At 36.1% G+C, this 70250-nt stretch overlaps 2 protein-coding genes across 2 annotated transcripts; both read right to left on the bottom strand.

Annotated features, from left to right (window-relative positions):
* Positions 1-10516: 10516 nt before the first annotated feature.
* Positions 10517-16536, bottom strand: LOC131045096 (disease resistance protein Roq1). The gene is given in 6 exon segments (XM_059209399.1): positions 10517-11057; positions 11263-12489; positions 12492-14060; positions 14195-14461; positions 14562-15699; positions 15800-16536. Coding segments are annotated over 6 exon segments (5193 nt in total). The 5' UTR covers positions 16336-16536; the 3' UTR covers positions 10517-10601.
* An 11138-nt stretch (positions 16537-27674) lies between these two features.
* LOC131056224 (protein STRICTOSIDINE SYNTHASE-LIKE 5) lies at positions 27675-31614 on the bottom strand. Its single transcript, XM_057990577.2, has 4 exons — positions 31050-31614; positions 30618-30685; positions 28744-29113; positions 27675-28115 (listed from the first exon to the last, which is right to left on the bottom strand). The coding sequence occupies exons 1-4, from the start codon at positions 31434-31436 to the stop codon at positions 27864-27866; spliced, it is 1077 nt and encodes a 358-aa protein (XP_057846560.2). The 5' UTR covers positions 31437-31614; the 3' UTR covers positions 27675-27863.
* Positions 31615-70250: the final 38636 nt, after the last annotated feature.

The following is a 70250-nucleotide window of genomic DNA, read 5'->3' as shown; positions in this document are numbered from 1 at the left end:
AAGAGAGTTGTGGAGCTCACACCTGACTCAGTTTTCATTAGAGACTTGGAGACTAGAGCTATCATTGCAACTGGGGTGGTTGATCATACATCTCGGTTATACTCCTTTTCAGATTTTGTTGATGATGATGATTTCACATTTGATGATTCTACACATTATGATCACACTTGTTGTGATGGTTCAAATTTTGAGGAGAACTTTGGGCACTTGAACATGGGGATTCTCACATGTGACCCCATTCTTGAGTCTTGTATTTCATCTCCTCATATTGATATCACATCACCTATTGCACCTGATGATGCAGATAGTGCGACAGTTTTGCCTTCATGTGATTCAGTGCAGCAGGATATTCATTGTCTTCCAGCTTCAGATTCATGGGATGATTACTTGACAGACATTGCAGGTTTGTTTATGGAATCCTACATTGCAGATTTGGGAGACATCATTGATGACATTCATCTTCTCTTTGATAAAGATGATCCTTCTTTGATTGTTGCGAGGGCACACTCTGACCCTCTTGTTCATTCTCTACATGATCATTCTTTCAAGGTTGACATGATTGTGGATACTTATGTACAGCAGTTGGAGGAGGTCTCTTTATGTTTTGAGGAGACATATGAGTCTTTGGGACATGTTCTACATCCATCTCCACTAGATCTTGGAGTGCCTTTTTCAATAGTGTGGCACAGTTTACCACCTTTGGAAGGGGTATCTTTTAGCATCAACATGGGGACACTTGAGCAGTTTTCAGAGATTCCTTTCATCTTGAGTTTTCTTCATACATCTTCCCTTCATGATTGGGGAGACTTCATGGATACGCCTTTGGTTTTGTTTCTTCCTAAGGGGAGGAATGTTGTTCGACATTCGTGGAGCAGTTTCTTCATACATCAAGCTTCTATCATTGGTCCAGATTCCACATTGAGGGGGGGCTTCCTAGCTTCTCTTCTTCTCTCATATGGGGGGGACTTTTTCCTCACATGGGGTTTTGTCCTTCACATTCTTCTATGAGAGTTCTCTTGTATGTTTTTTCATCTCTCTTTTGGGGGAGGGTTTTTTCGCATTGGGTTTTTCTCTCTTTCCCCACTTTGTGAGAGATTTCATTGCATTGGTTTGCATGCATTTTCATTTGTACATGGGTACCTAACATGGCATCGTAGTCGGGACCCATCTTGCATTGCTTAGTTGCATTGTAGACTTAAGTGCATTCCCCTAAGTTGCACTTAAGGGGGGGTGTTGGTGTAAATAATTATTCATCATGGATATTATTACACTTTACTTAAGTTTACTTAAGAAATGCATTTTATTGTAGTTTGGGTATGAGACACTTGGGTGTTTGTGCCACATTGGGATAGTGTGTGTAGAAGAAATTCCACCTTTTATGGTGTTGATCTTGTTGTTACACTCCACATTCGGTGGGTGATCCACCTCATGTGGACTATTATATTGTAAAGCGGAAAATCGCGAGCGAACCCTAAGTGTTCCCCCCACCACTCCGAGGAGAGGGGAAGGAGGTCACTAGGGTTGACGGTTTTCACTTAGGGGAGACTTTACATTCAAAAGAGGGGTTGAAACCCACAAGATCCAATCCCACACAATGCAAGATTGGATTCTAAATGAGTTTCAAGGGTTAAGACAGCAAGGCTACCCTCTTTTGTAAAGAATGTAGATAGAAGGATTAAGCTAGGAATGCATGAAAAGTGAGAAAGATTCACTTATAAACAGAGATAGGGATATAGGATGAAGCTGCGGACCTGGAATTAGCAGTAAAATGTCGAGACGGAGCTGTCCTACAAATTTGAGCGGAAGTTGACGGGACGATGGTGCCCGGCGTGCACACGGTCCTCCGAAAAATCCGCGAAACGAAGGGGGATCTGTTCATCTTTGCACAAGGATTCCAGATCTTCAATTACAGCCGCGTACCTGCAACCTACACACAGAAAAGCGAAGACGATTGGGGGGTTAGGGATTAGGGGTTTGCCCTTAGGTCAAACCCCGGTTTTGGAATTAACCAAGAAATGAGAAATGTTGTAAATGTAAATGATTGTAATGTAAAACAAGTACTAGTACCTTGTTGTAAGAATGTTTGTATTCTTACATGCGAAGGTGTAGATGTTGTTGTATGTTGTATGTTGTATGTGATCTCCTCTTCAATGGTTGAATACTTGTCTTGAATGCAACACTTAGCCTTGAATGGAGACTTAGAATGATCAATTGCTTGAAGGAATGTTTGAATGCTTGAATGCTTGAATATCATTTTCGCCTCTTTTTTCCATCTTACCAAAATGGGAGAGGAAATGTAGTTTATATACTTGTCAATTAGGGTTAAAAGACTGATTTTTCCGACCTTAGGCCAACCAGGAAAGATTATTTTCCAATTTGCAAACATAAAGACCCGAGACCCCAAAAGAGACCAGGCCCAAAATAGGGCCAGGGACCAGGGCGCTGGGTGCCATGGTCCTGGGGGACCAGGGCGCTGGGTACCCTAGTCCTGAAGGACCAGGGCGCTGGGCACCATGGTCCCACCTCCAGGGACAACAGGGTGCAAGGAGGATCAGGCCAGGGTGCTAAAAAATGCAGTTTTTGATGTCATGAACAAGTTTCGGGGTCTCCATTCAGGTTCCATGTTGCATCACCACCGTGAAGACCCAAATGCAGTCGAAATTGCAAGTGTCACAATTTTAGGACGCTACATATATTATTTCTCCTACCTACCCACACCTATTTCCTACCTACCCTTGTTTCTTATTGAGCCACATGTCATGTTTGTGTGCTCACATATCCCTAGCTTTGCCTATATAAGCAAGCTCATCTACATTGTATGTAATTATTATTGATCATTTTCTATTGATGAGAATACAGTTTATTCTTGTCCTGTATTGTGTCTCTATTTTGTACATTTCATTGAGCTCTTGATCTTGGCAAAATCTCACACATCCCCATCGTGGTTTTTCCCATTTGGGTTTCCACATGAAAAATCTATGTGTTATGGGTTGTGATTTTTCATGTGATGATTGAGTAGTTTTTTATTAAAGTTGAATATGCATGCAGTGTTAAATGATTGTGGTATTATTGATGCAACTCATGCATGACTAAATTGGTAAAGTAGCTATCAAGATTTGAGATATGTTGAATGTTGTTTGAAGTACTTTTGGTTAACCAATTTAGCTGTCTAAAGCATTTTTGTTTAACCGGTATTGCTATGGTTAAGTGCAGTGGTATAGACAACCAGTTATCTATGTTAAGAGAGTGTCAAAATATTGAAGCAAGTTTTTGTATGTATTGATTCACCCCCCCCCCTCTCATTACCAGTAAGGGTATTAGTTGTTCATCATTATTCATCACAACCAATCATCCAACATACACAACCAATGGTCTAACATATCCAGCCGACACAACCAATGATCCAACATATCAAACCAATAAAACCGATAGTCGAACATATCCAACCAACACAACAATATGTCTAACCAAATACACAATATCAACAATTGGTTGAACCAATTGTCAAGTATCAACAACAAGATCAATCAACAAATCAATATCAACAACTACAACCAAACATTCAAAGACAAAATTTGCAACACACACCAAGTGAAATTTCAATCATGTCAAACCAATCTAACTAGAACCAAATTCAAAATCAAAACGTAACATCAAACCAAAACCAAATACCTTTCAAACAAATCCAACATCAAAACCCAACCATTTCAAAACCTCACAAGGATTCAAATGCTTCTCCAAAGAAAGGTAGCTCTATTACAAAGCTCTTAAAGAGAGTCTTGAGTGATTTTTCTAAGAACGATCAAAATCATATGCCCATGTCTAACAATGGCTCATCCCCCAATAATAAAATTGACCCTCAAGTGACCTCTGTGTCCTCTCCCATTCCATCTGATCCTAAAGTTTCACAAGTGCAATTTCCACCATCTCTTGCAAATGATACATCTAATAATGCATCCTCCCAAGGGCTCTCCACAACAGAATTACATGCTAATCTATGTCTTTATACAAATCCCTTGTATTATTTAAAAATACAAGATTCAATACCACCAAATGCTTCTATTTTAGAGACTCCCATATAAAGTCCACCTCCTTGATGTCAAAGCATTGATTCCTTTCCAAAATCCCCTATGTGTGTTCAAAGTCCAATCTTGTGTCAAGAGGCAATTCAAAGCATGAAGATCAAGATCAAGATTCCAAGAATAAACAATGTCATCCATCCATTGACCACGATCTAATTTCTTTGTATGATCCCCCTATCCTTGTCCATCCTATGCAAAGTCTTGTTGACACTCCAGTCCCTAAGCAAGGTTAAGATATCCCCTTAGTCCTAAATTCAGATGACCCCTTTGAAAGTCAAGAGAAAAACACTTTAAAAGAGGAATCCAATGATCTTCCTCCTTGTCAAGGCCCTATCGTCCCTTTAAATCCTCCACAAGATTCCTGTTTTACTCCATCTCTATGTCCTAAACCTCCATATACTCTCAAAGATCTCATTTCTTTTGAAGATCCCATTATTCCTCCAATTCCATCTCATGAAGATCCTTTCATTGATCTCGATCCCCCTCATGATCTTGATCCCCCTCATGAGTCTAACATGTTGGCACAAGATGTTCATTAATCCCCTTTGGTCTAGTCTGATCCACTTCATGATCTCATTATTTCTCTCATATCATATCCACCTCATAATGGACTCACGTCGTCTTCCCAAATCAAAGAGTATCCTATAGGTCAAAATATTTGTAAAGGCAAATGGGTAGACCTTCACAAGCAAGAACCCCTCCATATCAAAGAGGATATTAGTGGTCATGGCCTCAGTGACATTCCTCAAGATGTTGGTGTGCCCACCAAACCTACATCCAAACATGCACCTATCCCTTCATCCCTTCCATCCATTTTAGGTCCTTATACCCCTTCGTCCCTTATGCAAGGTAAAAAAAAGAACACATCCTTGAGAACCTTCCATTCATCCAAACTTCATATCATTCTCATCCATTCATAAATTTCTTTCCCCCTCAAATCAATTTGGATGCTAAGCATAAAATTTATAAGTCTATCAATCCACATACCATCAAGGATCAACATGTCCAATCTAATCGACATGTCAAAACGAAGAAAAATATGATCCAAAGAAAAAGAAATATCCAAAAGGCCACAAAGGCTCGTTGCAAAAATGAAAGAAATTCAAAATCCATATGGGTTCCTAAATCACTTGTGCAAGCAATGCATTCCAAGGAACCACAAAATTATGAAAAATAAAAAAGCAATGTGGATTCCTAAGCGACTCCTTGAAGCACAATAGTCTAAAGAAAAATCAAAAGTGGCATCCAAAATTGCTATTCCTCCATCCAAAACTTTCAAATCTATTCATCCATCACCTTATTCATCAATTTCGGGTCCTTATGTCCCAAAACCCATAGCCTTTCCTCCATCCAAATCTCAATATTCAAAATCCACTTTTCCTCCATTAGTCCACCACCCCTTGAGGTGTGTGCCAATGTTGATCTTGCAAACATTTATATCTTCTCAAGCCTAATTCTTCCAATACCCTATCCACTATCCAATGCACATTTTCAATCCTTTCAGCCATCATATCCAATCCTTTGTATAAATCCTTAGTCCCATTTCATTTTCATGTCATTATCCTACCAACGTCTTTGAGCATACCTTCATAGTCATGGTCCATTTTTCAAGGGTACCATCCATACAAAAGATTATTGAGTCCTTCTTGCATCCCCTATCATGTGTCCAGTTTTTACTAAAAAGTCAAGAAAAAAGAAAGAAAAGGAAAAAAAAAGTGAAAAAATAGTAAAGAAAAATAATTCGTCCACTGGTGAAAACCTGGCAAACAAGCACCTTGGGCAAGTACCATGATGAAAACCTGGAAAACTAGCATCATCTGTAATATATGAACTTCTTGCATTTCATGCTTGGGGGCAGGTTTCATCCATTTTTTCCTATCTTTCTAGCATATCCTATTGCCCTTCATCCTTCATTATCCTATCATACCCTTGTCATACCCTCCATTATCCTATTGTCCCCCATGACCATATTTCCTTTCCTGCCTTTGATCTTAACAAGGCCGGTGATCTTCATGAATGTCATGAATCCTATTCACATCTTTAGATCTATCAAAGCTTTTGGTCTTTATCCATTGGCTTATTACAACATTTCATCCATATTCCTTGGCTTATTGCAACATTTTGTCACTATCCCTTTACCTATCACAACCTTCAGTCATATCCCTTATCCATTTTTTGACTTGTCTTATCCTATCCATATCCTATCGTCATCTATATACTCTTTTTCCATCTCTTGATCTTGATCTAACATAAGGACGTAACATTGAAAACATGGTTTTCAAAACCCTCTTGACATGTCCCTGATTCCACGCCATCGCTTTGCATTGTCATATCCAGTCCTTTATCACATCGTGTGCTAGTCTTTGGGAATTGCATCTACTCTATCTCCATTATAAATGGCCTGTCTCCCCTCTATCCACCAATATTTTAGCAAGCATATTTATACATTCATCATATTCTTTGCCTTGCTAAACACTAGGGGCAAAATCATTAAAAAAACCTAAAAAAACTAAAAAGCAAATAAAGTCTTGAAAAAACAACTAAAAATCAAATAAAGTCCTGAAAAAAAAAAATCCATAAAAAATTGCAAAAATGTCTTGAAATAAAACAAAAACATTCATAAAATACCCTGAAATAAAACAAAAACTTATGGAGAGATATGGAGTCAAGTTTTTGCTAATCATGGTGTGTGTTACTTGGTTCTACTACAGTAATCCAGTGGTTTGGTTGGGTTTGGTGGTGGATATATCTGTCACTTATGTCAGTTGGAGTTTACATGCAATATAAATTGATGTTTGTAGCCATTTCAAGGTCTTCTTATTGTGCCTCTTGTTGCATACTTTTTTTTGTTCATCCAGTCTGATGACATGGCAAATATGTGGTATTAAATTGGTAATCCTTAAAAAAAAACCTTGTATATGAAGATGATATGTGGTCTACACAAATGGATTAAGTTCCTTTTCATAATGAAATGTATCATAATGCCACATTATAATATAGTAAGGGTTGTGGTCTGCATGCTAGGCTGAAATACTTTGTCAACACTCTACTCTGTCTTAAACCCTATATCTTCCTTATGGTCAACAAATGTGCTTTACATTACTATAAGAAAGTAATGTGTTTAAGTTTAACAAGTGTTTATGGAGACAAAATAAGTGGTTTTAAAGATGATCTCATGGTTAATGATGGTTTGTTTTTGTTCTTGAGTCTACTATAATAGTTCTATGATAGTTTTTTTTTTTGAAAAACCAAGAAAGAAATTTTATAACATGTTGATGATCTATTAAGAATCAGGAAATGCAATTGAGAGTGGTTGTTGATCAAGGTATCATGGGTCAACTTTTTCAAGAATGCTATAAGAGGGTTTTACTGCAACATTAATGGTTGATCGAGATTTTTGAAAGATCTGCTTAAATATCGCTATTCATCCTTGAAGTCCTCTATTCAAAGAGAATGTACATATCGATACATATGCATTGCTATATAACTCTGATATGAGTCATTTTGTGAAAGAGAAATGCTAGAGCAATGATACGTTTCTTTGTATCTACGTTGAACAAAAGAGTCTATATAGAGTGAGGGAGAGAATTGTTTTATATTAAAAATAGAGGTATGTCTTTATATCTAATTTCTTTTGCAAAATTAAGATGTTATTGGTAAGACAATAACATCTTGCATGTGTAGGAGGAACATCTTCCTCCTTTCTCTCTCCTATTCTAACCAATCATTCCTGGTCATTTATCTATCAAGATTCATTCTCACCTATTGATTCTCGCCACATAGAATTTTTCTCCTACAAAGTCTATAAAATAAGTATTTCTCTAGCATTTGGAGGCTATTCATTATCAAGCAATTTTAGAGAAAACCCATCATTTTGAGCATTTCAATAATGTGCCTTTGCCTTAGAGCATAACATTTCATAGCATTTTCATTACCATGTAGCATTTGCATTATCCATCTTAGTTTCATATTACATCTTGCATAGCACAATCTACTCACCTTTGTCATCTTGAAGCAAACTAGTGCAATCTGAGAGAAAACATTCCAGTAAACAAGAGCAGAAGGTGATAAGACACAATGAGACAACAAATGGAGGTTTACTTGTTTTAATTTACTTCTTTTATTTGTTTCATTGGTAATTTGGATTTATTATAGGAATCTTAGGTTTGTGATAGCTTAATTATAGTCTTGCAATCATTCACATAATTTTCAAGTTACACCTTCCAATAACAATAATATTCTAACATGTTGCAAGTTGATGGAACTCTAAAAGTGGTCAATGCACTCTCTAATATATTTCATGTATTTATTCTAAAGTGCAACTACAAATTTGATAAGTATGGCACACCTGAAGGAAAACTTACCCATTGTGCTAGATGTGATGAAGAAGTCAACTATATCTACTCCTTATATCTTAAAACCATCCTAACAGTGGAAAACAAACAAACAATGCATTGTTCTACTAATAAATCTATTATTTAGTTGTTTTTGCCTAGTCTACAAAATGTTGCATATCAAGGCTACATTGAAGACAGATCAACAATCATTTTTATGCTTTGTGACTTCTTTGTAATAGGATATTTCACATTAAACTAAAATAATATTACTACCAATGCCAGTTTCATTCAACAAAAATCAACACATTAGATTAAAAGGTATATATGGTATTTTCTATTGATCTAGATTACTGCTTAGATGTTTCTAACTTTTGCAATTGCCTACATAATCAAATAATGTTTTATGAAAAATTTAGAACGAAAAATTTGCAGAAAGCAAGTGGGAAACAAACAAAAACAATGATGGATCTCTACTACCAAACCACTATTTCTTATCTCAAATAATGTGATATGAATTCAATGTTTGTGCTCACAATTTTTTACTAGACCAATAATAAAATTCATTTGCATAACTACTTATCCAACTTTGCTTCATTTGTTATTTCTATAGTTTTCAACATAGTGCTATATTGTTTACTTATGCTCATTTTTATCATCATGTGTAGAAATTGCTTAGACTTTCAAAATTATTTGTATAAACTTTTGATTTCTATGGTTCTATTCATTCACTACATTTTTTGTCTTCAACATTGTACTAAGACTTGATCTATTATGTTCACTAATTATGTTAAATCTCTACTACTGTATTTGGCAATCTAAAACTGAATGATCTAAAAATTAATTCATTCAAATTGAAGATGCACAATTTACAACTCTACTCAACCTTAATTTGTTTATATTTCACTATTGTCTCTATGAAAGATTTATGTAGCTTGAATGTTCATGATCACTAACTAATTTGGTATTTTGCATTAACTCTATATTTTAATACTACATTCATGTTTTGTCAATTAAAGAACTACCAAAAGTACATTGAATAGACATCATAAGTGTCAAATGCAACTACAATAATAACACATACTATCAACTACTACAATAATAACCAACAAGAACCTTACGCAAATGCATCAAATACTACTTAATATCTTGTTAATCTATATTTAGGTTAAAATAAAAAATTGAATATTTCAATGACTAGCATTTACATAATGTGGAGAGTGTTAGAATGGAAATAATAGTGGTCACAAGTCAAAGTATGAGAGGACAACAACTCCATCTAACAATTAAATTGTGCTCTTTGCTTTCTAAATTCTTGTACATCAAGAGGTGTTGTGATTGTTTTATTATTGTTTTACAATATTTTAGGCAAGATTTTCATGTTAGGTGAAGTTATACCATGCATGGTATTTTTAACTATGTATTTCTTCTACAATATTATGGTCAAGATTGTTGTCTCATGGTATATGGAGTCAAATGTTTATATTTCCAAAGTTTTATATTTTAATTTTCTTACAAGTATACAACAATCTACTATAGTAAATGAAATTTAACCATTCATTTAAATTATTTTGTGCATCTTTATTTTTTAGTACTTTATTTATTATATTATGGAGGTGAAGTCAAAAAGATATTTCACATAAATAAATATTTTTAAAAAAATCCTTAAAAAATGTATGTCTTTACATTTTAAAAATATAAATATAAATATAATGATAATTTTAAAATATTTTTTTAATTAATTAAAAGACGAAAAAAATTTAAAATATGTTTTTAGTTAATCAAAAATACAATTATTATTAGTTAATTAAAACCTTTTTAATATATGAAAAATATTAATATGATCATGTTGGAAACTAAACTCAAATATACTAAAATTTTATTTTATTTTTTTAAATATTAGCTAAAATAAAATTTTCCTTAAAAAATGTTACTCCACTTTGAATGTCTTAAATTTTATTTTATTTTTTTTTAAATTACTATACTGATTATTTTTTAAAAATTACTATGCTGATTCTATGAAATAAAATGCAATTCAAACTTTATTAAACGATCTACATCTTACATGTTTCATAAATAAAAACTGCAATGAAAACTCAATTCAAAAATGATATAATCTATTAACAATTGTAGAGAGCATTTGCACACTTTTCTTAATAAATAAAGACTGCAATGAAAACTCAATTCAATAATGATATAACCTATCAACAATTGTAGAGAGCACTTGCACACTTTTCCGCACTTCATCTTTCTTCAGCTCTACCCAAATCCCCTTCTTCAGTATCCCATGACTCCTCAAAGCATCTAGAATGTCATCAACTTCGAAACAGGAACTCCAAAAATTATAATTATATTCTACCATTGTAATTATCCATTCTCCCTCACGCACCTCAAGCGGATGCTCATAGCCACAGAAAGAGTGCGGAAGTGATTCATTTATATCCCATACCGAAGTATCGCTGTCAACAGCAACCACAAAGCATATAACTACTGCATTCACTTGTGACCGAATTTTGTGCGAACCAATTTCACCGACTCCCTCAACGCCAATATTAGAGTCACGAAATAGATTTTTGTTTAATCTTGACTCCACTCCATCCACTGCTCTTCCAATCATAACCATTCCCTTTGATGGCTCACTCTGAAATAAGAGACAAAATACTCAGTTCATCTACATTAAATTATTTTCATTTACAGGTCCCTTAACATATAACAACGAAAATATAGACAATCTAACAAGTACAAATGAAAAAACAAAGCTGAAGGTCAAAAATAAAACAGAAGAATAATTGTGTTGAACACCATATTTATGGTTGCCTATTAAAAGGGGGTAATGAAATCATTACCTTCAACTTATGAACGCAATTCCGTATTACTGCATTGCTGCAATAACTAAGGTTCAAATATTTTAATGCAAGTAGCTCTTCAATGCCTGCTATGTTCTGCAGCTTCTCACAAGAGTCAATCACAATTTGCTCCAACCAGATCATTCTGGAAAGACTCGGCAACTGCATAAGCTCAGGACACTCTCTAAGCTCAAGAAGATCACCGGTTCCTGCTACTGTTTGCAAATCTCTGCAACTTTTTACAGACAGACTGATGAGTATGGTTGGCAGCCTAATGTTCTGTATCTTCTCACACTGATAAATCTCAATTTTGTCCATGGTGTTCACTCTGGAAAGACATGGCAACTCCTCAAGCTCAGGACACTCTCTAATAGTCAACTCTCTAATCTTCATAAGATCACCGGTTCCTGCTACTCTCTGCAAATCTCTGCAACTGTTTATAGACAGATACATGAGTGTCGTTGGCAGGCTGATGTTCTGTATCTTCTCACACTGACAAATCTCAATTTTCTCCATGTCATTCACTCTGGAAAGACATGGCAACTCCTCAAGCTCGGGACACTTTCTAATAGTCAATTTTCTAAGCTTCATAAGATCACCGGTTCCTGCTACTCTTTGCAAATCTCTGCAACTTTCTACAGACAGATAGATGAGCACTGTTGGCAGACTAATGTTTTGTATCTTCTCACAGTGATAAATCTCAATTGTCTCCATGGCATTCACTCTGGAAAGACATGGCAACTCCTCAAGCTCAGGACACTCTCTAATAGTCAACTCTCTAAGCTCCACAAGATCACCGGTTCCTGCTACTCTTTGCAAATCTCTACAACTTTCTACAGACAGAGTGATGAGTGTTATTGGCAGCCTAATGTTCTGTATCTTCTCACACTGATAAATCTCAATTTTCCCCATGTCGTTCACTCTGGAAAGACATGGCAACTCCTCAAGCTCAGGACAATTACCAATAGTCAACTCTTTAAGCTTCTTAAGATCACTGGTTCCTGCTATTGTTTGCAAATCTCTGCAACTTTTTACAGACAAAATGGTGAGTTCTGTTGGCAGCCTAATGCTCTGTATTTTCTCACACTGATAAATCTCAATTATCCCCATGTTGTTCACTCTGGAAAGACATGGCAACTCCTCAAGCTCAGGACAATTACTAATAGTCAACTCTCTAAGCTTCATAAGATCACCGGTTCCTGCTACTATTTGCAAATCTCTGCAACTTTCTACAGACAGGCACATGAGTGTTGTTGGGAGCCTATGTTTCTTAACTTCTCACAACGATAAATCTCAATTTTCTGAATGTCGTTCACTAAGGAAAGACTTGGCAACTCCTCGAGCTCAGGACAATTACTAATAGTCAACTCTCTAAGCTTCGTAAGGTCACCGGTCCCTGCTACTCTTTGCAAATCTCTACAACCTATTACAGACAGATAGATGAGTGCCGTTGGCAGCCTAATGTTCTGTATCTTCTCACACTTACAAATCTCAATTTTCTCCATGTCATCCACTCTGGAAAGACATGACAACTCCTCAAGCTTAGGACACTTTCTAATAGTCAACTTTCTAAGCTTCATAAGATCACCGGTTCCTGCTATTCTTTGCAAATCTCTGCAACCTTCTACAGAAAGACAGATGAGTGCCTTTGGCAGCCTAATATTCTGTATTTTCTCACATTGACAAATCTCAATTTTCTCCACTCTGGAAAGACATGACAACTCCTCAAGCTCAGAACAACTAGTAACATGCAAACATCTAATAGAGTTACCCGACACACTTTTCAAATTTCGACAATGATATAACTGAAGATATTTTAACTTACCACATCCATCAATTATAATCCTCTCAAGGCAATTTAGACCTTTAAAAGCTGGCAATTTCTCGAGCTCTGGACAGCCGCAAATGCTTAATTCTACAAGTTCTTCACAAGAAAACTCTATTATTTTTAAATTTTGGCAGTCATCCAACTGAAAATATTTCACCATCACATTTGTCTGAAATGTTATGATCTCCAGACACTTCATACCACTGAAGCACAAGTACTTCAAATGATTACAGTTTTCAATTGTGATTTTTTCCAGGCAACACAGATGCCCAAGCCATAGCTCTTCAAGCTCTTGGCATTCGCTGATTTTAAATTGTCCCAGCCTCCTAAAACCGGATACTCCTGATACACTATTAAAATGGTCAACTGCTATCAAATCCGTACAATTGTTGACCTTCGATCCTACAACATTCCTAAGATCTGGAACTCCTGACACACTTGTCGAGTTCCTAAGATTTGGAAGATCAGATGTTGCTGCCAATCTTTTGAGATTTGGACAATTTCTTATATCAAGAAAATTTAATGTCTTTACCCTTGTTAAATCCACCTCCATAAGATTTTCCATGTAATGAAGTTTGATAGACTCAAGGCTTGGATAGTGAATCCCACTAATTAAGATCTTGGATACAAATTTTTCACCATTAATCTCTAGCTTTTCAAGCCCACTCATTGCGGCCTTCCCACTATCCCAATGCAATTCCTCATTAAATTTGAAATTCAAGATAACCAAAGATTTACAGAGAGTCCTGTCTCCTCTTTTAGTGGAAACCTGCTCCCCTCTTAATGTGGAAAACCTCAAACATAAAGTAGAAAGATTCATGCTCAGAGATTCTAGTAAAGACGAACCTTGGATTGGCAATCCTGTGGCATCTAAGAGCACATTCTCTAAATCATCTGATATTCCTCGAAAATCTGGAAACTCTTTTGAAGAGGTTTGAGAATTTTGCAGCTCTTTCAACTGGGACGGTGCCTGAAATTCAAGATAAATGTGTGTAAAGTTCTCAATGTTGGAGCAAAACAAATAGTCCGGAGACAACTATAACATAAAGCATTCCACCATAGTCTTAACGGAGATTTAAATTTTGGGAGAGAGGATCAAAATACCTGTATTCTATTCTCCCACGACGTTTTCAGTTGTCCCAAGTGGATTCTCAAATAATGCAATTTTCGAAGAGGAATCCATATAGGAATGCTTGGCTGTTCTTTGGAGTTCTGCTCAAGGGGGAGCCATATTAAGGAATCTGACGTCTCAAGGCAACTATCTGCCTGGCCTAAAAAGAATGTAACTCGAATATCCATGGACTTGTCGAAAAAAGCATAAAAACACCTGAGATTGGTTTTGGTGAGTATATTTTTTAAACCGCCTAATTCCTGCAGGCACAATAGCGGCTTAGTTTTCTCTGTTTAGTGACAATTTACGACTTGTAAAATTACAATACTAAGAAGGAATCTAGAGGCATAACAAACATACCAAAGATTTCAGATCTTGAGGATGCCACAGGCGATGAGGAGAACCGAGCTTCAATGTCAATTCTCTTCCCAAGTCCCTCAGGTGGTCATGCATTCTCAATCCAATTGTCTTTCCTTCATCCCGATCCCAAATTTTAATTTCTTCTACAAGACACTTGTCTTTCAGCGTTTCCAATGCATGTTGTGCATCCCATCCTGATCGCTCCCATACTCTTTCAGCTATACTCTTCGGTTTACCCACAAAAAAGCAAGCAGTGTCCATGAAAACCTGTTTTTCATCATCGTCCAATGCATCAAAACTTATTAACAGTCTTTGTTTTACATCCCGAGGCAGCGTCTTACTGACTTTAGTCAATTCTGAACTCCAATACCTATGATGTCTACCATGAACATGTCTTCCCAGCACCTGAAGTGACAAAGGTAAGCCTCCACACACGTCTACAAAGTTGTCAACCAGTACCTCATACCCACTACAAGGATGGCCTTGGCGGAAGGCATGCCAACAAAAGAGTTCTCTCGCATAATTTCTATCCATTCCTTTTAAGTTATAACCAACAGTAATCCCTGCTGATATAAGCACACCAGCATCACGGGTTGTCACAATAATCAGACTATTACCAGATTTTCTTAAGATATCCATGACTGCTAGAGCATTCAACTGCTCCACATGATGGATGTCATCTACAACAATTAAGACACTTAAAATGAGGCTCCTTTGTAGACAATCTTTGATACAGGCTGTTCCTTCCTCTGTACTTGTAAAATTGATCTCTCTGTCAAATAGATCTTTGATAAGCTTACGTTGCAAGGAAGGTAATTGGCTTGTAACATACTTTTCTCGCACATCAAATAAAAAACTTGTTCTTTTGTAGTTCAAACTCTTACGGTTAAACAATTCTTTGGCGAGAGTTGTCTTCCCCACTCCCCCCATGCCAAAAATGCTCACTACCAGAGCTTTATGCTTCCCTTCCTCCTGCCTGCACTGATTTTCAAAATCTTGTACAAGTTCATCAAGACATTGCTTTTCAAAATCTTTGACAAGATTGTTAAGCCCCACTGGATATTCAGCAACATGTAAACGTGTTTTCCTTCGTACTTCTTTTTGCACAGCTGCTACTATTTTTTGGCAATCCCAATCACTGAAACATTGTAAATTATTGGAGGATTTCGTGAGAAAAATGATAAACCATATTTGAAGGAAATATATATGGTACAGCTACCAAATTACAGAAATTTTACCTGTTAAATTCTTCCCCTGCTATCAGTGAGAGAGAGTGAAGGGCTTCTTTCCACGCGTTGAGCTTCTCCAGGTATCTGCCCTTATCTTTATATTTAATGAATGCTTCAGCGTATACTCCCGTTTCTATGTAGCGGAGATCAGAAGGGTTGACTTCATAAAACACGGGGATAATTTTGGCCGTACTTTCTAACATGAGGAGTAGCTCATTCAAACACCAAGGTGACTCTGCATATCTTTTGGAAAAGATGGCTATGTGTACCTTTGCAGAGTAGATGGCAGTCTCAATGATCGAAGGAAATGAAATTCCGAGCTCCTTTTCTTCGGAGTCAAGAAACGCCTCTATTCCCAACTGCTGAAGAGAGTTGTAAAGCTGAGTAGCCAAAGTTCCTTTGACATCAGGGCCTCTATGGTTGATGAAAACATCAAACACTTTAGAAGATTCACAAACCTGCCTTCTTAGGCCGGCAGGTTCTATTACAGAGAAAGCATTAAATTCCTGAGTTTGCTGGTGAGATGATGATGAAGAAGAAGCCATTGACTTCGAAAACCTTAACAACCGGTTAAAAATAGAAAGGAAGAACAGAACGAATTGTATTTGATTGCAGTGTGCTCAATGACAGAGCAGTTTATTTGGGAGAGGAGTAGTAGCGTGAATTAAATAGATCATAGTAAAGAAGAGTAAAGAAAACGCTTGGAAATTACACAAGACGACGACCTGCACAAAGAAAGAAGGCAGATTCAGTCGTTTTTTCGATTGATCCAAGGGAGCAAAAAGAGGACTACGAATAAAGTGGGTTCGGTCCCTCGCTTAAACATTCAAGAAAAGAGAAGGAAAATGCGTTGGAAGTAGACAAAATAGAGATTGGATTCGATTTGACTTGCAGAGTGAGTAGAGTCAAATGCGTTGATAGCGTTTGAGGCTCTCCAAGAGAGTAATAGACACGGTCGGCAACGTGTTACGTGTTGAACGGATTAACTACTGGGATGCCTCGTCAGATTATAATCAGCAAATATTTAGTATAAATGTTTATTTTTAGTTTTTAATTATAGACTACACAAATATAAAGGAATAAGTTTGTAATTTTTTTTTTTTATAATGTTCAAATTAGTATATTTATATTAATTTTTATTTAATATAGATTTTTTAGTTTGATGGAATTATCTAATATAATTAAAAATATTTATAAGTAATATATTTTTATATTAAGCTTGATTGATTCTTCCATCTTTAATTATTCATACTTCTTATTGTTTATATTTATTCTATATATTTAAATTCATACTAGGTGTCATTTATTATACTTATATTCATATATGGAATCATCATTATCTTGAAGTTAACACATTCTTGTCTAAATTGAAGTTCAAATTGAAAAACTTCATATCAAATTCATTCTATTATTACCTCCTATGGGAGAAGACCACCTAATTAAGCATGTACAAATAGTTGTAAAAATAATTGATATAACTTGATCCATTAATATAACATATTTTTATTATTGAATATAATATATCAATAAATATTTATTTTTGTATTAATAATCGTTATATAAATAATTCATTTAAATTTATTTCACATATATCATTCTATTTAAACAAATATTTAATGCCAAATTTACTGATACTAACTCATAATTTATTGTTTTCAATGACAAACCTAAGACCACTAGAAAGTCTCTGATTTAAAGATGTACTCTTCTATACACAAGGGAGATGGATTTAAATCACCAAAGCTATTTTAGATAGTATTCATAACCTTTGTTTCATAAACTAATTTAGTTACAAGCGTCCATTTCCATTTTGCAAGAAAAATGAAGACTTCAACTCTAAAATATGATTGATCTTTATATGATTCATATTTGTGTATTGAGGGTTTATAGAACATCATTCAATTTATACACAAATATTTTTTAAGTAAACTATGTGAATATGTCTATTTGTCAAATGTCATATAGCAATATCCGTACAGGATTTCACAACAAATGCAATAGTGATGATATTTTTTAGCATTTGGACAAATTGTCTAACTTTCGAACCTGACAAAGAGAAATTGAAGTGGATCAAAACAAGGTTTCCTAGTACTTAAGTTACAGTGGATATGAATTTAAAAAATCTTCCATTGTTTCACTAATGAGATTCATCAACACCTAGGACTGTCACCATTCAATATTTATAAATGCTAACAACTGATTCGTATCAATCAATTTGATATTATTCTTCTTGATAATCACTCTATAAAGAATCTTAGGCTTGAGATATAAAGTATCTAACTCAAGTTGTTTAGAAAGAAATAAGATTGCATTAGACGAAGAGCCTACACATTGGTTATGTTGTGGTAAGGACATGTATACCAGCAATAATTTCGTGTATATATATATATATATATATATATATATATATATATATATATATATATATATATATATATATATATATATATATATATATATATATATATATATATATATATATATATATATATGTCCAGGATGACTGGCAGCGAGGTAATGTCCAGGATGCTATTGAAGTATAGATACCTTTAGCCTGCCATTGACTAATTCTAGGAGTTTGAATGCATATGCACACACTTAAACAATCTCAGATGAATGTGCTTTAATCTAGTTTCTTGCCCTGAAGTGTATTTCAACACTTACCCCATTGATTGGTTTTTTATCTTTGAAATGTTTGGGAACATTTATTCAGGTGGGGGCTAGATGTTGTGACATTTTTACACATCGCCCCATTGCAAATGGGGACCCCCTACTTTTTAGGCCCTCTAAGTCTTTTGGTTATGGTTTCTTTTTGCAACAATCTCATCAATGCTCCAAATCTGCAAGTGAGTGGGTCGAATTTGATCTAGTCTACTTTTTGTTTGAGCAAGTTTGGCTAAGTCTAGGGCTTGTTTCGACAATTTAGGGTTTTTGCCTTCAATTCTAGGTTTTAGGGGTTTCCTTTAAGGGTTTTCAAAAATTGAATGTAGAACTGGAGTTAGGACCCTTCAAGGAACCTTCTAGTAAAATTTGAGCGAATTTCGAGCACTTACTATTTTTAGTAAATTTCACTGCCTCCCAAATTGGTCTAATTTTGCCAAAAATCAAACTTACTAGTTTTAGTAATTTCTATTTTTAATAAGTTTCCATTTTTAGTAAGTGCTTTCTTGGCCTATTTTGTCCAAACCCTAACATTTTGAAACACTTACTATTTGGGAAAATCTATTTTGGCAGGTTCATCCGTGAAGACACTTAAGACTTAACATTCCTGAAGATCAATTATAAATCCAGAAGAGTCAGAAGGTAGACAAGTTGGATAAAAAAAATGGTGACACAAATGACTCACACGAGGCTCACTAGTATGGAACTCCTATTCCAAAAGTGGAAAGCATGCAAAATCATCTAAGTCTAGAAATTCACATCAATCCACAAATGTCATCCTGATCTAGAAATGGCCTGAAATTTGACTAAATTTGAAAATTTGAAAGATCTTCTAAAACCTAGAATTTGCATTATAATTCTTAGAGATCTGAAACCACTCTCAAACATCCTGCCAATATATACATGAAATATAAGAAAGAAAAAAGACATATTGAAATGCCACTTATACTTAAATGTTATATTTCATGTATATATCTTGATGAAGAGAATGAGACCGACTTGGAGAGGTGAAAATCATGAAATTTCCCTCCCCAGAGCAAAACAACGCCCAATGATGGAGTAGGGCACTAGAATCACCTAGGCATGGAGAAATGAAGAAAAGGTAAAAATCCTTGTTCCATGCAAAATAGCGCTCAAAGGAGAGCAAGGGCACTAAAACATGGGTGTGGAGGAATTTCCCTCTACCCCCATTTTCCTTGGACATGCTCAATCAGCGCCCAAAGGAGATAGAGAGCGCTAAAACCAAGGTCCTCCACACCATGAATTCCCTCACACATGTAAAACTTCGCCCAAGGTTGGATTAGGGTGCTAAAGGAGAGGGGGCAAGGAAAATCCTTCATCAGGTGGAAATAGCGCCTAGGGAGATGGAAGAACGCCAAAACCCAGGGATCAAGGATGAATGCTTCAAGATGAAATTTCCTCCATCAAGGTCAAAATTCCACACCCAAGTCAGAAATTCAAAAAAAATTCGAAGGCAAGGAAATCCAGGGGTCAAGGAAGAAAAAGCAAGAAATTTCCCTCCGATAATTTTTTTTTAAATCCTATTTTTAGGCATCAGAACACATGTCAGAATTCAAAAATTTCTACAGATCTAGATTCGTGAGAGAACTCTCTCTCTCTCCGTCAAGACTCGAAATTCTATTTTTGGAAAGTTCCCAAAAAATAGGATTCGTGAGAGAACTTTCTCTCCGTCAAGACCTGTAATTCTATTTTTGGAAAGTTCATAAAAAATAAAAAATTTTGAAAAAAACTTTGAAAATTCATCTGAAGCACAGAAAAGTTGAAAGCTTCATGAAAATCCTCCACAAATCAAGAAGTTTTCTCTCTCCAAGGATTTTCTCACTCCTAGGGTTTCTTGCCAATTAGCAGTCGGGTCAACGCACGCTGAATTAATGGAGCATCTCTTTGCATGCAGTCATCATATTTATGGCATTGCAGCAAATTTCTTTTGTATGCAGTCGTCATGTTCAGGGGATGATGGTGCATTTATGGTATCATGGGTGATTTTTGCATTAGGGTACATTCATTGCATAGTGGGCACTTTTTTAATGTAATGGTTAATTAATGTTTTATGGGTGCCATTTTTGGTAGGATTATAATTAATTGTATATGGGCTTTATGGGGTATTTGTTGTTGATTCCCACCTTGTTGCATCTTGAAGTGGAGAATCTTTTGGGGAAACCCTAATTAGGGTTTTGCAATGTCTAAGGCCTATATAAGGGGGTGACCCCCTCATTTGAAAAGGGAGGTTGGTATGAAATTGTTGCGATAATTTTTTGAGATAATAAAAGTGAAACATTGTTCTCTGATGGTGTCCACTTAATTTATTTTTCAAAACTTGCATGGTTTCACCTTCCTCACTTTGAGTAGAATTTTATAATCTCAATTGTTAGATAAAGTGCTTTGATTTCAATAGAGAATGTAATGGTGTTGATGAATTTCCATGGTTCATACTTTTTGCATCTTGCTGATTGTAAGTTGCAGTGTAAAGTTAACCTAAATCCCAAATTTGTGCTAAGTTCAATTGTGATAGTCGTTTGGATTGAGTCGTGTTTGGTATTCAAGTGCGCTTTCTCAATGTGAAAAATCCTTCAACATCCTTAGAAGATTGCACCAGTTCCTATAGAGTTGTAGCTAAACTTGGCGAAGCAAAGCTTAGTTTATTTGGAATTTGTCCACCAGAGCACTATCCATTGATATCACTACCCCTAGGAGTAGATTTAGATCCTTTAACCCTTTCCTCTTTAATTTCAATTCATTCCAATTCATTTCGTTCAAGGCATAAGCATCACCAAATTGCTATATCTGATAATGAAGTTCCACGTCACAACAAATGAGTGAAAAAATGATTTAAACGTAAATCCCCTTAGATTACCAGCAATCACATCAGCTAACCGAGTCATGTCCATTGCGAAAGGGAACCTTGGAGTCGATTGTTTGAACTCACAACAATCTTAGCATACAATCGTACTTTGATCAAAAGAGAGTGAAGTGATCGTTAGGCAACTTTATTTTGTGTTTGACGTAGTCCTAAAAACACGTCAACACACCCTAATTAGGATTTTTAAGTGGCAGCCCACTTTATCTTTTAATATTGAATTCACTTAAAATAAAATAAAATCATAATACACTTTTTATGGTCTTAATAAAATCTTTTAATTTTTCACTTAATTACCTTTAAGACCCTTACCAAAGGCTCCACTTTTAGTATCTCATATATTTGCCCTTTTTAATCTTTATTCTCATTTATTGGAAAAATCACATTTATAACCTTTTTAAAGATCCTTCCTCATTATTTCTTTATCTCTCTCCTCCAAGCACTCACTTTCTCACTAGATTCATGTATGCCTTTGCAGGTGTTATATTTGGATTTAATGTAGTTTTTTAACTAGCGGCTTGGAGGTAATAATAATGTCGACTGAATCCACCATTGTTTACTCTAAAGTGAATTCTGAAATAGGAGAAAATCATCAGTTCAATGTACTCTGTCCATCCTTACCAGTCTAAGAGGACTTCGTTAATAGACTGATCCCGATTTGTTGACGCTGGCTAAGAAGGGGACATTACAAAATGCTGGATATAACACTCAGATCCCATAGCAAGGTTCATCTCTGCAGAAAAGAAAAACTGCATTGAGCACTAGTAAAAGATTAAATAATGTATTTCAAAATATAAAACAATTAGAGTGCAAGATCAGGGGAAATTTGTCTCCTTCCTCTATCTAAAGTTCAAATGCTCTTTTGATGGTCGAGCATTATCCACATGAAGGGAAGGCAGAGGTGCTAAGCTTGTAGGACATGTTCATGTGCATTTGATGATAAGAAAAGTACTTTTCCCTCTCTCTGTCAATATAAAGGTCAACTGGTGTTTGATGGTTAAGCTTATCTGCATGGGTGGAAGACAGAGACGAGATAGGAAATGAAATTTGTGTTCCTATGTTCTCATCTTGTCCTAATAGTGTTGATAGGGATGTCTCTGTTCTTTCCTAAAGGTGAGTGATATTTCAGTAGTCTAGCGCTGTGCAAACGTAGGAAAGGCAGAGGGATTTGAGCACAAGAAGATATAGGAGGGAACATTTATGTTCTTTAATGGCCTAAGCTTGCAAGGCATATTGTTTTAGTGGTAAGACTAATGTAAAGGTAATGGTGTACAATCATTTGTTGTAGGAAGATTTCTGGGATTTTAAAAAGAAGAATGAAGAAAGGAAAATGGCAGAAATATATTTTACCCCAAGAAGAACAATCCAGAAGGTGCCTTCTCCATCCACTCCAACATTATCAGGAATTCCAGGTAGATTTTCTATGAATGTTTCAATTTTTCCTGATTTCACTCCTTTTAGCCAGTATTTCCTACTGTCAGGAAGTCCTCTTGGGCAGAGAGAGCACTCCATTGGAGAAGTAAAGATCCTTGAGCAGAACAGTCGCAGTTTTTGTGGTGGGATCGAATTTGATCAACCTTCCATAAGGACGATATTCAAATACTTCTAACTCGAATTTTGCAGGGCAGTACTTATAGCTAGCATCTGTGAAAGTAAATCACGTCATCTTTTGAAACATCAACTCCATCAGACATCCTGTGAAAAAAAAAAGTAACTTCTTAAATTAGTCACTTATTTGATTCTAAAAAATTTTAAACTTGTTATAATTCTAGACCCTGCAGGGAATTAGAATAAATAGAATTCATACAGCATATTTTTCAGTCTACAACTTTGTATTGCCCCTTATGAAAGGTAAAGTTTATTTTTTAGGACAGCCAGGCCAGATGACAATTTGGCATAAGAAACCCTCTAGTGAATCCCCTTCCCAGTTATCTATCTATCTATCTCAAATTTTATTCAGATAAGTTTGCCTCGTTACCAAGCTTGGGAGTGAACCAAAAATTACCAATCCATGTAGATCAGCGAAGGTTAGACCTCTGGTTAGGAGAGGGTTCCAAGGCAAAACAAAAGCATGGTGCTGAAGACAGGTTAAACCTCTGCTTGAGAAACGCTATAGAGTCACATCAGTGAATACCCCAGTGTTCCACGGGGACACGTCCCTCCCTTTTTGGGCGCGTCCCTCCGCTAGAAACGTCTCGGGGACGGGGGGACGGGGACACGACGTCCCCCGCCGTCCCACCACCGCCACCCAAGCGCCGCCGGGATGCGGAGACGTCCCCGCGTCTCCCAGGGAGACGTGGAGACATCTCCTTGGGAGACATTTGGGCATCTCCCAAAGAGACATGGAGACGCCTCCACATCTCCTTGGGAGACGTTTGGGCATCTCCCCGTCCTTCAAGAGACGTGCAGACATCTCTCCAAGGACGGGGAGACGCCCAGACGTCTCATGACGCCCCCACTTATATGCAATGTTTAAAATTAAAATTTTAAAAAAAAGTGAGTTTTTAAGTTTTTTGAGGGTTAAGGGGTAACTCTAATTGGACGTGGGCCAATAGAAAAATAACACCCGATGCCTTTAGAAAATAATAAAAGTATTTTTGGCCTCGCGGGGCGCTGCCCCTCGACCCCGCCCTGTATTGCGACAGGGAACGCGCAAGGGGCGCTGCCCCTTGACCCCGCAAGGGGCGATGCCCCTTGACCCCAACTTGGGGGCGCTGCCCCCAAACCCCTGTTGAAAAATATAGGGGGAAACCGCGCCGATAGAAGTAGGGAAAATCTAACCTCCGAGTTTGATTAGGCTCCATATAACAACACAACTTAGAAATCTTGGTATTTAGATTTAGTATTTCAAATTTCCTGTAGTCTCATTTGAAATGTAATTCTTACACTGTAATACTGTCATACATCTTTTCAAAACTAGTTTTTCAAGTACTATATGTATATGTACAAGTATATGAGCACCACCACCCCGCCACCCCCCGCCGCCGTCCCCTCGCCGTCCCCAAATTTAGGCCCTTGGTCCCCCGTCCCGGAAACGCGTCCCCCCCATCCCCCGTCCCCAACGCCCGTGGAACACTGGAATACCCCAATTTCATTTTTTCATATGGCTGTATAGTATGAAGTACAATGACATCAGTCAACTCCTTTAAATGATGTGTGAAATGAAAATTGAAATTTTGTAGTTCGGCTAGCCCATTGCACAGCCACAGACAACCTTTATTTTTTGGCCTTTACAGTGTGGGTAGCCTGATTTTTTCTCCTTGACAATTTGGCTAGGTCATTTCCAATAGTTAAGAGAATGCTACATTGTTGTGATTTGACAATATTCACTACGGTGAAGAACTGAACTGTCTTGCCAGCCCATTGCACATAGAATCATATACTGTAGCACTGTGGCCATACATGGACAACAAACACACCAGTAGAGCCCAGTTGCAACTCCTGGGTAAATTTCGGACAGTTATTATCTGTTGCTGTGCCTTAACAAAAAGGCCAGTGTTAGTCCTGTACAAATTTCAGAGAGGTACTTTGTAAAGAATTTCTCTGATAAGTGGTTACACGAATTTATCTGTGATCGAAATTTGAGCCAACGAACCATGAACACAAAAGAAATCCACATTGGATTGTGATTTGGACAACTTAACAGTAACTGGTATTGTTCCTCTTTGGAGTTTGGACACAAAGCTAATTAGATATCATATAAATCAACATGATTGGAAAAATTATTCAATCGATTGATTTGGGAATTTACTCTGGCCAGCTGCCCCTGATCCTATTTATGCAATACCCAGTTTACATCTTTCTATCAGTTACCTATATTTTCAATATAAGATAATTAAGGACTATACAATCATTAAAAATAAATAGCAACAGTGATGATTCTGTTGAAGACTTTGGAAATCAGTATTACACTATCGAGGGCTTGTTACAATTGAAGGTGATTCTGGTTGAAGTTTTGAACTGATGATTTGCTTCTTTCTATGTTCATAGGAATGGAACAGTGGCATCTGCTTTGATGTTCTAAAACACTTAGGAATTGTTTAAAAATAAGTAAAATTATAAGGTTGTATAAATAAATTGAATTGAAATATTCGTAATAAAACTTTTAGATTCTATTACAAAGCGAAAGTGTTATTGAATTTTAGTAATTAAATTTGCTTCAATAAATATACATAATTTATATTATAAAAATAGAAATTAATTTTTTTAACAATTCAATCATAAAAGATGTGATGGAGTCGAGTATGGGGCTCAATACTCTTTTTTGTTGCTATAATGGCTCAATACATATCTGTAAATTGTGAAATATTTCTTTGAATACATATATTTTCTTCCATTGGAAATTACCTATTGAAGTTCTTTTTTCAAACTAAAATACAAAGACCATAATTATACAAATGTCGTTGAGTTTATCAGTATTGCTGTTTGGTCAAATTTATAGTTGAAACATCATATCAGATGCCACTGTTCCATTCCTATAAACATAGAAAGAAGCAAACCATCAGTTCAAGCAAAATCACCTTCAATTGTAACAACCCCCTCAATAGTGTAATAAAGATTTCCAAAATCTTCAACATAATCATTATTACTTGTCTTATGGAGGGGATCCTAAAAAAATTCAATGGGTTCTAAGATTTTTTAGGAGTATTTTAAAGTTGTTGGTCTCATGAATTTTGTAGTGCAACTCAAGCTTAAAAATTTAAGCTCTGAGATTTATGGAAGTTGGTGGCCTCATGAATAAATTATTATTTTGCATATTCAATTCGACAAAATATATAGATATAAAAAATGATAAAGAAAAATTGATATATAATATGTTAAATGTTTTGTGTGAGAGTTCAATTTAATGTACAAATAGCCATTATTCAAAGCCTAAGATTTCTTAGATCCAAACTTTCAAAATACACAAGAAAAACCTCCAAAATAGAGATCTATTTTAAGCTCTATGGAATAAAAGTGAGAAAAATATAAAATTAAAATAAATTTTAGTACTGAAATATACAATGATAATTTTTAAATTTGAAGTATTTGTGTTATTGTTCTTTGTCTTATGCACTACTCTCTCATTGATTTGCAAAAAATAAGATTCAAAAATATAAAAAAAGATAGTTTTCTTTCCAAAAAAAAAATTCTATATTAATTGGTGAGAATCTAAAAACTCCAATAATTGACAAGTGGCAAAAAAAAATTCTACCTTTCCATTAAACCCTCCCTAAATGTCTTCATTTTCACAATTAAAAATAAGAGAGAGACTCACCCACCACATAACATTTGTTTTTGATTAATTAAGCAGCAGATTAAAGGTGCTGACCTATACAACCAAAAGCCCCAAGGGCAAACAAACAGGCCATAAAAGGCCACTTACAACAGATCATGAATAAAACTAAATAGATCACTTACAGCACATAGACCACAACAGTCCACATACACCACATTGACCTCAATGGTCCATATAGAAATTTCACCCACAACTCAAGAAAGACTTTGGTAAGAGGAGGAAGAAGAACCTTTTTTGTGTTGACTAACAACAATCCATGCAAAACCATCATTTAGAACACCATTACATTGGGGAGCATGAGGAGAAATCCCCTTAGAAAGCCTGTCAGCACATAGAGCAGAAAGCTGACAAGGCAAAGCGTCATTCACCAAAGACTGGAGCTGAACAAGAGCAACAGGCAAAGTGGGAACCACAGGACTGAGGAGGCCACGCAAGCAGCAAGAGGCTAACCATCCTTCTGGGAGGAGTCATCATCATCCTTTGAGCTGTCATCGGAAGAAGACTCGGAAGCTTGGACCATCAAGTGATCACCATTAGCGTCCTTCCACCAAGTAGCAGCACCTTTATGGTGCAAGAGAGCAGAATCCGTGGCCAAAAGACTAGTCGAGAAACAATGGCAGCATCAAAAAGGAAGGCCCCCAAAATCCAACACTGATTCCCTTTTCGATGACACGTCTATAACTATAACTAAATACCCTATCTACTGATCAGTTAATTTTCTTAATTTAGAATTAATTACTGAATTATCCATACCAATAATTAGTTAATTCAAATTTATTTATACTTAATAAATATGCATTTCATTTGTTTAGGATGCATTAACCTTAAGGGAATTTCATTTTAAACCTTGATTTGTAAAGAGACGGAACAAATTTCTCAGTAGCAAAACAGCAACAATTATTACTTTTGAAGAAAGTCTTTCTTTCGTTTTTTCGTTTCAATTGTTTGACAGCATTTTTGTTGCATCCAACATTTTAAACTTTAGAAATGGAATTATTGATTAGTGCAAAAAGACGTGAACACAAATGTAAGATATGGAAGAGACAAAGAACATAGATAAACAATTATGAATGATGCATTGCAACGTTGTTATGGGCATCAGAAGTAAATTTTTGTATTCAGTAAGCATTCAAGGTGGCAGTCTTCAACCATTGTAGATGTAGATGGAGAATGATGCTTGCCATTGAACATATAAAAATGCCATGCAAGAAAAAATTCTCTTTGTTGACAATATTATAGCAAGCAAAGAGGAGAAATTAAGGGAGTTCAAGACTATTGAGGGAATGATCAAGAATGCCACCAAAATACAAATGGTTGCCCAACCTTACTCCACCAGTAATGAGTGGCCTTTTAGACTCAAAGAAAGCAATGGGTTCTCCATTCTCATTCAAGTTCAGAATGGCCCCTTTCTTAAACAATACATATGGGTTTATGATACTCCACATCCTCACCAAAACATGCCTGAATGCTGGGTATTTGACAGTCAGATCCCATAGCAAGGTTCGTCTCTGCAGAAAAGAAAAAATTGAATTGAGCACTGGTAAAAGATTAAATAATGGATTTCAAAATATATTTAACAATAAGAATGCAAGATCAGGGGAAATTTGTCTCCTCCCTCTATCTAAAGTTCTAATGCTCTTTTGATGATCGAGCATTATAGACAAGAAGGGAGGGCAGAGGGGCTAAGCTTGTAGGACATGTTCATGTACATTTGATGATAAAAAAAAGTACTTTTCCTTCTCTCTGTCAATCTAAAGGTCAAGTGGTCTTTGATGATTAAGCTCATCTGCATGGGTGGAAGGCAGAAGGTGGAAGGCAGAAAGGAGATGGGAAATGAAATTTGTGCTCCTATATTCTTATCTTGTCCTAATAGTGTTGATAGGGACGTCTCTGTTCTTTCCTAATGGTGAGTGACAATTCAGTAGTCTAGCCTTATGCACATGTAGGAAATGCAGAGGGATTTGAATGCAAGAAGATATAGGAGGGAACATTTATGTTCTTTAATACCCTAAGCTTGCAAGGAATATTGTTCATGTTTTACGATTAATGTATAGGGTTATGGTGTACAACCATTTGTTGTAGCAAGATTTTTGGGATTTTAGAAAGAATGAAGGAAAATAGCAGAAATATATTTACCCCAAGAAGACCAATCCAGAAGGTGCCTTCTGCATCCACTCTAACATTATCAGGAAATCCAGGTAGATTTTCAAGGAATGTTTCAATTTTCCCTGATTTCTCTCCTTTTAGCCAATATTTCCTACACCTGAAAATGAAAGTTTCACAGAAAACCAGGAAATCCTCTTGGGCAGACAGAGCCACTCCATTGGAGAAGTAAAGGTCCTTGAGCAGAACAGTCGCAGTTTTTGTGGTGGGATCGAATTTGATCAGCCTTCCATGAGGACGATATTCAAATACTTCTAACTCAAATTTTGCAGGGCTGTATTTATAGCTAGCATCTGTGAAGTAAATCACACCATCTTTTGAAACATCAACTCCATCAGGCATCCTGTGAAAAAAAGAGAAGTCACTTTTGAAATTGGTCGCTTATTTGATTAAGAAAAATTTCAATTTTTTTATAATCCTAGACCATGCAGGGAAGTCGAAGAAAAGAATTCATGTTTTTCAGTGTACAACTTTATATTGCCCCTTGATAAGAGGTAAAGGTTATTTTATTAGGGCATAGCCTGGGCAGATGTCGATTTGGTAAAGGAAAACCCCTCGTAAACCCCCTTCCTAGTAGAACTCTAGAAGGGAATTTCTTTCTAATTGTCTTATGTTATATGTATGTATCTATCTATCTCAATTTTGTTCAGATAAGTTCATCTCATTACCACGCTTGGGAATGAAACCAAACCTTACCAATCCATGTAGATCAGCAAAGGTTAGACCTCTGCTTAGGAGAGGGTTCCAAGGCAAAACAAACGAATAGAGTTGAAGACAGGTTAAACCTCTGCTTGAGAGACATTGTAGAGTCACATTAGTGAGTACCTTAATTTCATTTTTTCATATGAATGTATAGTTTGAAGTACAATGACATCAGTTCAACTCCTCTGAAAACCGTGTGAAATGAAATTTGTTTTTTTTGTAGTTTCGCTAGCCCATTGCACAGCCACAGACAACCTTCAATTTTTGGCCCTTGCAGTTTGGGTAGCCTGTATTTTTTATCCTTGACCATTTGGCTAGGTCATACTGCAATAGTTTAGAGAACGCCACATTGTTGTGATTTGACAATATTCACTACAGTGAAGATCTGAACTGTCTTGTCAGCCAATTGCGCATAGAATTCTATACTCTAGCACTTTGGCCATACGCGGACTACACACCATACCAGTAGAGCCCAGTTGCAACTCCTGGGTAAATTTTGGACAGTTATTACTCTATTGAGGGGGTTGATACGATTGAAGTTGATTCTGGTTGAAGTTTTAAACTGATGGTTTGCTTCTTTCTATGTTTATGGCAATGGAACAGCGGTGTCTGATGCTTTCATGTTTTAACTATAAATCTGACTAAACAGAAATTTTGATAAACTCGTAACCCTTAGTATAGTTATGGTCTATGTATTTCAGTTAGAAAAAAGAACTTCAACAAGGTAACTTCCAAAGAAAGAAAATATCTATTTTAAAAGAAATGTTTGGCAATTTACAGACATGTCTCGAGCCACTATGGTTTTTTTCCTCTTTGGGGATTAGACCTATCTTATATAATAATTTTTCGTTTTGGTGACTATTAATTTCCTTGCTCTGAGAACTGATCTACCAATTCACACTTGACTTTCAGCTGGCTTTTCTTTCCATGTAATGGGTCAGTCAATCTATAAACATGAACAGATATAAGAGGTAAATAAAAATGGATTAAACACAGTTCCCCAGATGTATGTTTGAAAAATAAAGGGCTCTGCCTGCTTCTTCACTTTTGTTATTAAACTTTTCTTGTCAGTTTACTAATAAATGGTGTTTCAAGTAGCAAAACAGATGCAAGAGAACCAGGGGAATAGATATCATATCACATACTTGAGTTTTGATCCGCCAGCCTCATTGCACAAGACCTCCACATTGTCTTTTGTCACATTCAGTAAGCCCTAATATTGTTTTTACAAGGAAACCATGAATCGTCAATCCAAAATTTTATAGAGCATGAAAATACTACCTTCAAGAGATGGTAGATAAAACAAAAACATAAAGAATACCTCTGAGGATGGTAAGGCGTGGGTATATAACACATGCAATCTCCATTTTATAGGACTTAACTTTTAAAACAAAATGCTCTGCATCATCAAATTACTTTTAAAATATAGCAGGCACTATTTAACTGTTTGGAACATACGAATACATATGCCTAATTTAAATAGTTTAAATACATTGAACTACTAGTAGAATTTTATAGGACATTACAATTAAGACATTATAAATAGCGTGTGATTGCATACAAGTCAAATAGCTTACCCTACGCAGTTCGCAGACAATGAGCTCCTCATTCTTCCCAACCGCCACACCCAAAGGCCTCCCCCCAACAAATGTCCAATTCTCCACCCTCCCTTCATCAAACCAAACCCGCTTAATCCATCCATCCTCACATCCAGTGAAAAGGGACTTCTTTTCTCTGTCAAGAGCGAAATCTTCTGGCCCATGTACCAGCCCTAATCCTATCTTTTCTGCCTTTTCAAGCTTCTCATTGGGAGCATAAATACCATCTCTCATGGGAGGGGACGGCAAAAGACTTATGGGGGCAGGATCAATTTGAGATGTTCTAACCAAGTAATTCCATGATGCTGCTGAGGCCAAGCACAGAACAGCCAATAAGGCTGCATTCTTAACTTGGGCTTCTGCCATCTCAATTTGAATCAACTTTTTTTTGTGTGTTGTTGCTTCGGATTGAAGTCCTCACACAAAAAGATAGTTAGAATAGACTTTTTATAAGGCACTGCATCTACATAACCTTTGCCAAGTTGAATTCTAAGTAAAGAGTAGACTACCATGATCATGTTTTTCCTGTTTGAGTATAAAAATTGTTTTCTTTCCTCGAAACAAAGACGGAATAGATTTCTTAATTGTAAGAATATGTCAGCGAGTCGTATTGTTTATACTGGTCAATGTTGGTTTCATTGTGGAAGATAATGCGGGTAGGTGCACCTATAACGTGTTATTGCCCAATTAATTGAAAAATATTTATTTTTAGTCATGGTCCCACGCGATTGACACATAACAACTAAGACTGACCAAATAGTTGCAAGCTAAAGTGGCATTCCTTATAGTACATGGCATATTTATTTTTTGTTTGATTAATTAAAAGTTGAGTTAAAACTCACATGTGCCTTCAAAAAAAAAAAAACATTGACTTAATTGGCCAATAGAATATTATAGGTGGGAAACATCCACCGGATTTGTCTCATGCTTGATGGTAGAATTTTTTTCTCATTTTCGAGACAACGGTTTTCTAAATCACCTTGCAGTGTTTAGGGGAGAGGACCTAGTAGTTGAACACCCTAACTTTGTGCTTCTCAAAATTTTACATGAAAATTTCAAATCACTCCCAAATTTTTACAATAGCTCACTTGGTAAGTCCACTACTTATAACTAAGGTTTCAGGGCCACATCAACATGCTTTTTGCCAAGGTAACCAAAATACCCCCCAAAAAAGGTGAGAACAATAGTCGTACATAAGGGGCCCCTGTATATGTTTAGTTGATGTTGCATCACATGATTGGTTGCTTTTTACAACTAAGGGTACATTTCATTCAATTATGGGTATTAAAGTCACAACTATTGGTGCAATATTGTCAAAAAAATTAGACATTAAATCAACAAGTATGGTTATTAAATCAACAACTACTATCACAACAATTGGAACGCACTCAACTATTGGGTCCTCTCCCCTATAAGGTGAGCTTTGATTGCAAGACGGAAGATATTGCAAGGTGAATATTGGCAATTGCGATGTGTAGCAGAAAAAAACAATTTATAGGTTGACAAGAGTAAGTTGGAAGAATTCCAAAATGTGTTTTCCCTCTTGCTAGTAAAGGTATTTGTGTCGCATAGAATAGAAAGATCATTTGTTTTTTATCAAACCGTCCTCTGCTTGTAGAAGTGACATGCTTGGCTATCACTTTCTTTATTTTCATCAACTTTATTCTTTCTCTATCCATCTAAAATCTTGAAAACTTGACTACAAAGAGGTTTTGAAATCACAAAATATTTACAAAATGCACAAAACTTAACAAAACCCTTCTAGTTTTGTTCAACACTCCTCCAGACGCAGAACTAGGCAAAATGCAAGTGAGCTGGAGCTGAAGACCAAAGGTCATCAACAGATGCAAAAAAATAAAGACCTGAAAGAGGCAGCAAATGTGATGATGATGCTGGTCAAGGATGTGGAAGAGACTATAAAGATTTTCACCTGAATGTAATTTTGTTTTAGGTGTGTCAGTCTCTCGCTGGCCTTTTGTTGTTCTTTTCTTTGGTTTTTGTCTTATGTGTTGTTCTTTTGCAGCCTTCTCTCTTTGTTTTGTCTATTCTAGTTTCTCTATTGCTTTACTTTTTGATATGTAAGTGGGTTTCAGGTCCCTTAAAACTTGATTTTCCTTAATAAAAAACAAAACCCTTACTAAAATAAAATAAAATATTAGTACCGAAGAATAGTCCATGCTTTGGTTATGATATCCACCATCTCAAATACAACCTTCTTGTGGATTCTTATGGATGATGTTTTAGCTATTATCTTCTTCCAAAAATGTATGCGAGAGATAGAATTTCAAGTTCATGTAAAGTTTGCCCTTTCAGAAATGTTGTACAAATGGTGAGTGTACACTCCAAGTACTACAAAATGCATTGTAAGCTCTCCAAACTGAATCTGCACCTTCCACATTTAGTATTGTGGGCATTCATTAATGGTTGAGATGATGAGTTGTCTATGAAGGCATTTAGGCATTAGAGGCATCGCGATAACCTGGTTTGTAAGTTATTTAAAGAAGGTTGAAAACATGGATAACCATCGTTGGTCCAAAATGGTTGTAGAAGAGGTGCTAGGTCATAGGAAGAAAACGTGGATGAAACATAACAAAAAAAAGATGAACAAGTGGGGCATCAATTTGCAAGAATGTCCTCACACCAATGATGAAATAAAAAGTTATGTGATTGATAAATTTAGAATTGTCATGTGGACAAAACAGATTGGACAGAAAAATGCATATTATATCAAAGAGTTTAACCAACAAAGGTTCATGGTGGAAAAATATATCTAGGAGTAGCTATTAAAGGGAAAGCAAGGCTACTAGTTGCACAACTGAGGAGAGGATCGCATCATCTTAGGTGTGAGACTGAGAGGTGGAAGATACCCAAGGAAACTTGGGAAGAAAGAGCTTGCATTTTCTACAATAAGGGAGCGTTGGAAATGGAATGGCATTCCATCACGGAATTCATGACTTATGAGGATATTTGTAATCAGTGCAAAAATAGTTTGAAGGTTGATAAGATGCATCAACTATTTCAAGAAGACATGATTTATTAGACAACTAGCGTACTAGTCAAAATTAATAGCAAGAGATTTGACATTGAAAAGAGTTTAAAGATAAAGTAATGAGGGTGTTCTCGGTCCCATAGTCTGTTTAGTCTTGTGGATGTCATTAAAAACTTTCATTCATTCATTTATTTTATCTAGACAAAATTGGCCATTCTATAGATAGAATAATTTTGTTGGCAGAGCGTATAGTAAAAGATTAAGTGTATAATACTATGATTTCAAATCTATCCTCAAGATGGAAAATGTAAGGCATAAATTCATTCCAAAGATCTTAGAATTCATGTACACTATCCCTTGGAGTAGTTATTTGAGCCTCCTTAAGCAATACAATTTTTATTATCATTGTCAAAATCAGTGAATCACTTATCCACCTGCTCCTCAAAAACCCAAAACAAGTATGGGAATCATGAAGTGACAAAATATCTTAGTTGAATTTCACATTAATCTTTCTCACTATTAATTTCTTTAATGAATCATGTCTTTTAATCGTCTCACTATTAATGCTTTAGTGAATCTGACTATATCTAACTATCGATGCAACCATTGCACGTCGTTGGGGTGCAAGTGCTAGTTTTTATTTATTTTTTATATCGAAAGAAGTATATTTTTCTTATATATCATATTTTTTTAATAAATAAATAGAGTACATCATTAGTAATTTATGATAAAACATTAGTTATGTGTAAGGGTAAAAGTTGCATACTAGTATTTTTCCCTTTTGTTGTGGTTTCATGTTGGTTCTTATCCTTTATGTGGTGACAAATATACAGTTGGTGTGATTGAAAGTTGGTACACAATTCAAACATTACTTGATTTCATCTACTAATAACTAGGATTGGTATTTTCCTCAATTTATCATTCCTTGTCTATGTTTAGAATCACAATTTATAAGATTAATTTAGGTTAATTGTGCAATTTGAATAAGTGACCCCATAACTTTTAAATTTGAATTTGAATTTTTGGGCTAACCCAATTTTCAATTAGTAATTATCTATGTATTCAAAATACAAAACCTGATATAGAAAGTTTTTGAGAAAAATTATGTTTAAATATTTTCATCAATGTTTTAGATTACACTCAATGATCCATTATTCCTCCACTTCATGATAATGAATCATAAAGTGTAATAAGAAACATCGATATGAAAACCCAGACACAATATTCTACTACAAATTTTTCAACTAACTCGTTGATTATGGTGTTAGCACAACGAGTGATACAAAGATTGATCACTCCTCTTGAAAAGTAATAATATTACTCCAAGGTCTCGTTATAGTCAAGTTTTGACCATGTTGAAACAATCCAATGGCTGATGTATATGTTTTATGAGAGGCCTTTCCTAGCAAACACGGGTGTAAGCCAAGAGTTAATGAATTTCAAACTCTTTCAATCTCCTGGAACACACTAACATGCAAGATTTATAATTATGAAATTTTAAATGTATACATGCTCGTAAGTAGATCTAGAAATCATAAATGCTTCTTTGAAATAAATATATTGTAATAGATGTCCATAATAATGCAAAAGAGGTAGGGTAGGGAGAAATATGAATAAAATGCTAAACAAAAATAGATAATGACAAGATGAAATTCATTTATTTGTTTGGAACATTGGATTGAATCTAAGATAACCAATACCATATTAAGTAGAAATTGACATAGTTAAATATAATATCAGTGCAATCATCAAAGGAAAGAACAAAACTAAGATTTTCTAGATTTTATTGGATCATTATGCCATACCTAAGCACTAAATTGACACAGAATATTATGTAAGTGCATTCAAATGCAAATCCAATCAAGCTATCCACTTCTAAACAAATAAATTTGCAGGGAATTAATTCCAAGTGATCAAAAACCCATCTCTAGTGAAACAATAGCTTAATTCATTCATCAATTTCTCAAAAAATGATAACATTCTGGTTTTCATATATTGTGTGTTGCAAAATGATAGTTTGTGCAAGAGAGCGAAATTTCTAACCCCTAATTTAGATTCCAAAGTTAGACTATATAGTTTTTATAAAACTTATCAAAATCCATAGCTTTTGGATTTAGGTGCTGAAATATCCTAGTTAACTAGGGTGTTTAATAATCTAGCTACTACTTGTTACCAACTACACTAATCAAAACAATAACCTAACTAGCTAAAAACCGATTCCTAAGTGCCTAAAAAGGGCATGTAGTTATTATAAAAGTGAAAAAGGAATGCATTGAGGCCCTAAATTAGGGGTCAAATCTTCATGCCAAGCCTTCTACTCAAATTTTGTGCTTGGAACTGCAAGTTGAGGGTAGACTACATGGTGGCTACATGGAAGGACAAAAGTGATTAATTTATTATCCATAATCTCATCCAAAATACAAATACTAGAGCTCTCTTGAGTGACAATGCACTTTAGAAATAAATATCCATATTCTTATTTTTCCTTCACGCTCTAGAAATGTGTCAATAAATGCATTGACCATTTCGTTCAAATCACCAAGATCAGATTTCTTGATGCATTTGATTTTAATGCCCTAACAGTGGTTGAATTTTTCTAACATTCTTCATAGCTCTTTGAAAATGGGAATCTCTTACTACATTTTCAATAACTCAAATTTTTATTGCATCATCTCATCAATTATTTCCTTTGTAACTTGTCAATTTGCAAATTATATTTGAATTATTGAGGCATTGTATAAGGTGTCTATACTAAAACATATGTTTCCTAGATTGTTCAAGAGAGACTTCCAATAAACTCTTTAATTTTCCCTAGTACTTGGTTGTAGAGGTTTGGTTCTTTATCAACTTGTCTCTACATCTCTTCAAGGTTTTGATTATCATCCTCATAGCCTTCAACCATTGCTTGGTAAATCTTAATTTTTATTGTCTATAACAACTTCCTTAAGCATTTCTTTTGAACTTGTGGATTTTATCCTTTGAACATAGGGACATAGTTCTCCCATGTCATTATACTTTCATATACTCCAACTTGCATCTATTGAGCTAAACTTACCTCATCACTCAAATAATGATCAAACTTTATTGCCATATTAATCACTTCATCTTCTAGGGTTTGCAAGTTCTCTCTCCACTCGGTAGCATCAACGAGCAATCCATCTAGGTGCTAGAGTCTTCTCTCTTTGCTCAATGATCCTTGTAGTCTCAGTGATGGAGTGGCCAAATCCACAAGTCCTATGATTTGTGCATTAAGTTTCACAATTTGTGCTTTCAACTCCTCTTTATTAGTTTCATCCTTTTTCATACACTTAAGGATGATTTGCACAACCATTTACAAAGATTATTTTTCATCTAGTCTAGTTTGGACTCTTATATCTCCATCCTAGATTTGATAATTTCTTGTGGTTAAATTTCCTCTTTGGGTTTGTCCACCAATGGTACAACTATTTGATCCAGTAGGTGTTCATGCTAGTTAGTAGCCAATAAAGCTGCCGTTTTTTCCCTTTTTACTTTTACTACTAAGGGTTTCAAAGGATTCGTCTAAGATGACAAATTCTTCTTCATGTGGTTCTTTATATTTCCTTTTCCTTTTTTTAAACTACTTGATTCAACCATGTTGGAAGGTTTCTTGCATCATATGTCATAGTTATGATTTCAAGCCCTCCTAACTAAGCATCTTGTATTTTTGTTGTCCAAGAATTTTATTGCTATCGTTATCATGTATATCGCCTTGTGGTTTCTCTTTTTGTTAGTTTTATTGACCCTTTTTGGTAGTAAATAGGGTTGTGAGGCATCATAGATGTCATTGGGTGATTTCTAGACCTAGATATCCATTATATACCCCTTAAATTACGTTAAAATGCCTCTAATCTGCCTATATAAGCTATAAAATAGTAAAATATTATAGAATAAAAGAAAAATTCATGGGAATAAGATAATTAAGAGTTATTATGAAAGGATGTGATAGAAAGGCATTAAGAGACTCTACAAAGTGGGAGAAGTGAGAGATAAGAGTGTGGAATAGTATGGAAGCATATATGGACTAAATATAAATGAGAGAATAGTGAAGTGTGAATTATATATATGATATATGTATATATGGATGAAGAATAATGAATGTATTATAAGACATGTGTAAGACATTAAAGTATATGAATATATAATTTAATGGATGTGTATATATGAATGAATGTAGTTTATTATAAATTGGTTTGTAGACACTTAAAATTAGTCATCACTCCTACGTCGCTAACCTAATTTTTAACATGTATCCTATGTCGTATTTGATCTTCATCACATGTTGATATTGTGGCATTCCTCTGGTTTTAGTTCATTTCAAATCCAACCCTAATCGGTCTCATTTGTTCACATTTGGTCCTAGATTATTATGATTGTCATTTTATCATTTTCAAATCATTCGAGTTGGTCTCATTACAATTAATTCCCTCTTTGTTGAAAATTAATCAATTGTTAATTATCAACCTCTTTATCAATCCATTTCAATTAGTCCTCTGTGACACTCTATCAACATTTCATGACACTTTATCAATCGATCTTATCAATCTCTTATCAAAATCATTATCATTGGGATCTTTTCGATCTTTTGTCCTACTTTGTTATCAACCTTAGTCAATTGTCATTATTTTTTATCAATTATTAGTAAATCAGTCATCACTATTAGGGCTTAATTCAACAATCGGTTGTGTTGGCAACAACAATGAAGGAAAAAAGAGAGGGTGGGGGGTGAATCAGTTTTCACCAGATCTACAAACTTAACCACAAACACAGATCTGATAAACTGCAACAACAACAAAGGTAAGAAAACTGATAGCACAACACACAACACCAAGATTTTGATGTGGAAAACCTGGTTAAGGGAAAAACCACAGTGGGAACCTACCCACAATAAGATGATACTCTGCAGTAGTATGTGAAAATATTTCAATGGGGAATGCACATGCATTCAGGCACACTGCTTGGAGCTCATTGCTCAAGATATAATAACCTGGAAGGCTACAACCCTCAGTGAAGTCTCACTGACTTGCAACAAGATTTAAACTACAATCCGAAAGGAATGAACTACAATAATAGCATCTGCTAATGCCTGATGACAGTTCTGGTTAAGCACATTTGTCTACTCTGCAACACCAATCTCTGCTCAATACACCATATCGAAAGATGAATCCCTTGTTCACACATACATCACTCTCTATTAATGCAGACACAACCTTGATACCCAACTTACATGACAATATCACCTATTTATACAATTCATCAACATTGGCAACAAGTTCGACTAAACCCTCAACTCACAATTACAAAATTACATCATATGATACAAAGATCGACCACCGGACCAATATAATGGTATACATGATATAACATGAAATTTCCAAATGCTCTTATCCACCAACAATCATGCCAAGATCAATCACAACACACTACATCATCAAGAAAACTGCATAACATGAAGAACGTCACCGGATCAGCAAAATCACCAAAAACTTGCACAATGATTGATATGGATCGTCAAAACAAATAGGAAACAATTAGGAAACACCAGCAAACATGTTAGAATCATCAACAATAGTTGCACCAACACCACTTATCAAATCTTCATCGATCAATATTTGAAAATCAATAACACTCAATCAACAATAGCTATCACGAAGAAAGATAACTTGTGGAGTACCAATTCATGAACCATCTGAAATGAAGATACACAAGACCATCCCAAATAATCTCCCAAAATCTTAGCTCAAGATCTTATCACACCGGAATATACTGAATTCTGCAAAGAACTGATTAGAAAAACAACTGCAACCCAGATCATATGATATGATCAATTAGGCTTTCAGGATTACTGAAACCAATACAGAAAGATGTAATTATACTAGAAATACTCCATACACCAAACCATGATCCCAATAAACCAATCTGTAATCACCAAAACAATAAATCATAGGAATATGTTGACATCAATGACAACAACATATCCTAGCAGCAGTAATGTTCAACAAGGTTGTTATCTTAAATTATTCAAATCATTTCCCCTAGGTTGATTGATTAAATAATTAATCAATCCCCTTTCTTACTAGCATGTCCTCCATTTTGAATAAATAAATGAATATTTATTTATTCTTTCACCTTTTTCCCATAATTATTATTTGTATATATTAATTGGCTAATTTGAGTCATGATTGGAATTAATAATTTTAAACTATTAATTCCACCTCATTCAAGTTTAAATGGATAAACTTCCATTTTCTTTTTGATTTAACACCTTTTTGTCTTCACTTCTAATGGTAATTTCCCTTTTAACTCATTCTTGCACGAAATCTCAACTGTTGAATTGAGTTGATATTGCTCATTCAATGTGATCTCAAAGTCTATAAATTGGGCTCTTGTTTCCTCATTTTGACATCTTAGCAGTCTACATTTATGCTATCATTCTCTTGAATCATATACTTATAAATCTTCCTGTATTCTTGCCTATCATGCTTTTTACTTTGCTTCATATGAGTTTCATAATGGATTGATCCAACATACTAGCATAATTAGATGATAAATAAGGAGCAATGAGGCCTTCGTCAAAGGATCTTGGATGGTTTGATTGTTTAATTTATTCATTTCATTTATGTTTTTTGATGACCTTGTTGTGAATGTGTTTTTAGAATTAAGGAACACTGAGAGGGTGAATCAGTGTTCTGTCAGAGATCATACTCAAAAACTTATTCTTTATCCACTAGTTAGCAATGCATAACAATAAAGAACATAGGCAAGCAATAAATAAACCACAAATGCACAACACCAGAATTTTTACATGGAAACATGGAAAGGGAAAAACCATGGTGGGGCTGGAACCCACAATATTTATATACTATGACTAGGAGTACATAAAATATTACATAGATGGGGAATGCACTTGCATTCGGGCTCACTTCCTAGAGCTCACTGCTCAATTACAATGACCCGAAAGGCTACAACCTTCAAAGAAGTCTCACTAACTTACAATTTAATTATGGTGAGGAAATACAATTAAAGAACTCTAAAATAGCATCTAATAATGCAAAAATGAGTTTTGGCTAAGCACAAGATCTTTGACTGTACTCGCTCTGCAATATGCTCTATTTATGTCTTAGTTAGCTACCAGATCACCTAGGAATCAAATGTGCATGTGATTGCACTCAATCACACCAAAATGGATCACCACAAAAGTAATACTACAAAAAACAATCACCAATTCAATCTTATATATCTAGTCATATCAAAAATAATCTCCTCCAAGTCGACTATCAAAAATGTAACGTGTATCTTCAAGTCGGCTTCAATCTCTAACAAAACATATCACAAGACCAAAACAATTTTCCAAAATGATTCACCAATGTTGGCCTCATCATTTTCACCTCGAAATTAGTCACCAAAATCACAACAATTATTGGAAATCTTTTCAGACCAAAACTTTATAGAAATAACCCCGATTAACTGGTTAACTCCTACTTCTGGATAAGAAGAATCACAACCACCAGATCGAATCTCCAAGAAGATTTTCCATCAATGACAACCCTAAACCATAAATCAATCATCGTAAATCAACGGATGAGTGTCAATTGCCAACATGTGTTTGATTTTACATGGTTTTGTGTAATTTTCTTGCTACATGGTCTATACATATTGCATATTATAGTGTCGTAAATTGTAACCTTGTACAATTTTGCACTGCTTTTTGTGCCCTTGCCTTAGTGCATTTTCTTCTAACTCGTATCCAAGCCTATTTCCAAACTTTATGCTATAAAACTAATGTCATATGTTTACATGGTGATCTAAACCTCTATCTTGAGACTGAGTGCACCTGATTCACGCTTGATTCATCCTATTTTGGGTGGATAAGGGTGCTTAGGGAATCCTTGCCCTGGACAGGGGCATTTTGGGCACCCTTGTCCCTCCAATCTAATCCCAAATTTGAATATGTTAGTGCCCAATTCCCACCAATTGGATCTCGATTTTGATATCTCCATATGAGTGTTGGAGATCAGCCTACTTTACGAAATAACTTGAGAGCCCTATATAAGATCATTCTTCCAATATATTTTCTTATCACAAGCATTCTATCATATCCAAATCATCTTCAAGTATTAAGGCAACATTTTATTCTACCATATTCTTCAATTATTCTTTAGATTTGAGCATTATGGAGTAACAAGTTGCAACAATCTCCATGTAAGCATATTTTTATGAATGATTCATTTATGTCTTATCATGTCATGTTATTATATCAACACTTGTGATCACATTCAAAGAGCACTACATCATCAACCATCATTAAATTCAACAACCTTAAGGTATAATATTGAACATTTTACTTTAGAGTTTTCCTTTCAATTTCAATTCAATTATGGAGTCATTTCCAAAATTGTGGTTTGATCTAAGCAAACCCCTATCAACAACTCTATTTTCCTCCTTTCTATTTGCTAGTGACATGATCTTAAGAAAATAGATACATATTTGGGAAGAGAAAAGTAGGACACACAAAACTATCTTTTGCAGAGGCAAAAATTAGAGGACAAGGTCGCCCCAAGCACCACTATCTAACACTTTTTTGATGAAAGTTCAAGGAAATACTTAGAACAACATCTTGATACCGAAAAGACAATTTGTTATCCACATGATCTTAAGAAAATATTTTCCTCCTTTCTATGTGCTAGTGACATGATCTTAAGAAAATAGATACAGATTTGGGAAGAGCAAAGTAAGACACACAAAACTATCTTTTGCAGAGGCAAAAATTAGAGGACAAGGTTGCCCCAAGCACCACTATCTAACACTTTTTTTATGAAAGTTTAGGGAAATACTTAGAACAACATCCTGATACCAAAAAGATAATTTTTTATCCACATATGATACTCCATGGATAAGAATGCCTTAGACACCATTTCCCTCTAGCTCTAAGCCCAAATTTTAGATGCAAGATCCTCTTTGCTTCCTATTCCCAGATATGTACATTATATATTCATATTGTAGCATTGCAAATTGTATCTCTATACAATTTTGTCCTTACCTAGGATTCATCTTGCATTCTAGCATTCAATGATTTGTACCTTCTTTGATTCCACCCATACCATCCTGGAATTTGTATTTTCAACTCTTTCTCCAACTTTGGTTCAAGTTTGAGTCTTTATTGACAAGACCAAGACACCCTAGGTAACATGGTTCTCCCAAAAAGGGCCCAAATTTGGACCCCTCAATGGTAACTTCTTGTGGGTGAGAAATCTAGATACATGTCGGCCTACTCCAAAAATTCAAATAATTAAGACACGATTAGGTATAAAAGCAAGCCTACCTCCCCTCATTTGGTAAACTCTCAATACATCAACCTCTATCAAGATCTCAATTGCACTCTAGCAAATTCAAGTTTATGTGAGAAAGCAATCAAGCATTCATCAAGCAATGAAGGAGAGGTCAAGTGAAGTTCAAGGATTCATGATGGCATCCACGATCAACATTCTATAAAGATATTTTATGTGGCATCCTAAATCCTCGTATGAGGATTCAAGCAAGCTTCCTCTACATCAATTCCATTTCCAAGTTCAATTTTTGTTTCAATTTCAAGATTAATTCCTAAACTGCGGTTTGACCTAATCAATCTCCCATCAACAAATAAATTCCATCATTCAATATGCAGGAAGTTAACTCAAGGTTCACGAGCTAAGAATTCAGTATAATAGATGACAACAATCAAATCTAGATTTTGAAGGCATGAAAAGTGGAGGATAGGGTTAACTCACACTACCTAGTCTTGAGAATTTATGATGAGATTTCGATAGGAGATTTTTTGCATCAACATTTTCCAAAAAAGATTTAGTTTGTCTACATCTGACATTCAAAGGACTAGGTTGCCCCACACCTCCTGGTCTTAACAATTCAGCCCAAATTTTCTATCACAGGTTATGGTCTATTTCCCATCCTCATATTCAAGTTTATATCTTTGCATGACATCTAGAACTTACTATTATTATTATTTTATGTCAAATTATCATTGATTGTCCTATATCTAGCATTGCAGTTCAAACCGAATTCAAATATAATTTCAACTCAAACAAGGAGGATTAATCTAATTTGTATTTAGTCCTTTTAGGTTTGGATCAATTGAATTCAATCCCCCTTAATGTAAGTTGGTCCCATGAAATTAGTGCCTTAACTAATCTAATTTGTTAATTCCTTATTTCACCACCTTACACATATATGATCTAAGACTAACTGTTAGTGTTGATTACTATGAATTTCACATCCTTAGCCCTAGATATTGCATTTAATTTACATATTTCCATAGTTCATTTTCAACTAAAACAATGCAAGAATATAAATCAATCAACATTCAACCCTTTTCATACAATTGAGGTTGAATCTATTGATTTTATTCCTCTTTTATGTAATCAGAGTTAGAAGTAGGCTCATTCCTTGTTTACATGGCTAAACTGGTGAAAACCTCTCACCATTATATTTTGGTGAACCTTATGCTTCTAATAATTTTCATATATATGATTGGGTGTTTTCAAAACTATTTTTTCATAATGAAATTTACAAAATTTGATTGGTTTGCTATTTCACATGTGATTACATTACTTATTAGTATTATTATCAAAATCATGTGTTGGATAATAGCTTCTTTCACTTCATGTTGTTTAAACTCATTCATACAACTTTAATGTATGGCATTATGAAGGTTCAAATATTTTTCTCAAATTAAATTGATTTCTCAAAGCTTTCAAACATATTTCACGTGGCTATATGATGATATTTTTAAAGAGGTTAATAGAATATTTGGATTTCATAAAAGCTTTGGTAGATGTTTCGAATGGAACCCTTGCTAATCTTAGGGATGGTATTGAAATTAATAATACTTGTACCTCTCCTAGAGTGTCTTTTATTCATGAGGAAATAATTAATGCATCAATGTTCTCTCCAATGGAGATACAACGTTGAAGAGTGATGATGAATCTTCTTCTCACAAAGGTACTTTGGTGCAAGATGGACAAGGTAAGTGTGTTAATCTTAGTACATATATCAATCTAGATCCTCCTTATTCTCCAAGAGCTTACCTTAATCATCAACATATTTTGAGACAAGATGATGTTATACATTTTATTCATGATTTATCTCCTAACATAACATTGAGTTAAGATGATGCTTCATATACTTCTTCCCAACCCAAAAAAGTGGATATGAATAGTGATGAAAGAAATAAGAATCTCCCTACAAAGGATCTTCCTTCTTCATCTATTCATCCCTTTTGCCCTTCAACATGTACTTACACAACCAATTTTAATGAGGTTTATGATAAAAATCCTTTCCTCCTTCATTAGTTCTTTTCTCTAAGCCTTCTCCTCCTACTCAACAAGAAACAAAGCCTATCTCTATCAAGGATCGTTTGAAAATAGCAAAAAGAATCTTCTAGAAACTCAAATATGATAAAAACATCAAGCTCCCCTTAAAACATTTTTCAAAGAATCCCAAGCCAAGTGATGGTAATACACATTGTTTGTTTCATCATAGTTATTGTCATTCTCTAAGTGATTGCAAAGCTTTTAAACAACATGTTCAATATTTATGTTACAAGGATCTTATTCATCTTACATCGAATCACATGCTTTTTCTCAATCCAAATGAGAAGGTAGCACATTAGCACTTGTGACTTCACCTATTATGTTGTTCCTCATTAAATAACATTAGTATATTTTCTTTTGGGGGATTTTTTTCATTCATCATGGTAAAATTTCATGTGTAATCATACTTGGCTTGCAACATAGTAGCCTTCTTATTCCCGTCTACATGCTTGGGGGGTAAGGATAGTGTTTCAATCTTTTCTCTTTTCAAGGATTCAATTTTCATTTATTGAGTTGCAGCTTTCATAACTCGATGTACTTTATTGCATACAATTATGATGCAGGAGCATCCCTGGTTCTTGGAAATCTTGCATCAACCAAAAACATTTCTTTTTAGTTTGTTTTCTGTTTTGCAGTTTCAACAGTTATTTATGCATTTCCTTGCATTTTCTCACCAAATCTTGTGGAGCTAGATTTTCCTTGCGAACATGATTATCTTTTCTATTACTAAAACATGGGACATTTGGATTATTTTTTGGCAAGTTATCGCTTTTGGATTCTAAGACAATTTTCTGGCTTAGAACATCGGAGCCGCTTGGACCTATTTCCTCTTAGCGAATCTTGTAGATCCTTTTTGTAGCTTGTGAAGCCTCGACAAATTTTTCCAATGTTCCTTAGCGTGTGGCTGACCTTCCCTTTGATCCGCACTTCATCCTTTGGATTTTCTGGAGGATTTTCCTTGGAGAAGGATGACATGGTGGTTTTGGCATGTTTCATCTTGTTCGCCATTGTTCGATTCTTCTTGGGCTGACTGGATTCCTCTAGACCATATAAATCAATATAATTAAGCATCATAAATCATCAGAAAGAATATAGAAGATATATGATAAGATTTAGAGGTCCGGAGTTGACTAATTCTATAATTGAGCATGTATGAGCAAGCCAGTGAGCCGAATTTTGTAATTTGGATATTACTGATTATTTGTAATTAGTTTTCATGATATAATTCATTCATTTCTTCATTGTCTCCATCATATCCTCTTGTTTCCATTGTGTTTACTCTTGCTGCCCAATTTGGATTGATCTCTTTGAGGTCTCTCCTAACCAGTGACTGTACCAAGTTGTATCAGAGTGAGATTTTGTTCTGGATATTGCGTTGTCCTGAAGATTTTGTTGTGGGGTGGTGGATTGTGGATCTGACCTGCAGCTGCAGAGGACTAGCGTGAAGATGGCACAAAGAGGAAATAGGAATGATGGAGTGCATGGGAATGTAGACCCTGCTATGATGGAAATGTTGAGGGGAATTGCAGCCCGATTAGAAGTCATTGAGACAACCTAGAGAAGAGGCCGACATATTGAATATGTGAGCGAAGATGAAGAAGATGAAGAAGCACTGACAGAACAAGTAGCAAACCCACAGGTGATTGATCCGGATGAAGAGAGGTTCTTGAGGGTTTTGAGTAGAGATAATACCAAACCACATTTTACCCCACCAGAGTATGATGGAAAGTTAGATTCAGATGAATTTTGATCTCTGAGATGGAGAACTATTTTGATTTTGAGAACACCGCAAGAGAAAGAAAAGTGAAATATGCCTGTTCTAGGTTGAAAGGTCATGCATCTCTTTGGTGGGAACATTTGCAAGTTGATAGATAGAGAAGAGGTAAAGAGAAGATCAAAACATGGGAGTGGATGGTTGCCAAGCTAAAATTAAATTTTGTGCTAGATGATTATCAAGTGAATCTGTTTTGGAAGTTACAAAACTTGAAGCAGAAAGAATCTAGTGTGGAGGAGTATAACGAAGCATTCTACAAGTTGAATATCAAATCTGGACATGTCCATGATGAGATTGAACAAGTTGCAAAAAATTTGAATGGATTCCAAATGTCTATACAAGATGAACTCAATTTGATCAAGTTGTAGAGTGTTGAAGAAGCTTACCAATATGCCCTAAAAGCATAATAGAAGTTGAACAAAAGACATGAGAAGAGACAGAGAGGAAGAGGTGGAAGGTTTTCTGGAGAAAGATTTCAAGGAGGAAGAGGATATTCTAGAGGAATAGGAACCTAAAGGATGACAATAATTTCTACCGGAGAAGAGAACTTGATGGTTACCAAAATGATGGTTTTGGAAAATATGTTAGAAGACAAGAAAAGAGAGTGTTTAAAGGAACTTTCTTTAAGTGTGGAGGAGAAGGACATCGTACTTTCGAATGTAAGAAGATGGAGACCACAGGGGAGAAAAACCTTGGTAGAAGAAAGCCCCACTGGATCAGCTAATAAACCAGAAGATGGAGAATTGTTGATGATGAGGAGAGCCCTATGTCATACCAGAGAAGATGAAGAGCCCTTGCAGAGGAGAAATTTGTTCAATACAAGATGTAAGGTATCCAATAAGTGTTGTAAAGTATTTATTGATAGTGGTAGTTAAGATAATCTTGTTTTAGAAGAAGTGGTGAATAAATTGAAGTTGGAAAGATTGAAATACCCTAAGCCTTATCAGATAACATGGATTCAGGATGCTCATAAGTTGTTAGTGAGTGAGAAATGCTTGGTGAAATTGAAAATCGGAAATTATCATGATGAAGTTTTGTGTGTTATTATGGCTATGGATATTTGTCACATTTTGTTGGGTAGACCTTGGCAATTTGATAGATAGGCAATACATGATGGGAGAAAGAACATATACATTATTTTAACGAATGGGATGAAACAAAAATTGTTACCCTTGGAGGAGCCCCTAAAGAGTGAAGTTTGTATGGATGCTAGAATCTGTTTAGTGGATGAAATGAGACATGAGAATGTGTGTTTTGCCTTAGTTTCTAAGAAGACTAAGAACCCAGAGCATGAAGGACAACCGAAGGAGATAAGGGAGTTGTTGACAGAGTATGAAGACATCATTTCAGATACTTTTCCTGATGGATTAACACCTATGAGGAGTATCAGTCATTGCATGGGCCTGATTCCCAGAGCTAGTTTGCCTAACAAAGCTGCACACCAGATGACATCGACGGAGAATGAAGAGTTGAATATACAAGTGCATGAATTATTGAAGAAAGGTTTGATTAGAGAAAGTTTGAGTCCCTGTGCAGTACCAACAACGTTAGCACCTAAAAAGAATGGAGAATGGAGGATGTGTACCGATTCCAGAGCAATAAACAAGATCATAGTAAAGTACCAGTTTCCTTTACCTAGGATATACGACATAATGGATTGCCTACGTAGAGCCAAATACTACTCAAAGATAGATTTGAAGAGTGGATATGATCATATCAGAATCAGAGAAGGAGATGAGTGGAAGACAACATTCAAGATAAATGAAGGATTGTATGAATGGTTGGTGATGACTTTTGGGTTGACTAATGCATCAAGTACTTTCATGAGGTTGATGAATGAGGTATTGAAGAAATTATTGGGTAAATTTGTTATTGTATATTTGGATGACATTTTAATTTTCAATAAAACAATAGAGGAGCATTTGTTGCATTTAAGACAATTTTTGTAGAGGTTGAGAGAAGAGAAGTTACTGATAAACCTTAAAAAAGTGTAGTTTCATGAAAGAAGAATTAGTCTATTTGGGATTTGTGATATTTGTGGATGGATTGAAGATGGACCTTGAAAAGGTAAAAGCAATTATTGAATGGCCTACACTGGAAAGCATTGGAGAGGTAAGATCATTTCATGGATTGGCTAGTTTCTATCGGAAGTTTATTAGAAATTTCAATTTAGTTTTTAACCCTATGATTGAGACAATGAGAGGAGATAAAAAGAATTCAAGTAAACAACCAAAGCAAATAAGAGTTTTGAATTTCTGAAACAAAAGGTGACTAAGTAGCTTGTGTTGGCTTTACCAGATTTCAACAAGGTATTTCAAGTAGACTGTGATGCAAGTGAGAATGCAAATGGAGCAGTATTAAGTCAGTAAGGGAGAGAAGTAGCTTATTTCAATGAAAATTTGAATGATGCCAGGAGGAGATATTCAGTGTATGATTAGGAATTTTATGCCATAGTTCAAGCTTTGAAGAAGTGGAGACATTATCTGTTGCTTAAGGAGTTTGTGTTGTATATTGATCATCAAGCCTTAGTATTTGAAGAAATAAAGTAAGTTGAATCAGAGACATATGAGATGGGTAGAACTTTTGTAGAGTTATACCTTTATGTTGAAGCATAGAAGTGGAAATTCAAACAAACTTGTTGATGCATTAAGTAAAAAAGTAAATTTTCTAACAAAGATGAGGGTGACAGTAGTAGGATTTGAGGAGTTGAAGACCTTGTATGCTAATGACCCGGATTTTGTAGAACCTTGGAAAGCATGTAGAGAAATGGTTATGGTGGATAGAAGTTAGTGGCTAGATTATTTCATTTAGGATGGGATATTGTTCAGAGGAGTTCATTTGTGTATACCTAAGAGTTCTATGAGAGAGGATCTAGTAAAAGAAACACATAGTGGAGGATTAGTTGGGTATTTTGTTATTGACAAAACAGTAGCATTGGTGAGTGAACATTACTTTTGGCCTCAGATTCATAAGGATGTCAGGAAATTTGTGTAGAGTTGTCAAGTTTGTCAAGTTGCAAAAGGTGGTAGTTAGAATGTGGGATTGTATAAACCTTTGACAATACCAGAAAGACCTTGGAAGGATATAAGAATGGATTTCATACTTGGATTGTCTAAGACACAAAGAGGAAATTATTCTATATTTGTGGTGGTGGATAGATTCTCGAAGATGGATCATTTATATCTTGTAAGAAAACATCAAATGCAGTACATATAGCTGACCTATTTTTCAAGGAAGTGGTGAGATTACATGGATTATCTAAGAGCATAGTTTCAAACAGAGACACTAAGTTTGTTGGCTATTTTTGGAGAACACTTTGGAAGAAGATGAAGACACATTTGGAGTACAGTTATACATTTCACCCATAGACCGATGGACAAATAGAGGTAGTAAACAAGAGCTTGGTAAATTTGTTGAGATGCTTAGTAGGAGAGAAAACTAGAAGTTGGGATTTAATTCTTGCACAAGCAGAGTTTGCCTACAATAATTCAATAAACAAGAGTATCGGAAGAACACCTTTTGAGATTGTTACCAGAGTATACCTTAGAGGTATATCAAAATTGAGAGATATCAGTAATGAAGACAAGCAGAGTGTAGAGGCTGAAGAATTTGCATATCATATGAAGGCCTTACATATTCAGGTTAAGCAACATTTGGAGGAAATGAACAACAAGTATAAGGAGAAAGCAGATGAGAAGAGAAGACATAAGGAATCGAAGTGGGTGATGAAGTGATGGTGTATCTGAGAAAAGAGAGATCTCCACTTGGAACCTATAACAAGTTGCAGATGAAGAAGTTTGGACCTTGCAAGATCTTGAGGAAATTTAGTTCCGGAAATGCATATGAAGTAGAGCTACCGGATAGTTTGAGTATTTCACCTATATTCAACATTGCAGATCCACATTAGTATCATGAATCAGAATCTAGTGAAGACAGTATTGCAGACTTGGAGAAACAGTTGCCCTAGAAGGAACTAGATCAGATTGAAGACATTTTGGACAACATGATTGGGCATAGTACCCGACGTAGTCAGTACAAGGAGTATCTTGTGAAATGGAAGAACATACCAGTTGAAGATTCATCTTGGACTTCTCTGGAAGAGGTGGACCACCTTGGTTTTCCTCTGACCCCATCAAAGTGAGAGGCTCACTTTTTTCAACAACCTTGGATGTCTGATACAAGAGCATCCCCGGTTCTTGGCAATCTTGCATCAACCAAAAACATTTATTTTCAGTTTATTTTCAGTTTTCAATTTCAACATTTCTTTCTGCATTTACTTGCATTTTCTCACCGGATCTTGTGGTGCTGGATTTTTCTTGCGAACGTGATCATCTTCCTTATTTCTAAACTGCGAGACGTTTAGAGTATTTTTCGATAAGTTATCGCTTCCGGATTCCGAGATAGTTTTCTTGCTTAGAACACTGGAGCCTCTTGGACCTATTTGCTCTTAGCGAATCTTGCAAATCCTTTCCATAGATTGCAGAGCCTCGGCACATTGTTCCAATGTTCCTTGGAATGTGGCCAACCTTCCCTTTGATCCACACTTCATCCTTTAGACTTTCTCGAGGATTTTCCTTGGCGGAGGTCGACATGGTGGTTTTGGCACGTTTCATCTTGTTCATCATTGTTTGATTCTTCTTGGGCTGACTGGATCCCTCTAGACCATATAAATCAATGTAATTAAGCATCATAAATCATAAAAAATAATATAGAAGATATATCATAAGATTTAAAGGTCTGAAGTTGACCAATTTTGTAATTGAGCATGTATGAACATGCCAGTGACCTGAATCTTATAGTTCGGATATTACCGTTTATTTGTACACTAATAGCTGACTGTAAATTTGACTAATAGTTGGCATATTCAATCATTGTAATTAATCTAAAATGCTGCAATTAAAGAGTTTGGAGCTACATATGACTACATTCTGAAAATTGTTTGTTATTAGCTAAGAGTCTTGGCCCTTATTTAGACATTTGTAATAAGTCTATTGCCTTCTAATAAAGAGAGATATAAGGTTACATTTAGTTTATATGTTGTTACATGATTGTATGCCAACTATTTGTCAAATTTCTAGTCAACTATTAGTGTACATTTTCCATATTTTGGTCCATGTATTTGTATGTTAAGTCCAAACAACACAACACACAAGATTATACGACTATCTAGAAAATCACATAACACACAGGTTATACAGTCTAATTCTTTTGAACAAGAGGTTGAATGTTAGGAAACATTTGTTTGTTGATATTCCTTGCACGCTTTGAGTCATAAATGAGCAGGGGATATTATAGTGGTAACAAAGTTATCATCCCGCCACCCTGTGTGGAAAATATGGCTTCTAAATTTGTTGATGAAGTGATGATTGCTTATGAGGAATATAGAGCACTTCCAGATAAGACCAAAATTTTTCTAGATTTTGATTGCTAGATGAAGTATTTGATGGATTGTGGCAAGAAAAAAGGAAGAGCAAGGAATAGAGATACTTCACCCATGATAGCCAAAAATTTATATGATGACTTTGTTAAGAATGTTGATTTAACTCAAGAGGATATGAGGACAACTATGGAGAATGAGTTGTAAAAAGTTTCACTTGAGAACATAGAGAGGGGCCCTTTCTATTTTTAGTAATGCATACAGATCCCAAACAAAGTCCAATCTGAACCAAACGAAGACCAAACTAGAACATACCGAATTTTGGAGAAGTCGAGAACCCCCAATAACCAAGCCCTTGCCTCAAAAGACCCTCTATCCACAATTATAGCCTACGAGGGTCAAAATGATAGGCTAATCACTCAAGAATAGGAATAAACTAAAAAGGGGACATTACATGTCTCAATATGATCGTTGGAGGTCGGCCTAATTTATGAAATACCTTAAGAATCCTATATAAGACAATTCATATAATTCATTTTCATATCACAAGCATTCTATAATATCCAGACCATCTTCAATTATCAAGGTGACATTTCAGCACACCATATCCTTCAAGTATTCTTTAGATTTGAGCATTGTGGAGTAGCAAGTTTCAACAATCTCCAAGCAAACATGTTTTTGTTAGAAATTTGAGTTATGTTGTAATTGATGTCAAACTTGTTGGTTCAGATCTGGTCTGGTCTGGATAAGGTATTGTGCTATCCAAACTACTATTGGTGATAGTTGATCACAAATTTTTAGTGGTATATTTGATCTGATATTGAGTTTTTCAGACGTTGTCATATTGCCTAGTGAATATGTGATGGGGTTTACCTAGCCTGCTCAACAATTCCTTAGTTGATGTTGCTCAATTCCACCAACTCACAAGCCTAGTTTCTTTCTAGGCCTCCAAGTCCCTCTCACTCTCTTCTAGGTGTTGGTTCTTGTCCCTTCTAGGGTGTTTGCTTCAAGTGCTTTGGTTAGGAACCCTATCAATTCACTGTACTTCTCTAGTGCTCAATTTTGGCCTCTTAGCCCCCACTTGTCATATTGACCCCCAATTGCCATGAGATGTTACAGAGGTGTAATAAGGTCTTTTAAAAAAAATTTGGTGCATAAGGAGTCCTTTGGTATTTTTCAATCTTAAGATTTCCTACCGGTTTCACAATCTTGTTTGGAAAAGGGCTACAAGGAATTAGGCCTAATTAGGCCTCCTAGACTGGTTTTCTAGGGCTTGGAGGAAAATGACTCAAAGAACCCCCAAACAAGTTTTTCTTTCCTTGAATGATACACCCATACCCAATAGGTTTTTGTGGTTTTAGGCTCTGGTCTGAACGTACAAGGTATGAACCCCAAAATGAGGGTTTGTAGGGTTTTCAACGGCTTAAACCAGTAGTGAGTAGGCAATTTGGGGTTTTGCTATGAAATGGATGCTTCAAGGATCCTCCTATCTCATACAAGTCTTTCCCAACCCCATGAACTCCTCCAAATTCAGTAATGGTGCTTTTGCTTTCACCTCTGCACTATTCAACACTTTTTCACCTCTTCTTCTCTAACCGGCTTGCTCCTGGACTTGCCTAGAAAGAGGTGTCATTCATGATAAAACACTTATCCAGCACTTGAACCTACATATTTACACTATATATAAGGTTTCCAACCATTCCCCAATTAGCCATGATGGCAACACGTGTGGGATTCATGGGGCAACCATATTTACAAAGAAAAGACTATTTACAAGCCAAAACTGGCTATTTGTGAATCAAATAACTTCAACAGTAGTAAAAGATAATTACAATGCTTGAAAATGAAAATCCTACTCTACAACACACTATTTAATCTCAACCCATCATTGGATTCATGGATTCAATCCATTAAACTTTCACAAGAATACAAAATTGACAAAAACAATGTAAAAGTGCAGTCCAAAATCTTGTGTTTTGATTATTGCTTTCAAATTCCAAGTACACCAACCTTGAAAAATGTGTAGGAGGGGGTTTATATAGTTTTTCCACATGTGGAATCCTTCCATGGCATTGAGAAATCCCTAAATCCACCGCTAACCAACTTCAGGACAAAAGTTGTCATGACAACTTTTTGCAACTTTTGCAACTTTGTGTTTTTGACACTTTTGATCTCTCCAACCTAAGAGACCTATACCCAGTCATCACATATGACATATTAAACATTTCTAAGGCTTACTTAACCCCCTCTAAGGCTTTTTTTAACATTTGACACTTTCGACCAACAAAAAGGTCAAAACTACTCAAAACACACTATCTACACAAAAATGCAAACCTAGATAAAATGAACTCCACCTAAACCTACATTGCCAAAATACTCACTCTTAGACCCTCTTAGAGTCCTTATTCACCACTGACTTGGCTAAGGTTAGTACAAGCCAAAATTTGCAAAAACAAGGAAATTAGAACCTAGGTGCTCCTGCACCATTCTCCCTAACAAAAAGAGATCATGTCACCTCTTGAGGAATCAGTGCTAGATCAATGCCAAGCTTCTAAAACTATAACTCCATCACCCATGTAGCCTCAACATCATCCATTCCCTGCCACTTAATGAGGTCCTCCCAATAGGCTTGATGCCTAGTCTTTTTAGCAATTCTTGAACTTAACACCTTCTCGGCCTTAGGATTAGGCTTGGGTGGTAAGTGAAGGTTATGTGCATCATCTAAAACCTCTATGGGACTGCAAGCTATACCTTGGACTACCCCCTTGTATGCAATCAAATCTGTTATGTTAAAAATCGGTGAAAAGCCTATGTCACTAGGAAGATCCACCATGTATGCATTTTCACCATACTTAGCTAAAATGGCACATGGACCTATCCTCCTCATCTGCAACTTGTTTGGCACACCTTGTTGTAGCCTTGCTTTGTTCAAGTGCACCATAACAAGATCCCCCACTTGAAATTGTAGATTTCTCCTCTTTTCATCAACTTTTTGTTTGATTTTGCTTGTGTTCTCCTTCAAAGCTTTCCTAACTGATTCATGGACCTCCTTCATGGACTAAGAAAAGTCCTCTGCATATCCACTTCTGATTGCTGCACTTCCTAAATCTCTCAACTCAAAAATGCCTCTTGGGTGCACACCATAGACTATTTCAAAAGGGCTCTTACCAGTAGTCCTATTTATAGTGTCATTGTATGCATATTCAAATTGAGCAAGTACTTGATCCCATGTCTGACCATACTCCTTGGTAAGGCACCTCAATAGGTTTCCTAAACTTCTATTTACCACCTCAGTCTACCCATGTGTTTGAGGATGGTAGGCTGATCCAAAAGAGAGGTTTGTGACAAGATTTTGCCATAATGTTTTCCAAAAATGACTCATAAATTTGGAGTCCCTATCTGAAACTATACTCAATGGTAAACCATGTATCCTTACTATTTACTTAAAGAACAACTGAGCTATGTGGCATGCATCATGAGTGGTCTTACACGGCACAAAGTGAGCCATTTTGCTAAATCTGTCCACAATGACATAAATACTGTCATATACTTGCTTAGTCTTTGGCAAACCTACCACAAAATTCATGCTAATGCATTCCCAAGGTCTACTTGGAATGGGAAGAGGTGGATACAAACCGACATTTGTTGAAGTACCCTTATCTTTTTAGCAAACTATGCAAGTCTCCACATACCTCTTCATATCTTGATTCATCCCTGGACAATAATAGAATCTCTGAACCAATTCTTGAGTCTTATTGACTCCAAAATGACCACTAAGGTTGCCATTGTGTTTCTCTTGTATTATATTTTCCCTCATCGAGCCTCTAGGGCCACAAAGTTGTCCACCTTTCAACAATAGCCCATTTTGCAAAGTGAAATCTAAGTATTCACTATGGAAATGATTTTGATACTCCTTGCATACTTGGTAGGCACTTGAGAAGTCTTCATCCTCTGCATACAAATCCTTAAAACTATCTACAATGATGCTTCTCAACTGAATTCCTTGGACTGTGAAGAGCCTCCTACTTAGTGCATCAGCTACCCGGTTTTGCTGCCCTTTCTTGTGCTTAATGGTGAAAGTATACGCTTTCATATACTCCACCCATTTCATGTGTTTGTGACTGAGTTTGTCTTAGGAATTCAGAAAACTTAATGGTTGGTTATCTATGTACACTACAAATTCTTTAGGTAGGAGATAGTGTCTCCATTTTCTCAATGCCTGCATCAAATCATACAACTTAAGATCATAAGAGGATTATTTCCTCTTGGCATCACTTAGCTTCTCACTATGGAAGGCTACTAGTCTTCCCTCTTGACTTAGGACAACACCTACTGCTACATTGCTTGCATCACACTCTGCAATAAATAGTTTCTCAAAACTAGGCAATACTAGTACCAGTTGGGTAGCTATTTTCTCCTTCAATGTTTCAAAACCTTTGTTTTCTACCTCATTCCACTGAAACTTTACCTTCATACCACCGCTAATGGTTTCTAGCATTGGGGCACAAATTTCAATGAACTACCTAATAAACTTTCTATAGTATTGGGCTAATCCATGGAAGCTTCTCACCTCTGTTGCTGATTGTAAAGTGGAAAATGATCGAACCCTAGTTGCTCTCCCCTCTTCCAACTCCAAGGAGAGAGAAGGGAGGTTACTAGGGTTGACAGTTTTCACTTAGGGGAGACTTTACATTCAAAAGAGGGGTTGAAACCCACAAGATCCAATCCCACACAATGCAAGATTGGATTCTAAATGAGTTTCAAGGGTTAAGACAGCAAGGCTACCCTCTTTTGTAAAGAATGTGCATAGAATGATCAAGCTAGGAATGCATAGAAAGTGAGAAAGATTCACTTATAAACTGAGATAGGGATATAGGATGAAGCTGCGGACCTGGAACTAGCAGTAAAATGTTGATACAGTGCTGTCCTACAAATTTGAGCAAAAGTTGATGGGACGATGGCCCCCGGCGTGCACACGGTCCTCCGAAAAATCCGCGAAACGAAGGGGGATCTGTTCATCTCTGCACAAGGATTCCAAATCTTCAATTTCAGTCGTGTACCTGCAACCTACACACAAAAAAGTGAAAACGATTGGGGGGTTAGGGATTAGGGGTTTGCCCTTAGGTCAAACCCCGGTTTTGGAATTAACCAAGAAATGAGAAATGCTGTAAATGTAAATGTTTGTAATGTAAAACAAGTACTAGTACCTTGTTGTAAGGATGTTTGTATCCTTATGTGCGAAGGTATAGATGTTGTTGTATGTTGTATGTTGTGTGTTGTAGTATGTGATCTCCTCTTCAATGGTTGAATCCTTGTCTTGAATGCAACACTTAGCCTTGAATGGAGACTTAGAATGATCAATTGCTTGAAGGAATGCTTGAATGCTTGAATGTTTGAATGTTTGAATATCGTTTCCACCTTTTTCCATCCTACCAAAATGAGAGAGGAAAAGTAGTTTATATACTTGCCAATTAGGGTTAATAGACTGGTTTTTCCGACCTTAGGCCAACCAGGAAATGATATTTTCCAATTTGCAAACAAAAAGACCCGAAGCCCCATAGGAGACCGGGCCCAAAATAGGGCCAGGGACCAGGGCGCTGGACGCCCTGGTCCTGAAGGACCAGGGCGCTGGGCGCTCTGGTCCCACCTCCCGGGACAGCAAGGTGCAAGGAGGATCAGGCCAGGGTGCTGGAAAAATGCAGTTTTTGATGTCATGAGCAAGTTTCGGGGTCTCCATTCAGGTTCAGTGTTGCGTTGCCATCGTGAAGACCCAAATGCAGTCGAAATTGCAAGTGTCACAATTTTAGGACGCTACATTTAGCCCCCACTTTAGCGGGAGTATAAGCGTACGCTCATACTTCCGGTAAAGTACAAGGAAACAACATTGAAAGACTTTCACCACGTCAAGGAGGCAAGACACACCAAGCCCCCAGTGGACTAAGGATCTTACGACTTCGATTGACAAAGTAAAAGGGAAGATCACGAGGGAGAACCATGACTGTCAGTAGTAAGGTTCCCTCATTATGAGTCATGCAAGAAAAATACCAAAAAAATTTCAAGGCAAAGCTAAGTTCGCCAAGAAATTTTCAAGTATCCTGAAGGGATAGACGGGGTGTATGCCCCCCTACGTTAAAGCGATTGCACATGCCTCAACGGGGGTGATTGCTTTAACGTAGTGATACACATAAGAAATGAGAAGGGAAAGGAGCACGTTATCACAAAGATTTAGCCCCCAAGTGTGAGATAAACCCAAGGATAATATACACAAAACACAAAGCACGAGGTGACTTCGCTTTCCTTGGGGTCAGTATGTTGTATGATAGGTCATGTATATCATATGTATGTATGCATAATTGTTCTTCATTCCCCAATCAAGGAAGGTCACCTAGAAGAAGGGAACACATGTGTCTTTTGAGTCAACATGAGAGAGACCAAAAGAGATCTCAATGCTTTGCATCGTCCTCAAGTAGACAACACTAAGGACAACAAATAGAAGAATGAGAATAACATATAGAAGAAGTAACAAAAGAGAGGAGGAGAGAATCTGCTATGCTAATGAAACTAGTCTAGCACGTCATCTACCCCCCGATCTTGCTGATCAATGTTTCAGGAAGGCAGGGAACACGCTAGAGGAGAAACATCCAACACAGCAGATGGAGCTATCACAAGATCCAAACATAGGCTATGTTCATGTTCCAAGCCACGTTGTTCTTGTCTAGGAGCTAGGATAAGTGCTTTAGAAAATTCATTAGATAAATGGTTATCAATATCAACAAGTTCATATTCACTATCAGAAGCAAGAGGAGTAACCTATTCATCTATATCATCATCAAGATTTATAAAAATAGGATCTTTAACTCGCACAGGATCAAGACCATCATGCATCTTATGTTTAGGAGATTTTGGAGAAAATGGAATAATGCTTGTTGAAGGTGTTTTTGGAGATTGCAAAGTTTGAGAAGCAACTGCTTGAGCCCTAAGACGACGCTTTCGTCAGCGTTCACGTGCAGAACGGTTTCGTCTAGTCTTAATAGGAAGTGGATAAGATTGAGGAGGAGGAATGTTCTCATCCTTATCATTTGGGTGTTTAGGTTGTGGTCTCTTAGGTTGGATAATAGGAGAAGAGGAAGGTCTCTTTTCTCTATAAAAGGAAGGAGGAGGAACTGCTCCATATAAAGGAGGAATTTTTGGTTTAGGAAGAAGACCAAGTCCATCATGAAGAGGAGGTATAGGTCTACTTTTAGGAAGTTTATTAGGCATAGACATAGTCACATCCATAGGGATGGGTAGGGAATCTTCTTGAGGAAAGACATTAGTTTTATCTTTCAAAGGAAGAACTTCCTTCTCAAGAACGATAGGAATATCAAGTTTGGGTGTTCTAGGTTCACTTAGAGATAGGATCATATCTGTTTTCCACTTTTGATAAGATTTGAAAAGATGATCACTTCGCGGAGGAAGGGATTGGAATTGTTTAGGCCAAAAATAATCAATAGGAACGCTAGAAGTTCTTTCAGTTGGTTTAAAGAGACTATGATTGACAGTAACAACTTCACCATTATGGGGAAATTTCAAACACTTGTGAATATTAGAAGCAATAGCTTTCATGGAAGATAGCCAAGGATAGCCAAGCTTCACACGAAATTGTTCGGATGAAGGAATAATAGCAAAGCTCACATCAAGGGATTTGTTATGGACCTCAATAGGTAATGTAATAGAACCAATTGTAGGAGAAGAAAATGCATCAAATAATTTCACAATCACATCTGTTTTGTCATAGATCACTTGATTCAATTGCAAAGTAAAAAGAAATTCTTCAGTAATAACATTAACCATGCACGAAGGATCAATAAGCACTCCACGGCAAGGTGTATTCTTGACTTTTGCAACTATGTATAAAGGACCATCAGGTGCCCTGATAGTTTCATTAGAATCAAATGTGATGGAAGGTTCTTTAGGGTTTTCTTGCTGCTCCACAAATTTAATCACATTCGGAGTCATAGACACAAGACCATCAGATGAGAAAGAAGAATCATTAGCCTCAATTGCATTAGAGGTATGAGAAGGTAGTGGATCAGTAAAAATATGAAGATTTTGGTTAGGAGGAGCTACAGATGTGTTGCCTTTATCATTCACTCTAGAAACAGAAATAGTATTATTATCAATCAAATCTTGAATTTTACCCTTTAAAGAAAAACATTTTTCAGTATCATGCCCAGGTTGACGATGAAATTGACAAAAAGCTTTGTTATCAAAATAAGGTGAAGTAATCTTTGCAGGATCAATTTTCCTTATAGGAGGAAGAGTAAGCACATTTTGTTCCAATAACTTATTCATAATACTATGCAATGATTCATTCAAAGGAGTAAACTTTCTTTCTTTCTTGAAAAACTTAGAAATAGGAGGCACACCTGATGCTGCATTCACATTGTTGTTGATGATGTTTTCATTGAATTTGATGGAATCTCTGTTCGGTTTAAACTTTCCAAATGGTTGTTGACTGCTATCACCCTTATCACTCGAAGCCATAGGATGTGATTGTTCCATTTGACTCACAGTCAGTTGATAATTGTGAAGAGTTGCACACAACTGTTGGAAAGAAGTAAACTCAGAAAATAGAAGTTTGTCTCGAATATCTTTTTGTAAATTAGAAATAAATATTCTTTGAATATCATTGTCAGGCACTAGAAAAGAAATTTGAGCATACAAATGCTTATATCTACCAATGAAATCAGTCACTTTTTCTTTAACACCTTGTTTACAATGCATTAAATCAATCAAAGTAACTTTAGGACTTATATTATTTTGAAATTGTTGAATAAAAGCATTTGCAAGTTGTTCGAAAGAAGTAATAGAATAGGAAGGCAATGAGCAATACCATTGTAGGGCTTTGTCTCTTAATGTTCTAGTAAACAGTTTTGCAAGCAACCTTTGGTCATAAGCAAAATCAATACATATTGTTTGAAAAGTCTTAACATGTGTTAGAGGATCACCTTTACCATTATAAAGCTCCAAATGCGGGATTTCAACATGTTTAGGAGGGATAGCTCGAACAATGTCAAGAGAGAGTGGGCTCGCAACATCAAATGTGGGCACACTAAACTTAGATTGATTCATAGAGGCAATTTGTTGCTGTAAAGAAGAGACAATTTGTGCAAGATTGTTAATGGTCGCTTCAGTCGAAGAGTTCATATTAGATGTGTTAGATTGAGATGGAGGTATTATGTTATTGAAAGAAGGTAAATAGTAAGGTGGCGGGACACTATGATAGTTAATCATAGGAGAGGATTGCAAAGGAGGAACACTACAAGGAGGAATGGAATGGTTGAATGAATTGCCCCCTTGTGTCATGTTCATTTGTGGAGATGTAATAGGAACACTCATTGAAGGAATGAATTAAGAAGTCGGATTAAATGAAGGAAGAGGGTTAATTGAAGAAGAAGGATTGCCCCCATGACTGGTAATCATAGGCAGAATGTCTTGTATAGAAGTAGCCATTATGTTTGATGTAAAGGTAGGTATGCTAGCAATAGAAGTTGTCAAAGGAATAGAATGATTGACTTGAGTGGGAGGTTGTGTATAACCTAAAGTTTCAGCACAACTCTTCATAGGAATCACATTCGAATCCACAATGTGTGCAATACCATGCAAAATATCAATTCCATTCTTATCACTTTGAAGCATATGTTTTAGACCCCCAATTAAAGGAAGAGCTTGACGATCGGGGTATTCTTGAGACATCCATTGTCGAAAATCATCAAATTGGTTATCCAATTTCACAAGTTGTTCTATAGAAACCTCATGGAGAGCTTCTTCATCATTAGGAGGATTAGAGGAATTACCCATGTCCTCATTAAAAAGGCTATTCAAATTAGGTTCCATCTCCTCGGTAATTAAACCTCGGAAAGACTTAATTCTACGGCTTCATCTAACGAGAATAGTGTAAGTAGGGCTTATTGTTGTAAAACTCATGCACTAGAAAGGGAGAGAAGATTTTGAATTTTAGAGGTAGCAAATTTCAGTAAAATCAGCCAATCTTCTAGATTTAAGCTGTTAAATGCAATCATGACAATCTCCCGAAATTTTGAAAAAAATGTCAGGGACCGTGGCGCTCGGAGTGCACACGGTCCTCGCAACTTTTTTCAAAATTTGCAGGGATGAAAGTTATGATGATTTTAAAGCTAACCTGAAAAAATTGAGTGATTTTACGATCTGTAGATAGGCCAAATTAAAGTTGCAATCTCAAAATTGAACCCTACCAAGATTGTCAAAAAATGCAAAATTTGAATTTTGAAAAAGAGAGGGAAATTGAAATTTTGAATTTTATGATTTTAGAGGGAATACCAAAAGCAATGCAAGTTTTAAAATTTGAAAGTTGACTCAATTTCACGCAAAATTCAATTTTGAAAGCGGAAATCAAAATTGTTGTAATTAAGCACTTAATTTCAAAAGTCACAAATTGCAAGAATTTGAATAAAGCACTAAAATTTTGAATGAACGCCAACACACTTTTCAGATTTAGGACAGTAAGAACACAATTTTGACACAAAATTTCAATTTCAACAATTTTTGAATGATTAGGAGCCTTAATCCAAGCAATCACAGACCAACTTTGACTGTAATTTTGAAAGTGTTAGAATTGATAAAATCAGCCAAAATTCTGGATTTTAGCAGGAAAATACAGTAAGATCTAGCTCCCGAAATTTCGGAAAAAATGTCGGGGATGATGGCGCTCGGAGTGCACACGGTCCTCGCAACTTTTTTCCAAATTTTCAGGGATGAAAGATATTATGATTTTGTTGCGGAATCCAAAGTTACAGCTGATTTGGAGATGTTTTGATTAGTGAAATTGTCAGAAAAAGGTTGAATCAAGAGGGTTTCAAAAATTAGGGTTTTGACACTTAACCACTTAATTTTCAAAATTAAAGCACAAATATGAATTGATAATTTGTAATAGAAGGGCAGATCTGAAACAAGCATTAACAATTAAACATTTCGCAAGTTCAATTTTCAAAAAGAAAATTTAGGGTTTTTATGCAATCAACCTCTAGAATTTGCAAAAGATCAAACATGGAAATGTAATTAAGGAAGCAAATTTTCAAATCTAACCATGAATAATCAGAAAGGATGTTCACATCGGGTTCACCAAAATGTAAAGCGGAAAATGATCGAACCCTAGTTGCTCTCCCCTCTTCCAACTCCAAGGAGAGAAAAGGGAGGTTACTAGGGTTGACGGTTTTCACTTAGGGGAGACTTTACATTCAAAAGAGGGGTTGAAACCCACAAGATCCAATCCCACACAATGCAAGATTGGATTCTAAATGAGTTTCAAGGGTTAAGACAGTGTTAGAATATTTAATTTTTACTTAGCTTAGGTTTATTTTTTATTTAGTTTAGGATATTCCTTTGGAATTCCTACATGTAATTTGTCCTCTAGTACATGTGTGAGGACAAGTCATTTCTTTTATTTTCTTTTATTAAGGAATATTAGATTTCCTCCATAAGAGGATGTGGACACATGGCACACACATTTTATGAATGGTGGCATTCATAGATTTGGGAGTTACTTTGTAACTCCTCTCCTCATCTCTATTTAAGAGATGTCTCCTCTCTCATTTCTTCTTAATGACAATATTGTAAAGAGCTTCTTGCTCTCTCTCTCTCTCTCTCTCTCTCTCTCTCTCTCTCTCTCTCTCTCTCTCATTTTTAGGCATTGCCTCATTCATAATATCACAAGGGGTTTTTCTTTGCTTTTCCCCTTTCAAAAGTTCTTGTGCCTCCTTCTTCACATTTGGGTGATGCTCCAAGTTTATTGCTTTTCTCTTGGTAACAATTACTTCATCATAAACTTTCTTTGATTAATTTTCCTTTCCTTGCTCTTTTATTTTCCTTTCATGGTATCAGAGTAGGTTTCTAATCCTTGTTTTAAGTTAACATTGATGAAGGTTACCATTCAGTGGAGTTCACCTTGTTGGAGGCATTCTTGAGAGGAGAAGAAGTTCTTTTACTAATATTTTCTATTGTGCAGGTTTTGGTTTCAGATTTTAATTTTTTTTTTCAAACTTGTTAACAAGTTTGCCTACAGGTTTAATCTCCTATTCTAGTTAGTTTTTTATTAAAAAAGGGCTTTGGAAGGCTTGCCGCCAAAGTTCCTCCTTTTTTAGTTTAAATTTGTATCTTTGGAAGGCTTGCCGCCAAAGTTACTATTTTTTTTAGTGTGCATAGTTTGGAAGGTTTACCGCCAAACTTAGTCTCCTTAATTTATTTGGTCGGCTTGCCGTCAAAACTAATTTGTCATTAAACTTCATTTCTGATTCACTTGCAGATTTTAACCTTTTTCTTGCTTACAACTATTCTGATTCAATTTGTTTAAATCTGCCATTCAGTCCTAACATCTTTATTTGCAGGTGTTATTGATAAATAAAAAGGATAATCTTTATTTAAACTTAAATTTGTTGAGGATTAAACTCAAACTTAAATTTGTTCTTCTTGTATGTTAGTATCTATTTTGTTTTTCATAGTTCCTTCAAATTTAATATCTATATATCTAAGTCAGTTGGGTTTCTTAGTCTCAAATTCTTCAAACAATAAAGAAGATTGTTCTAGATAACTTATTGCCAGAAACAAAAGATCTGGCAATTTAATTCTTTGTAATTCTTCTCAATACAACGACATCAATATATTTGATAGTACTGACCCAGTTCTATCCAAAAAATTATGCACTGCAGAAATCTCAAATACTTTATCGGATGCTTTCAGTAAGTCTTAGCATTCCACTCATTATTTTTTTGTAAGGATTGACAGAAAGAAAGATTTAAATAAAGGAAACTTTAAAAACAAGAAGAACATTAAAAACCACTTTAAAGGAAGTCTTGTCCATTCTCCCATCGGTCTTCTGCAATATCAAACCTCAGGATTATTTTTGTCCTCTGCAATACTTTAAAAACAAGAAGAAGAAGGTTACAAAAGAAAATATATTTATTCGAACTTCTGGTAATCCGTTAAATGTTGTAGCATCAGTTCTATTGGTGTTACAAGCACATAAAACAGGGTTTTCTGTAAAAACTCCTCTCCATCCCGTAGTAGCTTCATTGGCAGGGTAGCTTCATTGAAGTCTCATACGGTAGATTGCTTACTTCCAGCTCTCAGCGCCCATAGGGCTCTCTGCGCAGCAACCCTAGAAACTCAGGTGGTGAATTTAACAAAACTATATATATCTAAGCAATACCACTTTATTAGAGAACAAATTGAAGACAAGCAAGTTTCACTCCTCTATTGCAAGGGGGAAGACCAAATTGCAAATATTTTGACCAAGCCACTTTGTAAAGAAAAATTCCAATTTCATTGTAAAAATCTTGGATTACAACCCATTGAAGGGTTTGATGTAAGCTCCCCAAGTAAAGCTTAAGGGGGGGTGTTAGAATATTTAATCTTTACTTAGCTTAGGTTTATTTTTTATTTAGTTTAGGATATTCCTTTGGAATTCCTACATGTAATTTGTCCTCTAGTACATGTGTGAGGACAAGTCATTTCTTTTATTTTCCTTTATTAAGGAATATTAGATTTCCTCCATAAGAGGATGTGGACACATGGCACACACATTTTATGAATGGTGGCATTCATAGATTTGGGAGTTACTTTGTAACTCCTCTCCTCATCTCTATTTAAGAGATGTCTCCTCTCTCATTTCTTCTTAATGACAATATTGTAAAGAGCTTCTTGCTCTCTCTCTCTCTCTCTCTCTCTCTCTCTCTCTCTCTCTCTCTCTCTCTCTCTCTCTCTCTCTCTCTCTCTCTCTCATTTTTAGGCATTGCCTCATTCATAATATCACAAGGGGTTTTTCTTTGCTTTTCCCCTTTCAAAAGTTCTTGTGCCTCCTTCTTCACATTTGGGTGATGCTCCAAGTTTATTGCTTTTCTCTTGGTAACAATTACTTCATCATAAACTTTCTTGGATTAATTTTCCTTTCCTTTCTCTTTTATTTTCCTTTCAGACAGCAAGGCTACCCTCTTTTGTAAAGAATGTGCATAGAATGATCAAGCTAGGAATGCATAGAAAGTGAGAAAGATTCGCTTATAAACTGAGATAGGGATATAGGATGAAGCTGCGGACCTGGAATTAGCAGTAAAATGTTGATACGGTGCTGTCCTGCAAATTTGAGCAAAATTTGATGGGACGATGGCGCCCGGCGTGCACACGGTCCTCCGAAAAATCCGCGAAACGAAGGGGGATCTGTTCGTCTCTGCACAAGGATTCCAGATTTTCAATTTCAGCCGCGTACCTGCAACCTACACACAGAAAAGCGAAGACGATTGGGGGGTTAGGGATTAGGGGTTTTCCCTTAGGTCAAACCCCGGTTTTGGAATTAACCAAGAAATGAGAAATGCTGTAAATGTAAATGTTTGTAATGTAAAACAAGTACTAGTACCTTGTTGTAAGGATGTTTGTATCCTTATGTGCGAAGGTATAGATGTTGTTGTATGTTGTATGTTGTGTGTTGTAGTATGTGATCTCCTCTTCAATGGTTGAATCCTTGTCTTGAATGCAACACTTAGCCTTGAATGGAGACTTAGAATGATCAATTGCTTGAAGGAATGCTTGAATGCTTGAATGTTTGAATGTTTGAATATCGTTTCCACCTTTTTCCATCCTACCAAAATGAGAGAGGAAAAGTAGTTTATATACTTGCCAATTAGGGTTAATAGACTGATTTTTCCGACCTTAGGCCGACCAAGAAATGATATTTTCCAATTTGCAAACAAAAAGACCCGAAGCCCCACAGGAGACCGGGCCCAAAATAGGGCCAGGGACCAGGGCCCTGGGTGCCATGGTCCTGGGGGACCAGGGCGCTGGGCGCCATGGTCCTGGAGGACCAGGGCGCTGGATGCCCTGGTCCTGAAGGACCAGGGCACTGGGCGCTCTGGTCCCACCTCCCGGGACAGCAAGGTGCAAGGAGGATCAGGCCAGGGTGCTGGAAAAATGCAGTTTTTGATGTCATGAGCAAGTTTCAGGGTCTCCATTTAGGTTCAGTGTTGCGTCGCCATCGTGAAGACCCAAATGCAGTCGAAATTGCAAGTGTCACAATTTTAGGACGCTACACTGATCTAGGAGTGGGCCAATTTACAATGGCTTGAAATTTGCTTGGGTCCATCTTGAGGTTTCCTTGAGATAAGACGAACCCAAGGTAAACCAATTCCTTCTTAACAAACTCACATTTCTCCAAATTCATGGTTAGCTTTTCATCATATAATCTTTGTAATACATCTTGCAAATGACTAATATGTGCTGCTCTATCCTGACTGAAAATGAGAATATCATCAAGATATACTACCTCAAATTTACCTATGAAGTTCTTCATCACCTCATTCATGAGTCTCATGAAGGTGCTTGGAGCATTGGATAAGCCAAATGGCATTACAAGCCACTCATAAAGACCTTCAGTAGTCTTAAATGCAATCTTCCATTCATCACCCTCCTTGATTCTTATTTGATGGTAACCACTCTTAAGGTCAATCTTGGTAAAGTACTTGGCTTCCCCTAAACAATCCATTAGGTCTTCTATTCTAGGAATAGGGAACCTATATCTGATGGTGATCCTATTTATGGCTCTAGAATCAGTACACAACCTCCAAGTACCACCTTTTTTTGGTGCCAACACGGTAGGGATAGCACAAGGGCTAATACTCTTCCTAATTAGGCCTTGATCTAAGAGCTCTTGGACTTGCTTAGACATTTCAACATTCTGTTGAGGAGTCATTTTATAGGCTGCCTTATTAGGCAAAGATGCTCTGGGAATGAAGTCTATTTGATGGCTTATGGTTCTTTTAGGAGGTAAGGTGGCTAGTTGTCCTACACTTACTATACCTTTGAATTTCTTCAACAATTATTGCACCTCTATGGGTAAATCTTGTTGTTCTTTCTTGTCTTCTTCTTTGGGCTTCATCACAAGTGCAAACCCTATGCCTTCACCTTCCTCAAGTGTCTTCAAGAACTGCTTTTCACTCACCAAAAGAACATTAGGACCCGCTGCCTTTTTTCACCTTCCTCAAGGATAGACTGAATCTTGAAAGTGACTCCATCCTTCTTGAATGAATATGCATTCTTGGCTCCATCATGGATAGCTTGTCTATCAAATTACCATGGTCTTCCTAAGAGAATATGGAATGCATCCATGGGTAGGACATCACATAACACCTTGTCCTTATACCTTCCAATGGTGAAATCCACCCATGCTTGCTCATTAACAAGAACATGTTGTCCTTTGTTCAACCAAGTGACTTTATAAGGGTCATTGTGAGGTATCCTCTGCAATTTGAGCTTCCCTACTACCTCCTCTGACACTATATTGTCTATAGACCCTGAATCAATGATCACTTTACATACTTTATCCAAAGTCTTGCATTTGATCCTAAACAAGGACCTTCTTTGGCTAGGCTCTTTTCTAACTGGTTCTTTGATCAAAGTTCTCCTTATCATCAAGTTGTCACCTACTTTTGATTCTAAGGCAACTTCTGAGGTCTTGTTGCTTGAAGACTCTTCTTGGAGGTAGCTCACTCTTCTTTCACCATCATGTGATGATAATCCCTTCTCTAGACACCTATATGCTGGTTGACCAAGTTGGTTACATTGATAACATTTCATTGTTGCAAAGTATGAGGAACCTCTACCTTGGCTACTAGATCTTCCTCTAGAACCATTTTTTGATCCCCTTCCTCTATTGAATCCTCCCCTGCTGCTGACACTATCTTGTTGCTTAGTGAGTTTAGACTCTCCTCCTATTCTTTGTTCAGAACTTCTCCACCAAAGCCTCCTCTATGGCCTCTATTGTATTTTCCCTTGCCTCTGCCACTATTATTGCTTGATTCATGTCTTCTTTTTAGTTTTTCCTCCACCTTAAGATCAAGTTGAAAAGTTTGATGGACTGTTTTTGGGCTCATCAAACTAATTTCTTGGATGTTCCACCGTAGTCCATTTAGGTACCTAGCAATCTTGAGACTCTCCTCTTCTACCACATGAGATCTAAGGCTAAGTTTGTGAAACTCTTTGGTGTAGCTACTGACATCAAGATCCTTCTACCTTAAGTTTTGCCTCTTCCTATGAATTTTCACTTCATAGTTATTAGGGAGATAGACTTCTTTGATTTTAACTAACATCCCTTTCCAAGAAGAGATGGGTGCTTTGCCCATTTTCTTCCTCTCATCTTGTACAAATGGCCACCATGTGAGAGCAGGGCCTCTCATCCTGGACTTGGCTACTCTAACTCTTTGGGCTTCAGTTATGCATTCACACTCAAAGTGGTTCTCCATACCTTCTATCCATTCTAGGACCACTTTTGCCTCCATCTTGCCAGTGAACAATGGCAATCCTTCCAGTGACTTGTCACTCAAGGCCTTAAATACCTTCAAAAAAGGTTCTTTCTCTAAGATAAGATCAGGTTCAGGTATCTTTTCTACCTCTACCACTTCTTTACCCTTTCCTTCTACTCCTTCCACCTTTACATACACTTCTTTTGCCTTGCTCTCAATATCACCAAGCTTTCTCTCCAATCTTTCCAACTTTTCCTTCAGGAGCCTATTCTCCTCCTCCTGGTCTTCCACTTTCCTTGCCAATTCAAAATTGATCACCATTTTGTCTCGAAACAACTCTCCTAAAAACAAGG

Source organism: Cryptomeria japonica, chromosome 7, assembly GCF_030272615.1.
Source record: "Cryptomeria japonica chromosome 7, Sugi_1.0, whole genome shotgun sequence".
In the NCBI taxonomy this organism is placed as follows: domain Eukaryota; kingdom Viridiplantae; phylum Streptophyta; class Pinopsida; order Cupressales; family Cupressaceae; genus Cryptomeria; species Cryptomeria japonica.
Note: the sequence above shows the minus strand (reverse complement) of the source record. Positions and strands in the feature narration are given on the sequence as shown.

Excerpts from the sequence above, each read along its gene's own strand:
- LOC131056224 (XM_057990577.2), bottom strand. The coding sequence starts at position 31,436 with ATGGCAGAAGCCCAAGTTAAGAATGCAGCCTTATTGGCTGTTCTGTGC. Across the intron at positions 29,114-30,617 it reads GCTGGCGGATCAAAACTCAA|GATGCCTGATGGAGTTGATG; the intron begins GTATGTGATATG and ends TTTTTTTCACAG. Across the intron at positions 28,116-28,743 it reads TCTGGATTGGTCTTCTTGGG|AGACGAACCTTGCTATGGGA; the intron begins GTAAATATATTT and ends TCTTTTCTGCAG.